Here is a 72,089-nt window from a genome sequence, read left to right as displayed (position 1 = left end):
AAGGACCTGTGGCCACAGGAAGCCATGCTGGAGCAATTTTGCTGTCAGGACTTGTGACCCCACAAAAGGGATCCATGCTGGGGAGGTTTAGGTTAGATATTATATTTCAGGGTGCTTTAGGTTTGATGTTAGAAAAAGAATCTTCACCCAGAGGGTGGTTGGATGCTGGAACAAGCTCCCCAGGGAAGTGGTCACAGCATCAGCCTGAAACAGTTCAAGAAGTGCTTGGACAACACTCTCAGGCACATGGTGTGACTCTTCAGGTGTTCTGTGCATAACCAGGAGCTGGATTCAATGATCCTGATGGGTTTCTTCTGACTCAGGATATCCTGTGATTCTATGTTCCTGTAGGACGTACCCTTGGCTGGGACACAAATGGGAGCAGTTTGTGAAGAACTGCAGCTCATGGGAGGGACTCTCATTGAAGGACTGTGGAACCCACACTGGAGCAGGGGAAGAGTATGAGGAGTCCTTCCCCAGGAGGGAGGAAGGGTCAGAGACACTATGTGATGAACAGTCTACAGACAACATACCCTGCTTCCCTTTGCTACTGCACAGCATGACATAGAGAAATATGAAGTTGAGCCCTGGAATATTGGAGGGGTGTTGGAAGCATGTTTTAAGAATATGTTTTAATTTCTCATTACACTAATCTGATTTGATTTGCAATAAATTAAGTTTATTTCCCAAACTTGAGACTGTTTGTTTTTGGTTTTTTTTTTGTCATTACAGTAATTTCTGTGTGATCTCTCTCTGTCCTTATCTGAACCCATGAGCCATTCATTTTGCCTTCCAAGCCCAGCTGAGGAAGGAAATGATAGAGCTGCTATGGCAGGCAGCTGTCAGGCCCCTGTTCCAGCCAGGAACAGCCCACCACACAGAGTACTATGCCTTACAACAGTTTATCACTGGCCCTGTCTGCATAAGAAATGGAAGTTATTTGTTCTGCAAAAAGTTCTGCAGTACATTATTTCTCCATCCATTCTTTGTGAAGTTTGGTCATTCCTCTTGTACATTCCCTTTAGCCACCTGTTAAATCTGGCCATCTATCAAGGAGTTATCCTTAATCTTTATCAGCTTCTTTTACTGTTGTCTGTCATATCCAGCATCTTCTTGTGTCATACACAGGAGTTCCTTACATCCTGTCCAGCTAAGTTAATATTGGTCCTAGTTAGCAATTTATTAATCTGTTTGTAGTCCTAAAACCTTGAAGAAAAATTAAAGGATTACAAAAATTGTGTTAGAAATCAAAATGTGCAAACTACATTTGCACGTTTTTATATACTATTATTATATATATGATTGGTTAGAGAGCAGTAATGAAAACTTATTGCATAGTGAAATGTTACCCTACTATGCCAGGAGTGCTTGAAAACATCACTGAAGCTGTGGAGTATGTACTCTATTTAGAAAAGAGAATATGTAATTAAGGGGCTTTGGGACTAGGTGGAAGAATGGAACTTGACATTTTTAAGACTAGTGAGGTACATGACCATAACACCTAGATCCCACAGATACTCTGGTGTCAGAAAATGAATTGTTAGAAGTGTTGACTGTCAGGAGACAGTGCTGCTCAATAGATTTGTGTGCCTAGGAGAAAGAAGTGACAGAAATGGCATATGGAGTAGGAACAGCAAGAAAATCCAAGACAACTAAATAAATGGTCATAGCATGAATCTGGGCTGAGGCAGAGAGAATGCTTTTGCAAGAAGCAGTGTTTAAGGAACTGCTTTGTACTGCTAGCAAGGCAAGATTATTTTATTTATTAAGTCCATCTGTATTCAAGGAAACAGGACCATTTATGTTTTCCCACACAGTTGAAAGCTTGCAATGAAGAGGTCCATCATCGCTGGGATTTTCTTTTTTTAAATTTTCATGATGGAAATCGTGCAAAGGATCCATGTTCCCCATGGCTGCTTCAGTGAAATTGATGCCCACTATTTCTTAGAGTGCTGAATTAAAATATTGGGTTCTATTAGATGAGCTAATTTACTGATCTGCACTATTGTTAGCTAAGTCTTGCCCTTGTTTTATAAGGATGATTATTGATTACTAAATGACTTTAATTTCAGTAAACAGCACAGAGAGTGAGTTAAATTGAATTATCAATAATTAATTGCTAAATGTTAGCATATGTTTTCATTGATCTTTAGCATGGATTTTAAACTAAGAAATTGGAAATGCTTCTGTAGTTTCTTCCAAGGTAGTAATTATTATTATATTGTTATTAGATTCCTTAGTAATTTCAAAGATAACAATTCATTTCATTATAACTGGCTTCATCTTTTCATCCTATTTCTATCTTGTGACAGTGTGTGATAGTCTTGTGACAACTTTAAGCATACTTTATAACCACCTGATTTCCTTGCCATTTCTAATCCAAAATGTTCATAAACATGGCAAGGTTACTAATAGGTGAGAATAATTTGTTCTTAAGTCATTGCAAGCTGGTACTGTTTATTAATTTGGATAGTTTACATGGATAAAGAAGGGAGGATTTGTCTTAAATATTTAAAGAGCTTTATTGGTTGTTTTTGTGATGAGTTCTCCTAAGGTCCTGTGTTTCTTCCAGGGGTCAGTGCTTCCTTGCAAGTAAGGAAGAATGGGAGAAATGTCTATGACTCCTCCCTTCTTCCTTGTGCAACCCTAAACCAAGTTAAATGACATTTTAAATGCAGCGGATTGAGCTTGGATGTGTAAGAAAAAGATTTGCATTCTGTTCTACCTCTGGAACTGCAAGGAGGATCTAACAGGAAAGGGGAACAGTAAAGGCAGCTCAGAGCTGTGAGAATGCTCAGACAGGAAAGACAAATAAGGTCATTGGTCAATGGCCAGCAGACACATGTGAAGATTTATCTTCTCTTAGGAGAATATATGACATAACAACAGGACTTTCTCTTCTGTTTGTTGTGTCCAACAGGTTGTAGAGTACCAGATATTTGTTTTAAGTAATAAAATCCCACTGATCTCTTGGCTCCTCTATAATTAAAAACATTCACAAAGTTAGAACTTCTGTCTAACTTCTGTCACCAAAGTTTTTCAGGAGATGAAAAGGTTAGATGAAGAGCAGGCAAGCCAAAAGCAGAATATTTTGTCTTGGAAATGCTGGAATATTTAATTTCTGAATTTATGAGATAAAATTCTCCAATTGTTTTTTTCAAATTGCACTCACCAGCAAAAATTGGGGGGAAGAAGGTGACGATGAAAATGAAGATACCTTACCTACTGCACTGAAGACTGTTGCTCCTATGGAAAAGATCTTTCAATGCCTCCTTTCTCTGGTGTTCAGCCCTCTTTGTTCAGTCCCTAAGGTAAGCAACTTGTGTGCCAAGGGAATCCCAGTAACCCCTGGAAGCAGGGGAAATTTCAAGTGTTTTGTCAGCAGAATGCTGAACAGTGGGATGCCAAAGAACTGTCTGTATAATCACAGATGCATTTAGATCAAGGACAGGCAGATTAGGACTTTCTGTACTGCTTTTAGTGGTACACAAAAGATATGACACTTCTCAGATCCTCCTAGTAGAATTTCTTTATACCACAGGAAGTAGGTAGTTGTAATGAATAATTTCCTTCTTCCAAATGTCCAGTGTAATTCTTTTGTGCTGTCTATTTATAATAGATAGCTAGTAAAAGAAACAGGAATAAAATATGATTGAGAGAGAAAACATAACTCCAATGAATTCAGCTCAGATATCATGAAGGTATCTGGCATTAAAGCTAAAAAAGAAAAAAAACACCAGAAAATCTGCGAAAAGAACAACTCAATGAAACAAAAACCCCAACCCAAACAAAAAAGAAAAACAAGAAAAAAGGGAAAAAAAGGCAAAAAGGCAAGAATCCTCTCGATGTGGAAGAACCATAGTGTTAGTCTAATGAAGAAAACAAGATGGAAGGACAAGATACCTGAATCTGTGCCTGGACTAGGTCCTAATTCTCACTTGTCTCAGAAAGTGATAATCATCCCAGATCTTTCTTTCTCTTTCTTTATTAGGTATGAATGTAAGAAGCAGCACACATTTTCTTCAAAGGACGTTATTATTATTCCTCACATTATAGTTTTATCTATCTATCCCATTCTAAAACTTATTGAAATAAAAGACTTTCCCATCTACTTCAATAGGTTTTAAGTCCATAAATATTAAAATTAATCTTCTTTTTTAGAAGTTATTTCAAGTTAAATGCTATAACATGAGTTAGGATAAGGCAAGCAGCAATCACACTTTATAACACTGTAACTCTTACTATTATGCAATTACACAGTTATTGTAGTTTGTGTAATTATTATGTATCTAAGTAATTAGTAGTAGTTCTTATAGCAGGGAGTTTAGTCCCATTTCTTATACTGCTTTTTAATACAATTATATTTCATAGTCCTACAAATCCATTTTACATGGATTATAGTTATATGACGCAGTTATTTATACTTCAATTGCAGTCATTTATGTACAGAACTTTGCAGTTAAGCTGATGCATTATTAATTACCTGGATGACAATACATAACTATCCCAATGTACACACTACACCAGACTTAAAAGCCAACTACCAACTCTAATGCTTTCTCTGAGTAATGCAATGCTTATTTACTACCTCAGAACTTCAATTCTAAATAAAGACAGTACATTTCATTGCAGAAAAGGGTTTTTTTTTTAGCAAAACAACGGGTGGCAGGCTTTTGCCCCGCACAGGTAGGAGCTGAATGCTTCCTGTGTAATACCAATACAAATTAAATAGCATAGGGGAATCAAAGAATTCAGTTTGATACCAGAGCTTGAAAACTCTCATAGTGAACTTATAAACAGACTGTAGACATGGAAAAATACTAACTGGCTTCTCTACATTTTTTGGTTACCAGTATATAGAGTTTGCGAAAGATTTATCCAATTTGTTTAGGATAATGCCAGGTGTAGACTGCTATAAACACTCCTGGTGTTTATACATCCAGACTGGTGAAGTCTGGAACATAGATTTCCTTCAAAGTGTTTCAAAGAGAGATGGCAGCTTACAGACAGGGTGTAATGCTTACGTGCCAACAACTTACTTAGGATGAAAAAATAATTTTCCCCCCCTTAAAACTTTAAAAGGATACTTTTATCAAGATCTTAAAAGTGCATGAGACTTGAGTCCCTTTGCTTTCTCATATACCAGATTGAATAGTGAGCACTATACTGATCCAGCAGTATATACCTGGATCAGCAATTCTGTATAGCTGATATCAATGTTACTAAGTGCTGGTGTTGTCTTTCACTGCCTATGTTATTTTCTGTACACTATCATATGCCTAAATCTTTATGCTAAGAAGCTACAGCTCTTACCACCCAGGCTCTGTTAATGTCCAAAAGCCAGCCACTCCTTGTCCAGAAATGGGGAAAAAAAACACTTGCAACACTGAAGAGGAGCAACTGAGGACAAGTCACATTCTCATCTCTCGGCTCCCAGAAAATTGTTGAAGAGAAGTGTTTCTTCATATGTACTGCTAGCAAGGATCTGAAAGCTTCAAGGATTCCTCTGGGAGTAGGTATCAGTCCCCAAGGAAAATCAGATCAACGCACTGCTCTTACGTCAAGTCACAAATGTAGTCACTTGTGCTCTGCTGCCATTTCAGTGATTCTTGTCCATAGCACTTAACAGTGGTGTGCCACCTGGGGCAGGATGGCACATTCTGGCACTGTGACCACAAAGGACTCCACCAAGCACACCCACTGCCATGCATGGTTGCACACACCATTAAACCTACAAATAGGTTCTGCAGCAGCAGGATCCAGAGGTCTGTGTAAGGTGTTCAGGGTACTGAGTGATGCATGGAAGCTTTTGAAGAGAACTAAAAAAAATATTTTATTATATAATAACCTGAAGGATTAAACTCTTATTTAGCCTATGGTTGAAGACTTGCATTTTTTACCTTCTTTCAGTGTATATGCAACAGACTCACCAGAATTATTTGGCAAAAGATGACAACCTCTGTAGCCATCCTAAAAGAAGGAGGATCCATGTCTTCAATTATTTGAAGAGAAAAAAGAAGCACAATTGGGTACCCCAAGTGAAAGATGTTTAGATCAAATTATAACAATTATATTGTAGATACCGACATATTACTTACCTACCTGACTGTTAATTAATTCAATTAAGTTCCCCAATTTGATGGTTGTTTTTTTTTACCCATGACACTAATTGGTGAAACATGTTTCCTTCCTAAGAAACATCTTAGCTCAACCCACAAGCCTGTTATATTTTCTCTCCCCTGTCCAGCTGAGGACAGTGACAGAGTGCCTTTGGTAGGCACCTGGTGTCCAGCTGAGAACAAACCAGTCACTCTCACACATTCTCACTCCTCTCTACAGATGCATTTGGTCTTCCAGTTTTTTTCCTCTGTTTCTTAAATATGTTTTTCCAGAGGCTTTAGCACTGTTCTTGATATGTTGAGCCTTGGACAGTGGCAGGACTATCCTGGAGCCAGCTGAAATTGATTTCACCAGACATGAGGAAAATTTCTGGCAGCTTCTCACAGAAACCATCCCTTTAACCTCCCCCACCACCAAAAAAAAAAAAAAAATCTATATATAAGCCATGAGTCAAATGAAAATATTAGATGGTATGATTGCAGCCTACAGTGCATTCTTTAACTATAGATTTTTTTCTCATTTAATTGACAGTGAAAATTATTGGTGAAGTATCATTTTAAAGAAAAACAACATAATGTCCTGTCAAATTAAACATGTTCACACAATGGATGCTTAATTTTGATTTGGCATGATAGCTCTGGTTGTCAGGAACTTGCCCTCTTGTTCAAGTTATGCCTTAACATTTTCTGAACCTCCTACTAGAGTCAAAGTTAAATTTGCAGTCTTGACATTTTCCACTGTCTTTAAATATCCCTGTGACTAGTTATTCAAACATTTTCATAGTAGCATTGTTCCCTTGTGTTTCTGAAGTTTTTAATGATCTTCAAGTTTGAAGTTCTGAAATAAAGCAAGGGATAATTTGAAGGGGGAAAAAATGTATGATTATGACATCAAAATAACTTCTCAACTTTAGTGGGCTGAAGTACTAAGTTAAAAATCAAAAATAGAGCATTATCATGTTCAGTCAGTGAGGAGAGGAAAGTTTGTGCATGTGTGAATGTGCATATCAAATTGTTAACCAGATCTTCTATTTTTTCAGGCAAAGCACAGGGAAAGTAAGAGACAGTCATTCCCCCTAATTTATAAGAAGCAGATCAGTTCCATTAGTATGAAAGCTCACAGAATTTGCCATATCTTGGTTGCTGGAGCCACACAGAAGAAAGCTGATGCATAAACTATTCACTCTTCTTTTTACTTTACCTTTCTGCTCTCATCAGTCTTTAAGGAAAAATTCCCTGGTTATGACTTTGAATCACCTTTTTGTGGTTGAGGTCCTTCCTCTCATTTACTACAGCTCAAACAGCATCTGTCTTTGCCTAATTTTCCTTGTGATAGAACTAGATAAAGTTACTATGATATGAATTATGTCACTGGAGAAATTTAATCTGGAAATTGAGCTTTCTGCAGAGGTTTAAAATATAGGGCAAGAACAAGTGACTCCATGTCCCTTGAAAGACCACATTATTGTCTACAACTTTCCCACATGTAGATTATTACTTAGTGTAAGTTGCATACAGTATTTCCTCCCCAAGATATTAATATTACAAATGATTTTTCAAAGAATAGCTAAGATAACAAGGTGAAGGAGAAATATAAAGGCGAGATGAAAAACATGAGAACAAGTTAATCTTTGGCACAATTTGACTCAAGATCATTAAGTCTACAAATTAGTAACACGATTTTTCTTTATGTCAGTTGGGTGTAAAAGACACATTTCTTCTCTCTAATACTTATAAGGTTCTTCGTAAACCTTATGCACAACTTTCAAGCACTACTAAATGGAGATGCTCCAGTATTATGTTCTTGTTGCTATGCGCTTGAAAATTTTAGAGATGGTGATAGTAACTTGTGATGTATATGTTACCATGGTGATGACTTTCTTAATGAACAGAGTATGAAATTGGCTCATAACACATACATACTTTTAGTCTGTAGATTGCAGGAGCTTTGTATGAAGCAGCATTCACACTTGCTAGAATGTATGATTAGTGTTTCACATGAGGCTGACAGTGTATGCTCAAAGTTCTTATTGTGGCAGCAGATGCTGATCTGCCAAGAATTAAATATCTTTTCCTGAACCAAAGCCTTCCACTTGCATATAAAAGATGTAGGAACAGTTGGGCACAGCCAACTCATGTTACATGCAGAGAGGCTACATGCAGACTCCTTGAGGCCTGAAAGCAATATTGCTTTGTTTGCATGGCACCACACTGAAGATGATAAATTCCCTCTCTCAGTAGTCACAGCTCAGCCACTCAGCATCTTATGTACTACAGAAAAGAATTGCCCAAGGCAGGTCAGTGTCTTTAGCCCATTCACTGAGAGGGAATAATACCTGCAGGAAAGCCAACTTGTCTAACAGCTTTCTAAAGGGCCTGAAGACCTCCACAGTCATCCTAGAACTTCAATAGAAATCAAAACTCTCCAGCTGAGCACCACTGTGTAGGCACAATGTACTGCCAATTCTCCCCTGTACTTCCTATTCAAGCACATTGTTGCTGCTCCTGCATGCTCTGAGGACAGGCTTAGAGCACTTGGTGCACAAGGAAAATATTATCAATGTGATGGTTTTGGCTGGGGTAAATTTTCTTCAGAAAAGATTTTAAGAAAGTTAACAAGTTCTGGTGCAGATGGATGATGTTATCCCCAAAGTAAGACTCTACCCTGCCCTGGCTTATTTTGGTCTAAAGAACTAAGATTATGATATTCTTATTACTGCAACTGAGTGTCTCCCACTCCACTTTTTGGTCCCTGGATTTCAATAAGGCAGTAGGCAATACGTCCCACATATGTAAAAGTGAAAATTATGGTGGAGAACTATTTTAAGTAATTTATCAAGCATCACAAAGGCAGGGTTTAAATAGAGATTATAAAACTACTCAATCCTCTGGACAATCACTAAGAGAGAGTGATAGAATTGCCTGTGTAAAGAGTGACAAAGAAGTAATAATTTTTCGTCTAACTGGAAAAAAAAAAGTGTGTTAAGTAATATTACATAAGGAAACTAGGCTTTTTTTAACAGACCAGATACAGAACACTTTATTAATTTTCACTACCGTTTGAAAAAACTGTTGGAAATGGAAAGGCAAATAAAAGATGACATATGAGGATTTAAGCACACCATTCTCACTTTACAATGACATCACTACTTACAATAACTAAAAGTAATTAGTATTTATCATTTGCAGACTTCAAAGTGCTTTTCAATACACGATTTGATAGGTTTCTTGAAGGTGTCAGAGATTGATTTTTTTCTGAATCCTCAAACACAGATTCACGCATTAGGCAATTGCAGAGTGGCAAAATGATCCTATGGACGGGCCTTGTACAAAACACAATGGAAAACATTTTCATGCTACATATCTTTTCTTCACTACACCACACAATACTTCTTCTCTCAGTTATTGCTTCTTTGCTCCAATTCCACCCATTTTGCCCAGAAATCTGTCTTCTTTGTTCTTTCTTTTATAAGACTAGCTTTGAAATGTTTTTTCTGCAAGTCATACATGACATGTTTATGCAGAACATTGTTACATTTTTTTGTAGTGTACATGAAGCTGCAGTCACAATATGCCTGTAAGGAAGCCCCCTCAAAATCCTTATTAATATCAGATAAAAGGATATTTTCTCAATTTTGAAAAGAGGCAGTAGAATTTTAAAATGCAATAAAATTTAAATAATATTCATCAAGATGAATGCATCAAGAATTTCTATCTTTTTTTAATACCAAAATACATGGCATCCTCAAGCTTTTAAATTACTTAGCACCTCTGAAAGTGGTAACTCTGTAATGAATATAAAGGGATTACCTAGTCCTGAACATATTAACATTATGATTTCTATCATTCAACACACACTTCCTCTCAGAATTGTTTCCTTTCCTTTGTAGTTCTGCTAAGATCTGATCTGGCCACCCTCTTTGGTGACACTGACAGTAGAACAACTCCTTTAGATGCTTATGGACTTTGCTGCTCTGGGCAGTAATAAAATCCCAAGCACCACCATTTGTAAAAGATGAAGATGAATAGCTAAATTTGCTCTAGTTAATCCACATGGCACCCCTGAAAACTTCCCCAGCAATATTCAGAGAAGGCATCTAAGTAGTTAGATTAATACTTTTTAATTGAATTAATTTGGCAGGGATGAGTAGCATTATTTTATTGTAATTTTGGCAGAAATTAGATTCTGTAGAAAGAAATTTTCATTCTAATATCTAATAATCCATATACTATAACTTTTGGTGATAGCATCTTTACCAGTGACGTAGCACTTTGCATTCCTTCTGCTTAAAGCCCATATTCTGTTCCTCATAATTTTACCAGACTTGGACAAAAAAGACTAAGGTTCTTGTTTAAATTTATATATATCTTGCACACAAATGCTGAGAAATCTGATGGATGTAGTTGTAAGGATACTGCCCATTATCTTTGGAAGGTCACAGAGATTTGGTGGACAAGGGTATTCCTGAGCAATGGCAGAAAGCAAATGTCATACCTATCTTTGAGGAGGGTAAAGAGAAATTAGGATCAAACAAAGTACAGACTGCTCAGCTTCATATTCATGTCTGGAAAGGTGATGGTGTAAATTCTCCTGAAAAGATTTTCTAAGCATATTAAGCAGAGCAAAAAGAATGAGAATAGTCAGGCTGGATTTTGAAAGCAAGGATTATGCCTGAGCAATCCAATAACCTTCTATGATGTGACTGGCAAGATGGATGGAAGAGTGGAAAGCTTTACTTAAACCAAGATAAACTCCTGTTTATCTTGGTTTAAGTAAAGCTTTCCACTCTTCCATCCATGACATTCTCCTAGACAATCTGATAAGTATGCAATCTATAAGGACGGTGAGATGGATTAGAAAAATGTCTGAACCACTGGGCTCGAGAGGTTGGGATCAGTGGCACATCTGGATGCAAGTCTTGTATATGGCAGGAGATGATAGTGGGAGAAATGCCCTTGAACACCTTCATGAACGATGGATGATGAGTCACAGCATACCCTCAAATAAGTTCACAGGCAACATAAAGCTGGGGAAAGTAGTTGCTGCATGAGATGGAAGAGCTGCCGTCCAGATCATCCTTGACACAGACTGGAGAAATGGAACAAATGAAACCCAATGAAGTTCAGTGTAGGGTAATCCCACCTCCTCCCCCTGTGGAGTCATAACACCAGGTTAAGTACAGGCTGGGGACTGACTGGAGGCAGCTTGGAGAAGAGGACCAGGAGGTCCTGTTTGCACCACAGTGGCCACAACATAGCATTGAGCCCTTGCAGCAAAGGTTGCCCTAGGTGACCCTTCTTTGAGCAGGGATGTGGAGTAAGTGACTTCATGACTGTGAGGATGGAAATGTTCTTTTGTCCAGGAGAGCAGAGGACTTCCCAATACGCAAAGGTGAAGATGAGTGTCCACAGGACAGTTGAAAATAGACAAAACCACTGAAACTTGAGACACTCTGTGTTCTTAGTGTAGTCTGAAATACTGCCTATTGACGTGAATGCAGAGTGCTTGTAGTCTGGATCTTGCTCTCTATCTTTCTCAGGGGAATATTTTCTTTCCATTCTGCTTTTCATTCCTGCAGTCACAGAGCAAAGTTGATGCACCTGATAAATTTACCATCTGTGCAGTGAAATCACTCAGATTTCTTTGATGGGAACTGTGTAGCCTTGTACACATTAGAGATGTCTCAGATTTCCAACTGTCCTTTCACTGTGATGGAGTTTAATAGAGCTTCCCAAAATAGCCTACTTACTAAATTTCTAACTTCCTGCAAATGTGGTTTCTTTAATTCTTATAACCTTGTCCTGCTGTACTGTGAAAAAACAAACACTTCTTGAATTCTTTTAAGCTGAAAATATATTGGTCTCTAATGCTCTAATCAAATTAAACAGAAGATCAAGTTAAGCAGTGATCAAATCAGCTGGTCCTGTTATTTGTGAAGCCAGATTAAATTCTGAATATCTACCCAGGCAGGTATCTTCCAGCCATACATGAGTACTTCTCTTAACAGATCTGAAAATTGCATTTACTGCTGCCTTTTTTCATTATTTTATTGTGAGGAGTCATTTAGGATATAAAATAATTATTATCTCTAAAACTGTCAGAATCAGGTGATTACTGGAAAATGTCATCTTTCGTAAAAAAAGGTGAACAAGTAATCTGCCAACCTTTTTGTTTCCAAAACCCCCCCAGACAGTGTGGATATCTGCAAAATATGGATCTGGTCAGTGAGAGGGAGAAAAACAAAAGAGGAAGAAAAGTCAAAATTTAATATTTGTGTTTTTAGAAAAATAACTTCATTATTTTGGAAACTTTATTTTCTTACAAAGCAAGCACTTGAGATTAACAAAGTTCAATTCAAGAAACCAGCAAAGGAAAAAAAAAGAAAAAAAGTTGAAATGAGATATTGAGAAACCAATTAGGTCAGTGCTCCATGGATCTTTTTTTTTACAGATCAAGATTGATTGCACTCAGATTGAATTTCAGGAGGCAAACTGAACAGTGCTGCAGATAGAGCACTGTGTGCCTTGTGCTTCCTGGCATTCTAACATTACCTGTATGGACAAGTAAATTAAGCAGTGATTTTTCTCTTCCACATATGATTTCTCATGCCTCTCTGGTCTTCTGTGTATGCCAGTACACATGCTCTTTATTAAAATTGTCCTTATGGTACAGACAAAATTAAAAAACCCAAAGGAATATATTTAATTTTTAGGAGATTTCAGGTATTTCAAATTTCTTAATTTCGTTGGCTTAAGAAATCTCCTTATTGTATGCAGATATTGCTGATTCTTTGTTCAATGAGGTCTATGCATCAATGCAAAACTATAAAAATACAAAATAGTGTAAAAATACTGTGATATTAGAACAATAGTAGAGTAATACATATTACTGAGATACTATAAATTATTTTAAATTAACTGTTTCCTAATTTTTTGGCAGAATATGTGTATTTTTCATGTTCAAAAAAAATCACATGGGTCACATGAGAATCTGTATGTGTCAAACTCAGGTAACTTCCCTTCCCACAGTTTTGCTCTTTCTTTTCAAATGTCCAATATCTCAGGGGCATTATTGTAGATTTTCTCATGCTGGTAAAACTAAACCTTTAGACATATACCTCTAGCTGTTTGGAAAGCTGCAGGAAATATCTGTCTCAAGAACTGAGAAAGTTATCCTTTAAAAAAGGGAAAAGAAATGGTCTTGTTTCTAGCTTTAGAGCCTTTAGGCATTCCCTGTGTGTAGTCACTCTTTGCTTTGAATTTGTTCCTGTATTAGCCTCTCATTCTCTTAACATCTCTTGTCTCAAAAGAGGAAAAGTAGATTTTTTTGTATAAATCCAGGAGCTCTGTTGTCAAAGGAGACTTATCCTTCACTTTGAAATTGGCCTATTGAAAAAAATCTATTCTACAAGCACCTAAAGCTAGGTGGCCTGAAGGAAACTTAATTTTTCAATAGTAGCAAAGTGGCAAGCTGGGAAGATCACTACAAATGCTCATCCTAATCTAGTTGCAAATGCTATGATCTTTCAAAATAAATAATCACAGTTTGGAAACAAAATCAAAAAAGTGTTATGGAAATGGACTCTAAGGGACTTAGGGAAATTTATTTTTATTTACAGTAAAGTAAATCGCATCTTGAGATCAAGAAATAAACATAATTACTGAAATGGGAGGCATACAGAATGGCTCATGTGAGAATACTCTTCTTTAATCACAGCTGCCTTGAATTGACACAAGGAAGCAGCATAGAGGTGGGATTAAACTCCTAATTGTAGTGAGTGCAGTAGTGCACTTTGCATTAGATGTGGGCAATCTATCCCTACCCCCCACAAGCATTTCCCTCACTCTAGGCATCTCTTTTCATCTGGAATACACCTAGGACATCTGCAAATGTGACTCAGGACCTAGAATAGCCTAGTGCCTTGATGGAATGGACTCTGAGGGTCAGGGAGATATTGGATAGCATTTCAAATAACGCCACCTGTATTTGGATAGGTAGCAGACAAAAAATCCTTCAAATAGTATCACTGTCTGAAGCCCATTGAACATTTTGAGCAGACCTCCTTTACTTACAACGAGAAAAAAAAGATGTCCAGACCACAAGCAGTCAACAGAACTCATAAGAGAAAAGTTTAACTTTATAAAAATTTAGAGCTGACTATTGTTTTTTGATAGATATGATATTGGTAGGATTGCTTATATTTGCCTACAATTTTAGTGTGATCAAGATAAAGACCAATTTCTAAGAGAATTTCCCAGATTGCAGAGGGGGTACTTGAAAAATTTCCAATGGGAAATTTAGGGGATGCCTTGAGTGAATCAGTAAGGACTTTTTGAACTTGATTATGAACAGGAATTTAATTGTATGTGTGCTTTTCTACAGTTATTTCATTCAAGAAACAAATAATGTTTTAACAATGAACTTAGTTTTTTATCACATTGTTTTCCCAAGCAAAAAAAGAAGACACTAATGAGAATACATGTTGTTTGTTTTGAAACAGTGGTGTTAGGATTTTCTTTTCATGGGCCCATATAAAGACACATACATGTTGGTCTATATATAGATCTATATACACATGATAGTTCTATGTGTACACATGGCAAAGAACTTGGATTTGGCCACAGTTTTACGTTTTATAGGTGTTTGGGGTTTTTTTGTTGCTGTGTATTGCCAGCAAAATATTTTTGTCCATTTCCTATTAAAACTTCTAATGTGTCACTGAGTAATCTTTTAACTGGTTTGGGTTTGGATAATACCTTCTGACACTGTGTTTGCTGATAGCAGTAGTGCGGTTGCACAAAAAAAAGTGGTTGGTCATCATTTATTTAAATTGACTACTCAGAAAGTTTGGGAATTATTTTGACTTTGGCCCTTTTTCCAAATCCAGGCATAGTAGTACCACTTAGATTTAGCTAATTAATCTTCATATCTTTCATTAGTCAAAGCTTATTTTGAATCTAAACAATCATCCAGTCTTTTCCTTACTTTACTGGAGCAGCCCACTCTCTTTAGATCTGAGGAGCCGATGCAGAGCTCAGCTCTGTAGTGTGTAGCAGTGAAACAAGCTCCAGGTTCTGATGCCAGTGACACTAAAGCTGTTCCTGAGGAACATCAGGTGAGGTGGCATAGCTTTGAAATGTACTTATTATGGGAAATCAGCAAAGGGGAGGGGACTAAGAAAAGGAGAGCCTTAATCCCATTGATAAAGTGTCATCAAATCCCATTATTTCAAGGATTTAAAGAGATAATCCCAGGCAGCCCTATTGAAGAGTTTTTCACCACCTAGTGATAACGTTACTAGAAACTCCTTCCAGTGCTGTGACATTGTAGTTGTGTGTCAGTTTAGCTCAAATTTATGGAAAGCTGTTTGTAAAAAGCACAACATTCCTTCGCCCACTGAATATATAACAGATGCAAAAATACACTTGAGGTTATATATACTAGAAGACTAAACTGTTCAATTTGACACATTTAGATTGTTGGCAATGTGCTTTGTTTAAATTAAAAAAATAACACTTTGCTAAAATTATGAAGTAGAATGCTGCATTGAAAGAAAGTATTAATCATAATTAGTGTAGTGATTTGCTCTTTATTAACACTGTTGCATCAGTAGCCTCAGGCCCAAATCCAGATTGCTGCCCCGTTAGTGTAGACCAATGCATATTAAATTACTAGTGAATTAAAATGCACAAAATTTGCTATACACCAACACCTAATAGAACTGTTCTCTTCTCCAGAGAAGCCGACTCTGCTTTTTTGTGTTCAGATGGTAAGGACCCTGGGGAATGACTGGGTTTTATTGTGTTGGTGAAGCAGAGGAAGCCCCACCATCCATTAAAAAGTCCGGAGAATTCTTTGAGCTGCCATTCTTGAGGTTTTGGTTTCAGTGGTGGGAGAGGTCTCTGCCTGTGCTTGGTAATTTGCAACACCACCAAAGCCACGTGTTTGTGTGTTTTCAAGGGGCCAGTGCCTCTGGGGATGGTAGGAACATGTTGTCAAGATGTGAAAGAAGAGCCAGTTTTGGCGTATTCACAAGGGCAAGCTGCAACAGAAAATGGTAAATAATATGTTTTGCTGTGTATCAGGTGTTCTTTCCCTCATTTCACATTAATTACTTTGAAACATTGGCTACTCCTGCTGCATATCGCAGGGAACCCACAACTAATTATCAGACCATTGTTTTCGTATGCCCTTTTGGTGGCTATAAATTAGTGCAAATCCTGCTGAGTCACTGATTTTGCTCCTCAGAGGTTCTCAGAGTCACACCTGAGGTTTATTAGCTAATGTCCCTTCACTTCATTTACTATATTTAAGTAGTTTTCAAAGGCTTTTGCAAAAGACTTAGCCTAACTCTGCTAATGCAGCAGAGTTAGGGTCACCTCCACAGCTGCAGTGGGAAGTTAGCACTGCTTGGGAGGAATGGATGGAAACACCTGGGAGGTGTTTCCTGAAAGTGCTGGTGGTTGTGGGAACAGCAGGAATCCTTATGGCTGCAAAATTGTAAAGGCTTACAATTAATAACAAACCAAACCAACCAACCAAACAAAAAAACAACAAAATCCCCCAACCTACCAAAAAAAAACCCAAACAACCAAACCAAAACCAGCCTCAGATCTATATTTGATAAACAGGATTAAAAAGAATTAAGAAAAAAAATATTCATGTGGATCTATATCCAAGGTCCTATATGAAGTTAGGTAGGAAATTCAAAGAGAGTATGCCTGTGAGATTTCTATGCTCTCATTCTGCTTGAGAGATAAATAATATCAGCAGATTTTTATTCTCTCACAGGAAAATGAGATGTTTCCATCTCAGTGTGAAACGAGAAACCTGCAGGTTAGACAAATACTGCAATTCTGAGAAAAAATAAAACTAAACTTTTATTACCCCAAAACCTCTGGGAAAAAAAACAAAAGCAATCCTTTTCTCTAAAATGTTGCTTAAGTGGGAAGCGTAGGAGAGTTTCTCTAATGTCTCAGAAAAGGCAGTATTTATCTCCTTTAAATGAAAACATGAATAGTATTCCTTGTTCTGTAGCTTAGCGATCAGAGTTCTACCCTGGGATTTTGCTCTTCTTCCTTGAAAAAGAAACAAAATGAAAATTCAAGGGAAAGATACTTAATGTCTGTCCCTTTTTTTCCTGGTTTCCATTAAGATTTTAACTTTTTCAGTGAAACTGTGTACATGGCTTCACTTTTCTTTTTCTTGGTTTTTGAAAACATCTGACAGGTGAAGTCTTCCATAAAAAAACATAATTCTGATTGAATGCAAAGGGCAAAATTGTAAGAGACCAAATACGTCACTGCTGCAGAGCCATCTTTCCCAGATGTGTTTGGAACACAGAGAGAGACAAGGTAAGGGATCTATAGGGCAATGTATCCACATGTCTGTGAAAGCCTTGTCCATATGACATCAATGTTTTAAGCTTGTTGAAGTTCAGAATTTCTTTTCCACAGTGGGTCTTCACGTATTTAGAAAAATATGTAACGACAAAGAACAAAACTCATCAAGTTATTTATTGGGAGGCAGAGAGTTAAGGAGATGGAGTTGAATTTCTGTCAGTGTCAAAATGTCATCTCATAAAGAAGTCTGTGCTAGTTTGGTTCATGTTATATAATGAAACGTGATTTCAAATAGAGAAGATTTCAAAATGATACCTAAAAAGATATAAACCTTGTGTTCCAAAATTGCTGAAATGTTCTATTGCCTCAGCTGTGTTTTCAGGCCTAATTTTTTCAAAGCTGACATTCCACTTTAGAAACATTGATGTTGATGAAATGGAATTTTTGAATGACAAATGCTCAGAAATCTTTAAATTGATTTAACTGGGACTGTATTTTACTTAACTACTGATATTTGATCCCCGAGGTCCCGAGGATAAAAAGAAATTAGAAGAGACCTTCCCAATAACTTGCATCAAGTACTTATGATCTTAAGGACTTTCTACTGCCCTCTTCATTTTCCATGTACAGTTGTCCTGGTGAAGCCTTCTTCACCCCTGTAACTCATATATCATTTGTAGAAAGGAGAATGGGATTTTGCATCAGAAGAGTGAATTTCTGGCATCCAGAGATGTGCATCAACTTTATATTTATAGAAATTCTTACAGCTAGTTGATACCTGATGAATCAAAACTTTCTGATGTTGAAAACAGCCTAGTATCACTCTTTGGCAACACTTTGGAAGGTTAATCCTTCAGAAATTTTATCATCTCAGTTTCTGATGATAATAAATGAATTTTTTAGGTGGTGTATTTTGATTAATTATATTATTTCAAGAAGTGGTGGAATTTGGTCTACAGTAGGGATATGAGACATTCAATTGAAAAAGTCACTGTGCCCTACACAGTGGCTGACTTGCATAATTTAGTGTACTGGGTCCATTGCTCCAGACTGCACAGGTTTCCGGGGGTTTTGATTTGCCTTTTTGTTGTTTATTGAGTTGTCTTTGTCTTGACTCAGGAGTTTGATCACTTCTGTTTTTCCTGTTCTCCTCCTCAGTACTGGTGCAGAGTGGAGTGAGCACAGGGAGGGCTGCGGGGTGTTGAGCTGCTAGCTGGGCTCAGTGCACAACAACTAAAGATTTCCTTTCATTTTTAAGTGCCAAAACTTTCTTTTATGCATATCAGTGCTGCAAATTTAGGAACAAATTAATAAAGTGTGGTTTAATTTCCTTTCCTATTAAAAAAAAAAAAAACAAACCAAAACCAATAAAGCAGTTAATCATCTCTGGGAGTTTTTTGAAGAGTAAGAAAATGTTTTGTTTCAGAGGCCAGCCTTTGCTGTCATTATGCTGCATGCCAATGAGGGACTGTGATGGTCTCTGTCGAGGCTGAGTTCTCATGGGTAAGCATCCCACAGGGGCAAAGGGAGGGGACTCCTGAGGGTGGTACAGCTTGTGCTGGTGTGGCTGAGTTGTGTCTGAGGTCCTGCAGGGTGATGCCAGCCCGGGGCTGGGGAGGGAGGCTGCCAGCTGCTAACTGCAGGGCATTCCAGCAGAGCTCAGTGGCATAGCTGCAACCTCACAAGTGCATGTCCTGTGGGAAAATCTGTTCACTGTTCACTGTTACGTGAAGTGAAAGCACTCAGAGCTCAATCATCTACTTCTTCTTCTTCAAAAAAAAAATTGCAATTGTTCTTAAGAGAAAATTGTATCTATCACAAAAATCTGTAACCACAGATCAGCATAATTCCGTGGAAAATTAGCCATGAAGTTAATTTAACAAAAGAGTGGTGCTAAATATCATACTGCATATTGTATCACATCCTATAACATGTATTTTTATTCTTTATATGAACAGACCTTGCTCATAAAACAAAAAATACCTTTATGAGTTTGAGTATTGTCAATAGAAAGGAATTTTCGTAATGAAACTGAATCAGAAAAAAGAATAAATCCTTCCTATTCTTTTATCTCTTGTTATTTAGGTTTTTCTTCTAAAATTCTAGAACAAAGTATTACTAAGAATGGGGCTCCTGTTCTCCTATTTCCTTACTTTTTACTCATTAAAAAAAAATTAAATCACATGAGAGAAAAAATCAATTTTGCTAAGCCAGCACACCCAAGTTTCAGTCAGTTCTATTGATATTGATTGAATACAAGAGGTGTAAACAGCCTTCATTTTATGTGTTTTAAACAGAACTCAGAAAAGTAAAATGGTAATGTCATGTTCAACATATAGAGAGGGAGTTGGGGCACGTAGATTCAAGGTCTCCAAAGGCATGTGTTGCAGTGTTTATTTATTTATTTATTTTCTTTTTACAGAACTTATTGTAAGGATATCAAAGCCCACAAACTTTCAAAAGGTTTTATGAAAATTCTTGCCCAGATAGAGAAGTAAAATCTTAAAGAATTCCAGCAGATTATGATTTTAAAAACATCCTTTTCCAGATGCAAGTTTATTTTCATTAGTTTGCAAATGCTTGTCTTTGAACCAAATGCTCCTTTCTGTTCTCCATCAGCATCCAGCTCTTCTCAGAAAACAGAAGCCAATGGGTGACAAGTTCCTGCCACAGATAACTGTACAAATTTTAGGGTTAACTATTTAGGATGTGTGTTATCAGTGGTGAAACTTTTGTCTCACTGAAGTTTTTACAGCCTGTCTTACCTCTCAGGATGCTGAAGTCTAAACCAAGCAATATTGGTAGGGATCTCAACTGATACAAATTCAGGTCTGATTTAGGGGCTATCTGCCTGAGAGGTTCCTTTGCTGGCTGTTGATCTGCACATAAACACCTGAGGGAGAGCTCACCTTTCCTGTGTCCCCAGAGGACAGGGGACCCTTCGTGACACCATGAGGAGCACAGAGGTGGGAGTTGGGCAGGCCCTGTGTTTCACAGGGAGAAACCACAGGGACAGCTGCAGAGTGTGACTGTGCTTAAGTTGTTCCCAAATTCTGCACTTAAACTCACAAGAAGTAAAATAGCTCCCTGCTCTTGGTAATAAATTATGTTTTTCTTTCTTTTCTTTTTGCTAAGCTACTGTGTAATTTAAATAATGAGTCTAGTTCAAAAAGGGCTTTCAATGCTTTCAATGCTTTATGAAGAGATGTATTTCCCTAATTACTGAAATAGACACTTAAGGAAAAAAGAGTAAGTGACCACATCTAGGTATTCTGTCCATGCTTTTCAGAAACACACAATATTGTATGGATTAGTGTTGCATTTCATATGCTGAGACATGTAATTGACAAATGAGCCTTAATCTGACATCCATGTAAAGGAACAGAATGATGCCTCTTGCTTATCTACAGAGAAAAGGATACAGGTAATAAAATTATTAAGGGTTTGTATATTTGCTATCTTACAAGCATTAGAATTTTACTTCAGTGGTGTAGGTAGCCTTTCAGATAGATAGACTTTATATTGTTTTCTAGAAAATATGTTGAATCCATCATATTATTTCATTTATTTCTTGATGAGTTTGGGGTTTTTTTATTATGTTAACAGAAATTTTGAGAATTGGTATTGGGATATTATGAATTGCATTGCATTGCATTATATAGTGAAAAATTGCACATCCTGAGGTACAATGGTAAATGAGGACTTTGGAAGACAAGCAGTCCTCCACTCAATTTTTGTCACTGAGTGTGATTTTATTAATCTGCTTGGTTGTTACTGTGGATGCTCAGCTCCTCTCTGGGAAGGTGAATGCAACACAAAATTACAAATTATAAAGACAATTTTACATACACAAGTATTTGTACTTTACTGAATACAGCAAGTATTTAAAATAATGTTTATTTTTATTTTAATATCTGTGTTAGGAAAACAAACTACCCAAAAAAATATCAAATTTTGCAAAACTGGCTTGATTTTATTATCATGCATCAAAACAGTAAACCATGTTTCCTATCATTTGTGGGGACTGAGTCCACTGTCATTGCCCCATATCCAAGGATAAGGCTCCCTGTGCACAGCACGAACCCGGTGCTTCCATATTGCAGTTGCTGTTGTTCCCCACTCCTATGTAGAAAAATACAGTTTTGTATTGAACAGGCTTGTGAAAAACAGCTGTACCCTTGTTAGGCACCTTTAGATCCATGTGGTGGGTGTGACTACAGTAAATGCTCCCTCTGGGTTTGTTTTATAGCCAAACACAGAGGGCTGGGTTGAGGGGAATAGGACAGTAACAAGAGCAATGAAAGCAACAAATTTTAGGCTCTCATTCTGGTGTAGATATTCAGAACTAACCAAAGAAACAGCTCCCTAGTATTGCTCAATTCTATCAGCTGCTGAAGGAACATAAAATGACTCAGATGAAGACTAAAATTAGGCTTAATGAATCCCATCCTAATTTTTACAGGGAATTGGCATTTGGGGAATGCACAGACTTTTTAATTTTAATTAAAATACCATAATTAGATTCTTGAAAATAATTTGCATCCTGCAAAATGTTTTTGAATTTGCCTCCTCCTTCCTATTTTGAGACTAAAGTCTTGAATTTTTTTGTCTTTCAAAAGTTGAATTTCACTTAGTACTGTTAATTATGGTTTCCTTCTTGTTCAACATCCTCCTATTGATAATTTTTTGAGTCTAGACTGTGGTGTTTCCTGAGATTGCTCAGACTGTGGTGGGGCTCCAGTGTAGCTGACTGGAGCAGAGAATACTAAAGCTCTGCCCTCTGTCAAGGGGCCTGTGAGGACTATTCACCATCCCAAAACAAAAGAGTAAAAATGAAGAATTAAAGTCTGTAATGCTTAGGTGAACTGAACTGTAACTTTAAGGGTGCACAGTAATATCTTATATTTCTCCTTACAAAAGAAATAAACAATCCTAAAAGTGTAGTAGTATGCAAAGTGAATGTCTCACTTATTTCTCATTTATTTGAGGAATATGAGTTCATAAGCTTCTGTTTTAATTAGAATGAGTCATAGGGTTTTCATTTTCTTCTGTGACAAAGAATTTTTCACTCTATTTATAGAATATATTCTTTTTTAATCCCAATTAGATCAGAAGCAGCATCTCAGCATGTCATGAGTGATCTAGGATTATATTTGACAATAAACTTTTAAAATTATAATTATGGTCTGAGAAATAATTTTAAACTATATTTTACAGGGCTTTTTTTAGTACAGAAAAAATATTACCTTTTTTCTGAACTTTTAGACTATTTGACTTTATCAGAGGAACACAGTTTACTCAATAGTTTCTCTGTATCATAGAGACAATAATGCTCTCATCTATTAATTTCCTGGGTATCACAAGGTTTGTGTGATTTTTTTTTTTCACAACAGTTTTTATAGTATTACATTTCAGCTCACTCTTCATGTTCAGATCCAGAACATCAGTGCTCACATAAATAGCAACATTTTCCTGTTTCCCATCCTAACTTGGCTTCTGGATCACTCAGTTTTTCTACCAACGAGGGATTCAGGGGTTTTACCCCTGGGTCTGCAAATCAATGTGTATCTGGGGACTACTCTGAAAGAGATTGGAAGAAGCATCAGAGAAAAGAGGAAGTCTGTTTACATTCCACGTACAGAATAGAACCTATGTGATTTTCCTCAGTATGTCAAGGACTCCTGAAGAAATGTTAGACCTCTACGAACTGGAAAAGTTTGGAAAATACTGAATCAATTAAAAAAATAATTCTGATTCTCTAGAACTTACTCCACAGCTATTTTATAGGCAATATTTGTGTGCTCTTTGGGAATTAATGTCTTTTAACACATTTTTTCTTGTCTCGTAAAGCAGTAAGTCAAATTCCCTCATCTCCTTATTTATGGGCTGTTGGTTTTTGCCTTTGGTTGGTTTGTTTAATCTATTTGGCTTTTTTTGGTTTTTTTTTAGTTTGTTTCGTTTGTTTTGGGGATTTTTTTGTTGTTTTGTTTGTGTTTTGGGGAGAGATTGTTTTTCATTTGTTGGTCTTGGTTTGGTGGAATTTTTTTAGAGTTTTTTGTGGGTTTTTTGTTTGTTTGTTTATTTGCTTTTTTGCTATTGATCTGATTTAATGTTCCTGGAGCCTAAGTGTGTCTATTCTGATGAATAAAAGAAAATTAAGGAACAGCCCCTAGAGCAGATGCCAGGCAGAATTCTTCGGTTCATGTGTATGTTATGCCAGGGACAGCTCCTCTCTGGCAGGCTGGCTGCCCCTACAGAAGTACAGTAGCCCTTGGCACCTTCAGACTCAGGCAGTGTCCCTAAAATATAAAATGCAAAATTACTGGCATGTGTTGCAGTAGTGCTAGTGAGAATCATTTCAAGGTGCCTGAAATAATGCAAGGATTATATTGCAGTTTGATAGGGAGAAGTTTTTATAGCATGAAAATGAGACTATGGCTTCTGTGCACTGGCATATGGCAAATATGAGTACTCAAAGGTATGGTACAAGTTTGGATAATATTTTAAAGACTAAAGAGGATTGTATCAGACAGACATTATGCAAATGTATACACATTGCCTTATGGAGAGAGAATCTGTGTGGCATCATTCCCTGAACTGGAATGGAGATAACTTGTGGAAAACTTGTTGAAGCGGTTCAGGAAAAATATGGAGAGTCAGCTGACAGTTAAGCAGTGTGGAAACTAAGTCTGACTTGTTTATAACAAGTTTTCCAAACTTTTTCCTGATTCTCTTATAGCAGGCAATGTAGATGTATATTGAATATTCCAGATAAAATATTGACTGTGATTGGTGGTTCATTTCTAGTATAGTTTGAAAAAGAAATGACATTACTGGTATAGTCAGGAATCTATATTGACTTTGTCACAATGGTGGTTCTCCATTATTCTCCAATTAAGTAAAAAATTTAGCATTCCTTTCTATATCTGTCTCTCTCAAATTCCAGAAAAGTTAGAATTATCCTTATGTATCAAAGCATCTTAATCACAGTGACATTCTAAAATTACTGACACTCACAGTTATTTCTAGGGCAAATATTGTTTTCTGGTCCTTCAATGGACGTGGGATATGGGGAGTTACAAAGATTGTCTGGACCTTTCCTTGCTTCACTAAATCTGTGGATTTTTGTTGAGATAAAAATAATGCTGGAAGACTTCCCATTATGGTCAGATTTGCAAAGAACTCATTAAAGCTTACCAAGCAAATGTGATCAGCTTTTCACTGGGAAAAAACCCCAAAGTATTGTGTATTCACATCACTGAGTAGGGCATGTTTAATATGAATATTGGGATGCCAAGCAAAAAAAAAAAAAAAAACAAAACAAAACAAAAAAAAAACAAACAAAAGAAAGAATTCACAATTCCAGCATACATCAGGGCTGCTGCAGCTGTTTAGGGGTGATACACAGGGCTAACTGCATTTAATTACTGAAATAGATGAAACATAACTGTACCAGTAAATTTTGCAAAGTTCAGCTGATGAGCTTCCACTTTGTAGCCAAAATGTATTTTATTCATCTTGTAAAACAGGCCTAGTTTTAAGTAGGCACACTCTTTGAATGGTATTTATAGTCACTGGAATGTTCCCCTAGCAAATTATTCATTCCCTTGGGATTCTGTATCTCAGTCTAGAGGTGCCTGTCCCTTTAAACTAATTGTAGAATTAACTAACAATAGCTAGCCTTCTGACCTGTCTAAATCAAGATAATTCAAGACATATGTGCATGAAAAAATGTCTTAAATGATCATATTTCACTATTTCACTGTTTTTCTGTATCAAGTTTTCCTCTGTAAAATATATTTTGATCTTTTGGTGTGTTAACAATGCTTCCAAATTTATAATCATCAAGAGTCATCATTAAAATGCCAACTTGTTTTTTTCTGCCAAAAAAAAACTCCACCATAAAAAACCCCACCAAACTCCCAACTATCTGTAGGTGTTTTTTTTGTAACATCTGCAAGCCTGTTGGAGTTGAACAGAATTGGCCCTGATTTGAAACTCTGGCACACACCACTAGTGATTGGCCTCCAGCTGGAGTGGATGCAACTGATCACCACTCTTTGATCCTGGAAGCTGACCTACGTTTTTTGGGGTTTTTTTGTCTCACTACCCACTTATCTAGACTAGACTTCATCCATTTGTTCATGAGGATTTGATGGGAGACAAAATGGGAGTCACAATCTGAAGCGAACATGAACAACAGAAATCTGCTGAGCCAATGATTTCTTTGCAGAAGTTTACCTGGCTATGCAGGCATTCAATATGATATATATGATTTATATAACATGAAAGCCCAATATATACAATTGGTTTTCCTTTTGTACCAGATGTACCAGATTTGTTCCCTGCACTCTTCAGCATCAGCTCAATAGCTCTGGTCTTCCTTTTGCTGCTGATATTCTTGTTGAAACCTTGACAGATATAACCCCAAATGAGTTTTGGATTTTTTAATCACAAACTTGTCCTTGGAGAGGGCAAGTTATTTTGCTTCCACTTCTCATATTCTCATTTTTTTATTCTTTTTTTTTCATATTTGACTGTAGTTAATAAATGCGAGACTCAATCCATGTTCACACAGGCAGACTTTTTGTCACCTTTACTTGATTGTCCACACATTGGGATGGGCCGTACACAAGCTTGGATAAAATGACCCTTGGAAATCAATCAGCTCTCCCAGACCCCTATACCTTGTTTCCTCTTTTCAGGATCACAAATGACACCATCTCTCTGGAGTCAAGAATTCCCCAGCCTTCGCATTCCTGACCAGTTCATCATTTGCTGTAATTGTGAGATCCAGGAAAGCAGCTCCCTTCATCTACTTCTCAACCACCTGCACCAGGAACAATGCAGCCCAGAATGCTTCCATATTGCTTGAGCTCTTCTGTGTTTTCCCTCTGTAGATATCAGGCTGGTTTCAGTTACCCATGAGGGCCATGAATTCCACCTGTCTGAAAAAAGCCAGACACTGTTAGGCCCCTTTTTACTTATCAAGTCTTTCTCCAAAGTGCTACTGAATATAGTTACATTCTTTTTTTAATACCAGAAACAAAAATGAACTGTTATTAAGGAATTAACTAGGACAGCTGTCACTCTAAAATTATTCTTTCAAAATTGGGGAGAGATCCTATGCATTCCGTTAGGGAATTATTTACCACAGTTTCATATTAACATATAATGGCAGCTCTTTTGCAGGGACTTTTTAAAAGCAGTAATAGCCATATGTGCTTACAAAACAAAAACAATCAAAAACCAAAACCAAACAACAATGCTGTGCTTCTTTTGTTTTTGAATTCATTCCTAAGTGCATCAGTGACATTCAGAAAGAATTATAACAAGATAATGACTGGAAAATAACTTTTCTAATGATTGCTGTTAAATTTTAAAAATGATACATAGGCAATAAAGACTTTAAAAAGCCCCTTCATTGTATAACTTCGTGAATGTGAATGAACATATAGGCCTCTTTAGGAAAGATCTTCTGAATGTGTGCTTTACCTGACAAGGAACAGAGCTAATTACTGCTAGAGTAATCAATAACCCCTGCTAATGTGTTCAGTTGGCGACACAGACCAGATCAATAAAACCTGCCACATGCTTTTGTTTTAGGAAATGAAACCTTTTAGTTCTTAATTAAGGGAGAGACCTCACATCCTTAATGATGTTTGCAATGACTGTTGCCACAGAGGACAATAACAACTGTATCTGAGGTTTGCTCTAAAAGACTTTGACAGAGTAGTTAGAGAGTTGAGCCAAAACTGATCTAAATTTATTTAATTTATTTTAATGCAGCAAAACCGGGGGAAAATAATATTCAAGAAGAAGAAGTATTCTGATAAATTTCTGTGGTTATCAGAGGAAATAACGCTTCCATTACTGTAAAGTGTGTCTGGAATCTGGCAACAAAAGACACAGAATAAACCATGCCAAAGTGCTTTGTGTGCTACTGATTGTGGATCTTTAAATGGCCTCAGTAAAATGGAAGGGTGTTTTTATTTTGTTTCGTGTCTGTTGTTATTATTCTGATTTCTGTATGCTGGTGCATTTTCTACAAGGGAGTTATGCTAAGGGAAAGCTCATGTGGAGTGGACAGCAGGAGCAGACTAACAATAATGATGGAAAGGAAAATGGCTCAGCTATTTACAGTTAATAAAAGGATAAACATATGGGAGGGAATGGATTACTTTAAATGTTTAATCAAAAAACCCTATTTGCATAATACATGAAAGATGTGAATGGGCTCATACACATGCATCTTAGTGATGGTGCTGTTGTCTTTTCCAATGCGAGTGTGTTGGAAAACAACTCCCATCAAAGGTTTGTATAACTGGGGCTAACACTTTTATTTCCAGCATGGTTTCTGTGATAAGATTAGCTGCAATGAAGACTTAAAGATTCAAAGAGGGTTTGACACAAACATATCTAAGCATATCTAACCCTACCTCAGGGTTTAGATTTGCAAAGTGCTAAACCTTCACAGAAATTGACTATAAGTTCACCTGTCTAAGAAGGTGTGGGGATATGGAAGGGGATCAAAATGGAAGAAATCAAAGAGAGAATTGTTAAGAATTTGCATAGCAACCTAACAATGCCATAGCTTACATCGCCAGTAATCCTGCAAATGCAAATCTATATACCTAATTTTATTCACACAAATGATTACTTGCAGGACCAAGCTCAAAGATAATCATTATTAACTGAGAAATACAAGAATCTAAAAGCATGATGTTTGACACCCCTTTCATTTAAGCAGTATTAAGACACACACTAAATGTGCAGAAAGCACTACTATTGCAGCAGTTTAAAATCAAGAATTTAAATTTAGGTTAAGTGTACCTACAGGAACCTTGTGATGTGCAGGAGATCAAAGCAGGTAAAGAAGTAAAGATATTACATTTCATGTACTTCCTCAAAGTAACTTTTTTGTAAGACATACTTGGCAGATGCTGGGGAACAACCCTTGCATCATGAATGCAAAATCCAGCCTGCATAAGTCTTAAATTTTCTACAGAAAATGTTTGGGGGTTATTTTGGTTTTATTTTTGATGGGTTTTGGTGTATGGGTTTTTCGGGTTAATTGTGGGGGTTTTTTGGGAGCTTTAGGTATTGGATTTTGTTTCTTTTGCATTTTCTTGTGTTGTTTTGGTTTTTTTTAATTCCTGTTTAAAGCCAGGACAGTGGCTTTGGTGGGTTTTTTTGTTTGTTTGCTTGGTTTTTTTTTAATCTTTCACTTGTTTTAAGCTTAAACAAAGTTTAAAACAAAGAACTGCAAGTAAAATTTCAATTTTCTGATGCCATATGTTGCAAGTTCTTGTTCAGGAGATTAAGTTATCATTTTGGGGAAAGACCCACCTGTACTTATTACTAAAAGAAGCACAGTGGACCATTTAATAGCATTTCTTACCCATCTCTAGCCAGCTACAAATTCAAACATCTAAAGTTGATTCAATAGCTTAAATGCAAGTATTGGCTACTCTTAGTTTTCCCTACCATATCTGGGACATCAGAATACTGCTTTTATCTGACAGAAGACCCAAGCTAAACCTCTTGCCTTTCTGGCTGAATACCACATGGGATGTCTACACTAGATGTTTATAGGCAAATGAGCTTCCTCCTGTCCCATAGTGACTTTTTTTATCAGCAGCAGAGCAAGGGAGGTGAAATGAGCTGACTTAGAAGATTAAACTGTATAAAATACAAGGTAACTTTCTGAGAAAATAAAGAGGGGGAAATAGCTCTAAGAGGCTCTATTTCAAGCAGATGAGGAAGCTTAGTAAAGGAATATGATCAAAGCAGTGTACTATATGCCTGCCAGAAATAATAGGTACATATTGAAATTTCCACTTTTAACTTTGAGTATGGTTGTTTGAAGATTTGCATATATCCGTAGTTGTTGAACATTTTTTTTCTACATATTCCATGAAACAAGTGGAATATGTAGAAAACTCAATAGAATACGCTAAAAAATTCAAGAAAAGGGAAGAGAGAATGCCAGGGAGACTTTTAGGATTAGCATGCAGTGCTGAATATTTAATTAGCCCAGGATAACAACAGGTAATTATGAAATCAAGCAAAGTTCTATTATGCATCATTTTATAATTCATGCGGGTGTGTCATAAAATTACAAGCATTTGTACTTTTAAAAAACTAACCATGTGTTTAATGCAAATGCAATCACGCTAATGTGATTCACATTCACAAGTGCACATTGAGAGAGTGGGTAATAATGAGAGGCATTGTAAACAAAATCATTGGGATATAGTAATAATGTAACACTACTAAGGAGTGTTATTTATTGCGAAATTTGGAGGACAGAAAAAATGACCCATAATCAGCTCTTCATTTCCTGGTTTTAATTTTTAGGTATTTTAGGATTGCACCTTACTTTTGTTGTTCCTCTATTTGTTTGTGGTTCTCAACTTGACTGTCTAAGTCTGTGAGAAGGAGTAAGTGATCAGAGGGGGTTAGGATGTATTCATACCATTTCACTTTAATTCAGCTGGTTAAATGGAGGGAGATAATCTCTTCCTTTAACTGCCTGTGGCCAAAACTCTGACGACTCCAAGGGGAACCTTAGCTTTTTTGGATAACATTATATAACAGAGTTATATATGAAGTTATAATATATAGAAAATGAAAGGTGTTTTTCTGTCCAAGGTTTATTATAACATCAATGTCTAAACCTAGATTATCCACGGCTTCTAGTAGAACAGAAAATTTCCAAGATATTCACACAAAATGGGAAATATGATCTGGTGCTTGGCAGCTGGAGGGCATGGGGAATACTCCAGACCTTTTTGAAATAGTATAAATCTGTGTTTAGACAACTGAATCCTGCTGTGGGTATCTCTGTTTGGGTAAATTGAATAGCTTTCAGTTCCTCACTAGTGATATTGAATAGAACTAGATGAATTTGATGTCTGGTGCACTCATAGACCTAAATGCCTACTACAAGAGAGACATGAACTTGCTGGAGCAAGTTCAAGGAAGGGTCAAAAGCTGATGAAGGCCTTGGAGCATCGCTTTTATAAGAAGAGGCTGACAGAGCTCAGACTGTTCAAACTGCAGAAGTGAAGGCTGAGAAGGATTGAGTCAATGTGTATAAATTGATGATGAGGTAATACAGAAGTGAAGCCAGAGTTCTCAGTAGTGCCCAATGAACTGTTTGCCCAGAGGGGCTGAGGAATCTCCTTTCTAGGAGATGTGTAAAACCCAACTGACCTGGCCCTGGGCAGCCAGCTCTAGGTGATCCTGCTCTGAGTGAGGCATAGGAGCTCTGATTCTGGAGCTGCCTTTTCACATCAACTGTTCTGTGGTTCTCTTTTGGTGATATGTACAAGAAAGGAAGAGCTTTTGAAGGAAAAGATACTTAGAAATGCCTCAGCTAGGGAAGTAGGGTTTCTAGTATCTGAATTTGTATCTGTATATATAAATACAACCATGCAGACAACTAAACTGAAGTTGCTTGATTTGTATTCACATGCATCCAATATCCAGAAATACCTAGAGAATGGGTACAGAAGTGTCTGATAGCCCATAAAACAACCTTAAAAGCATAATAAAGTGTCACTGCAAACCCTCTCTTCTCTCCAAAGAAGTACCATTTTGTTAAAAATGTGCCTTTGATGCCTTATAAGTGTCCATTGAGGAGAATATGGTATTTCAATGAAGATTTTATACAGATTCCTAGGCCTCTACTCATAAGCAAAATATGTCTGGAATAATTTTTTTAGTAATTTCAACTATTTGCCCTCAAAATGGTATTAAGCTATTGTTCATGTCAGGGTTCTGCACAGAAGTAACAGAATTACAGAATGGGTAAGGTTGGAAGGGACCACAGTGGGTTCATCTGGTCCAACCTTCCTGCCCAAGCAGGGCCATGCTAGAACCCATGGCACAGGCTGTATTGAGATGGTTCTTGAGGATCTCCAGAGAGGGACACTCCACAACCTCTCTGGGCTATCTGCATGGTCACCCACACTGTAAAAAAGCTCTTCTTCATGTTCAGGTGGAACTTCCTGTGCATCAGCTTCTGTTCATTGCCTCTTGTCCTATTGCTTGGCACCACTGAAAAGAGCCTGGCTCCATCCTGTAGGCACCCTCCCTTCAGATACTTGAAGGCATTCCTGAGGTCTCCTCTCAGTCTTCTCTTCTTAAGGCTGAACCATAGAAGTGTGACTCTGCTGGATTTGCCTTTTTGTACTGTCCAGAGTCCTTCAACTTTATCTCAGTGCTAATGCTCTCAAACACTACCCCAAGTCCTCAAAAAACCCATAAGAATGCTATATTTAGTCAGATTAGATCAAGGATGCTTTCAATTCAGCAGTCTGGGCTCAACAGCAATAGAAAACTGCTGAGAAACTACAGATAAAGTGTATAAGGTACATTCTTTTAATGGTATGTCATCATATAATTCATAGCCCATATTATTACTCATTACTCCCTTATTTAGAGAAAACATGTTCTAAATAAGTTGTTAGAAATCTTTTTATTAACAAAGCATATTTTCTCTTAATATCTGCAAGGGAAAGATTTTGCTAAACTTTGGCTTAAAAGATTTCAGTGTGTGATTCTTGCAGCAATATAGACTTGCATCAATGACTCAGCTACAGATATATTGTCACTTCTTCCTAATGAGTTTAGGTTCAAAATATTTTTCTTTAGAGTGGAATATGTGGAGCAGGTAGTAAAATTTAAAATGACAACGTGGTTTCTCTCATTTGAAGACACTCTACAGACACTCCACTTAAACACTTTGGCTTCAGTCCCATTTTCTTTAAGATGTTGTAAATAACTGAATGACAGGGAATGAAAGCTAATTTTATAGCTGCATCTCCCACTAAAATTTCAGGCCAAAATTTTTAAATTATATTTTTAAACTGATACCTTGTTTTTCAACTCAAGACATTTTATGAAGAGTAATTGGTGTTTTTCCTCTACACTATTGTAATCAAAACTCCTTCTAGAGCATGATCTTCCAGCTTTAGTCTTAGAAAGATTTTTTTTAATTTTATAGATGACTCATAAACTTTGAAAAATGGATCTTATAATGAAAATGCTGACATAACATTAACTATAGTAGCAAGAACAGTGCCACAGTAATTTATTTACATGTTGCTTTTCAATTTCTTTGCATGGTATTGTTATCATTTTTATGGCAAGTGTTATTTTTCCACAAGTTTCTGATTTGCTATTTTCTTCTGCAATCTTTACTGCTGGCTGGGGTTTTCTTACAAATTAATTATACTCTTCAAGGAAATTGCTTAGACCAAGAAAACTGACACAATTTGTTATTGTTTCCAAAGGGAAACCTTAATGTCTTCACTACAGTATGGGCTCAGACCTACTGTGGTTTTCTCTGTAGTGATATGTATAATAACATAAATAATAATGTAATAATAATTCTTAAAAATCATCAGAAGACATCTTTTCAAATCAGGAAGGATTGCTGGTATAATTTTTTTTCTCAATTCCAAAGATTTAATGCTGGTACAACTCCAGTTTCTGTGAATTTATTACATATTGTCCCACTTATAAGAGCTAAACTTATCTCTTTTATAATGGAATGAACTAAAATCTGAAGGAATGAATATAATTCGCTGAATTTAAGCTGAATATTTATGGGGAAGGAGAGGACAAAGATTTAATTCAAAAGAGAATTATAGGAAGAATAATGACACTCTCTTAGTTGTCGGTAAACTATCAAAGCACAGGTACAAGGAGATACTTCAAGACTTAATTCATGATCAAAATGATGACTTAGCTGTCATCACAGAGACTGTGGGATATGCTACACATCTGACACAGACACAGAAGAATACAGTTTGTTCAGGGAGACAAGCAAGGGGAAAATGCAGGAAATGTGTTTTATATCAAAGGTGTAAATATTGGTTTAGATGCTACATGAGAATAGATTGATTGAAAATCTGTGCCTAATGTTAAAACGAAAGAAGAAAAGGAAACTACTGTGACTGGGGATTACTCTAAGCCACCAAATGCATACAATGAGTAAAACTCCAGAGAGAAATCTTTTTGTAACTAATAGAAGAATAAGTGAAGTATCTTAATTAGTAATAAGGGGAATATTTAGCTATCAAGGGGCCTGTTGAGAGCAGGGAAAAGGAAAATGGATGGCTCAGGAAGATATTTGAATTAGTTTAGAAGTTATTTAAACAGAAGATAGAGACATAAATTAGACAGGCAAGCTCTTCTGTACCAAGTATATTAAAATGGGAAGAAGTGACTCAAATGAAGGTGTGAGTGATAATACTATGATATTATTCTTAACAAAACATCAGATAGAGAACAGCAAAGTAAGAGCAAGGGATTCTAAGGAAAATAACTCAGAGATGGTAAGGAAGAAAAGTATTTATAAGTATGTGTGTGTGCGTGTATGTAAAGATGGAGGGAAAAATCATTTCAAAAGAGCTGATAGATTTTAAAAGAAAACTTCAAATTATTTCATTCAAATTATTCATTTCAGATTCTGGCCTAGGGGAAGCATCAGTAGATTATCTCAGCTAAATCAAGGTATCTTTGCTGTCCTTTGCTGTCCCAACAGGAAAGTTCATAAAATGCTAACATAAAAAAATACTAAGAAGTATTAAGGGAAGCATTCATGTGGGACTACAGGCCTTGATGAGAAAAGAGATGTAACTATAAAGGGATTTCTAAGAAAACTCTATCAGTACATTAACAGTACCAGGAAAGAGAGTGTTATTTTTTTAGATAGTGGAGACAAATTTGATGTGCTAACAAATAAATCTGTTTGCAACCTTGTTTGTAACACTCCTAGTGGGAAGATTCAACCCACATCCCAAATCCCATTGTGTACTCGGAGAAGCTTACATTTCACATGATCCTTTGCATTCCATTTTACTTCAGTCTTGAGATGAAATCACAGATGGACTTCTCCAATGACATGCATGAAGTTCAAACTGTGAAGTCTATTTATTACATAGAGTGCTACCTCAAAATTTAAGGTGCCAGTGCCACTGCTCATTATGTTAATTGTTACAGCTTTTATCCACTAAAAATTAATACAGAAATTGAGAGGAAAAAGAAATAGTTGCCTACTTTCTACTCATGTGTCAGCTATATCAAGGTAAAAATATTCTGATTTATAACTCTGAAGGAGTATGAGGGTGGATTTGATTTTTTGTGGGTTAGTCAGTTCCTTTCCCCCAATTCATCTCACCTCATGCTTCAGGATTTACCAGAAAATGTCAAAATATCCATCTTCACTTTTGAGATCTTCTTACTTTATCTGTCCTATGGTAACATTCAGAAGTTGAAGAAATTACAGTAAAAGTTTGTAAGGCAGGAAAGATTGCAAGAAAGCCTCGCAGCATTCCTCTGAAGTACACATTTTTTACTCATATTGCCTGCCCACACTCTCTACTGCAACTGTGCCAGGGGATGAATAAAGAAACACAGAAAAAATAGTCATCTTGACATGCAGGGGAGGATTTCAGAGACTCAGCAGCACCAATTCATAATTATCTATGAGAGGGGAGATAGTATATATTACATGCATAAACTTGTAATTGTATTTCATCAGGCACTCCCAGGCCCTGCAAGGTGAGGGGTGTATCTGGGTACATCAATCTAGTGAGGCTGGAAGAAGACAATCTTTCTACTATGTCCATATTATCTTAAAAGAGCAGTGACTGCTTCTCCTCTTCGCTCCCCTCATTGACATGTAGTTTTGCACACAGTGTGCTGTTGCTGACTCCATGATGTACACTGGCCCCTGCCTCTTTATTTATTTATTTTATTACTCACCTTCTGCAGCAAGATCAAGGGAATGGAGCTAGGTACAGAGTGCAGGGGAAGGGCACTTGGATTGCATAGGGTTGACCATGGGATGTTTTAGGGATGAACCAAGGGTGGGGAAAAGGAGGAATCAAGGTATCTTGGGGAAGAAGTGGGAAAATAGAGGTAAAAGTAGATAGATGAGCCAGTTAAGTGCAAACAGGCACTGGTTAGTGCATCTGCTCGGCTATGCCCTGTTCCTGATCATTACTGTGTGTCTTAGCTTCTCACTAAACCCCACTTCCTAAGCCATTTTCCTGAATGGGGGTCTCCATCCTGCAAAAGTGCGTGTGGGGCTCAGAGGTAGCCCTGGGGCTGGGACCAGGAGTCAGAGCAGTCCCTGTGTCCACGGTGCCAGTGACAGGAATGAGCATGGCAATGGCAGTTAGTGAGGGTTCTTCCAGGGAATACAGAGAGTAGGTGATGTGGGCTGAGACAGGGGCAGGACGTGTGCCTCTGAGGCTGTGACCATAGCAGGAGCTGGCAAATGAAGGTGCCAGCCTAGGGGATCTGGAGTCCAGGCCATCTGCTGGAGAGACAGTAGGATCTGGGGATGTGCTGAGCGATCCTTTTGTGTGTGTGTGTGCATGCAAGGGTGTCTGTACTGGCAGCTAAGGTGGGACTGTGGCCTTGAGGGGTTTGTACGTCCATTTGCCAGCAACTGGAGGGACTGGGGGACAGCTCTTGGTGTGGCTGACGGTCAGCATGGAGCTGCTGCAGCCTCCTCCCAGCAGGCTTTTGCATTTGGCACCTCTGTAGCATCTATATACCACAGAATTAATTATTTTACCCAAACCAAGTGCTACATGTCAAACTAACTAAGGAGACTTGGTTCTGTATTCCCTGAAATGATTTTAGAGCATACAAGCATTTATTGACATATATAAAATATAGCCTTATTAAAATTAAGACTAGGTTTATGTGCCTCTTCTCTATCTCTTTGCATATATTTGCACAGACTGTAAACTTAAACTACAACCTACATTATTTAAAGAAAGGAATAATGTATAACAAGATTCTTCAGGGCATGGAAGCTAAGAAGTTTTAGCAGTTTAGCTTGTAAATCTATTATAATATACAGATAAAATCCCAGAGTCATAATCCTTATTTTTCTTGGTCAATGGCCATTTTGCCAGCATCAGACCTTCTGTTCTTTCTCTTCTCTCTTTTTTTATTACTTTCTTAGGGATGTTAAGCAAAAATAAGTGGTAAGGTAAAGAAAAAAAAAAAAAACATTTCCCCTCCCCTCTTCCCCAAATCCTTCCTCAGTGTTTAAATAACCTTTCAAATGTTGCTATAGAAATTACTTTCCTGTTGATAATAAGAAAATCATTGAATTCAGATGACTTCTAATTTACTTTGTGAAGTCAAATTCCATGCAAATATTCATATTGTATGAAGATAAAATGTAGACTAAAATTACATTTTTCACAGTTCAAGAAAACTTTCACTCAAAACACCCAAAAATCTAATGTTGTCACCTGAGTGCCATGTCTTAGAGATAAGCTATGTTTATTGCATGCTAGCACTCTCCTGTCCTTCAAAAGCTCTGTAGGAAGAGAAGAAAAAGGAAGCATAAGTTTTAAGCATTTTGATGACATTTGGCATTCAATCCCTCAGCTAAGTAAGAGTTTCATTACTTTCACAGGCTTTCAGAAAAATAGGATCCTGCCTTTGTTCCATGGGAGTCCACTGAAAAAGGTCTTACTGATAAAAAAGAATTTTTTCATGACTTATGATGGTGGTATGCATTTAGGGACAAATATTTATGCATAGAAGACCAACATAAACTTTAGGGAAAATAATATTCTTTCTAGCATAAAGCAAAAAAGAGCAAGAAAAATTCACCAGATGATTAAGCTGAGGAGGAACCAAAGCAACAGAAACCAGATGACAATCCTGGTCCTTCAGTCTGCTGCATAGCATACATGGTACTGGGTCCTTTTTCTTGATTCACAGTTGGAAAAGCAGCCAGTATGGAGCATTTAGGTTAGACAGATCAACAATTCCACTACTTTAATGTTATCCGTTATTTATTGAGGTCTGCTTTTCATGTTTCTGTGTAGTTCATCACAAAGAATAATTTCAAATAGGCATTCATAATTTGTTTGCAGAATCTCATTTTTCAGCTGTGAATATATTACTCTAGTGATTTTTTGCCAAGCAGGCAATTAAGTACAAAGCAGCTGTTTTCTCGCTGCACCTCCTCCACAGCAGAATGGGGAGGAGAATCAGAAGAGTAAAACTCATGGGTTGAGATAAGGACAGTTTAATGATTGACACAAAGCAAAAAAAAACCACACATGATGATGTTGATGACAACAAGGATGATGATGAGGATGATAATAATAATAATTACTTGTAAATGTAATAAAAAGGAGGGAGAGAAAGAGAGCTGAGAGAAACAAGTGATCACAATACAATTCTTACCACCAGTTCAGCCTGTCTCCATGTCACAAGTGACTCCTGCAAGGTAACTCCCCCCAGTTTATATACATATATATATATATATATATATATATATATATATATAGGATGTTCTGCAGTGTGGGATACAACTTGGCTACTTTGGGTCCCCTGTCTCAGCCATGCTTTCAGAGCTTCTTATGCAGTTCCTTACTGGCAGACCACAAGACACTGAAAAGTCCTTGACAGGACAAGCATGACTAAGCAACCACCAAAACATCACTCAGTTATCAACATTATTCTCCTACTGAATCTAAAACACAGAAATGTGCAGCTACTAAGAAGAAAATTAATTCTATCCCAGTTAAAACCTGTAGAGGGACTTACAGAACTCTACTTTTTTTTCTTCTATGATTACTTTCATAACTTATCAACACCTTCACAGCATGCAGGCCATTTTTATAATTGGGAGCTATACTTTCCAAATAAGTCAGCTTCTGTCTGTCATGTAATATCTAAAACATGCTGTTAAGCAATACAATGTACACAGTGGCCAGCTTTACTGGTCATATACTGCACTGTGATAAGTGAATGCTCTTAGCAACAGAGATCTGAAAACCAAAACGGCATCTAAAAAACCATGGAAACATCTGTAAGAGTTCTTGTCTGGACTTTTCCTGTTATTTTCAGCATTTTAGTGAGAAGAAAAGAAACCATGAAGAAGAAGAAATGAAATAATAAGTTCATTTAGGGATATTTTCTTCCCATTTTTAGAGATAATTTGCTTATTGCTTACTTAAAATTTAAGGCTAGATTCTGAAAATATCTCATTCTTTACTCTATTTTACAGAAATCAAGGCATTGTTCAATAAAAATGAATTTATCACAACCTAGCCATGCTGGAGAAACCAAACCTTAGGCAAAATATGTTTTCATACAAACCATTCATTAAATGACTGTGAATAATGAAGAAACTAATAAAAATTGCTTTCTATTCACAGACAATTCAGTAACAGGCTGGATTTGACAAACTGCTTGTTACAAATAATTCACACCAGCAATGAATATGATCTCTCCAGCTGTATGTCTGTTTGGGATTAATAGAGGTTCTTTCAGACCCATTTTTCTCCCTACATCATGTGTTTGTTTTGTTCTGTTTGTACAGTTTGCACAAAATTGCTCAGCTTGTGGTATATAGCCAGCAATTAACACCACTTAGCAGCTGTTAAAAAGGGTAATCGCCTGTTGTTATCCTCATTCAGGAACTAATTGCTCTCAGTGCACCACTCATAAACCCACCAGAGCACCAGGTATGATCTGCTGAAGATGATCTGATGTGAAGGGGGCTTTATTTCCCTCCTCAAGGATCAGTTCCTCTGGCTACTTGCACCTGCCGAGTGGAAGGACATAGAAGCATGAGTAAGAAGTTCTTTTCATAGAAACTGGGCGGCTGGTGGGCCCACAGGTGTCTAGGTTTGGTGGACAAGAGGAACTGCAGGTAAAATCACACACAGCTCTGAGTGCCAGTGGGAATAGCAGTGGTTCTATTGCTGTCCTGGTTTGAACAGAGCAAACACCAAAGCATAGTATCTTCTGTGATAGCACAGTTTCTGAATGGATGGTTAAAGTTTTGTTCTTTCTTCTGACTACTATCCTGAAGACATTTTTAAGGCAGATGAAACGGGTTTTCTTTTTTTCCCATTAAAACTGACTGCTCGAAACCACAACAATGCTAATGGCAGAAAGAAATGGAATGGAATGAATTAATTATTAAATTATCAGAATTAAGTAATGTGATTTTGTTACAATATTTACATATGGAATACATTTAATATACTCTTTTTGATGAAGTAATCTGGAAACACCAGAAATCAATAATGTGAACATATTTCAAATATATGCACATCTTCTCTTGGTCTGCAGCTATATATAGAAAAGAAATATGTCTCCTAATACAAATGAAATATGCTCTGTAATTAATGGGGAATGTGAAAGGGCAGCAGTCGGAAACAGAAAATTTGGGTTTTATTGCCTGCACATATCTCTTTGCAGCATATTGAATGCGGTTCTAGAATAAGTAATGTGAAGTGAATCATGGTGTCTTGAGTGTACCTCAAATATCTTTCATGGCCCTTGTGCTGGTCACTTATGCTGAGTACTTTAGAAACACATATTGATTTCATGTTTCCTCGATTTTAAAAAGCTTCTAGTTTTCTAATTAGAAAATGTAACAGTAACTTGTACCTCCTTAAGAGCCGGATAAGGACTCTAGGCCTCCCATATATGGGAGTATACTCCCATACTCCCGTTTTTCCATGCTCTTCAAGGGAACGTGCTAGTAGAAATAAAAAAAAAAAGATTACCCCAGTAAAAATTTCTTAGTACTTCTGTAAAAAATCATGCACTTGTCAGATAATAGGTGCATTGGAAGGAAACAATTTTTGATAGCCTGCAAAGGGCTAAAGTACGACGTTGCTCCACTTTCCCTTCAAGATAATTTAAATTACTTACTTAAAGGTGCAGGTAAATATCTGGTCCAGAGGGCTGAAGTTTATTGACTCTGGCATGAGCTAACATCAAAAGCAAGGCAGAAGGTTTTTGTTTACACTGATATTTGCTTTTCTTTATTGCCTTTCTGTTAATCTGACACAGTTTATGAATGCTGTTTGTGTGTACATGTAGTAAGGTCAAGCAATAATTCCAGGAGCTATAACCTTTGCATATAATTCATATTACCAAAGAAACATACAAAAACAAAAAGCCAAAACCCAACAAGTCCCGAACAAGAGTAAAGAATGGGAAGCAACACAAGTGGCTTGCAAGCTGAAATTCACAAATGGCTTGCAAGCTGAAATTCACAAATACTGAATGAAATTTAAATGCATCTGTTACAAGTCAATCTCTTTCACTGTATGAATTTATACTATGACTATAGGTTTGCTTCTGTTAAAATGTTCTGCATCAGTAGGAGAGAAATACAGAAGTTTAGCATGAATTCACTGTTTTGACTGTGAAAACGATGTGTCCAAGCATAACGCTTCTTTCTGCAATTCTAGTTCCCAGATATTACAAATCCATGCTGGGTCCTTTTGACTTCATACAACAAAGAGAAAGAATTACAGCTTTAATAATAACCAGCCTGCTGATCAAGAGACCTATACTGCTTTCAACAGCTCATACTCAAAAAGAAGTCTGAAACCTTGGGTTTGTCCCATAATATGTGTGCATATATCAGAATTAGGTACGCATCTAAACACATGAGATGGTGACTTCCAGAAGGAAACAACTTGATGAATCTGCCTTGATCATTTGTTTATAGATGACTCACGCCCACTCTTACTGTTGCCTAATGCTACCTATTAGTTTGATTTGTAGAATAATCATCCAGAATGGAGAGTGGGATTTGAAAGTTTTTCCCTGTAGAAGAAGGCTCAGATTTACAACTTTATCCAGCAAAGGCTGGGGCCAGGTGAGTAGTTTGATGAGAGTTCTTCAGAGTTCACTGAACACCTGAAGAACTCCCTTGGTGTAGAAATTTCACACAACGCATTCACATGCTCATCATTCTTCCCTGGCTCCTTCCAGTGAGGTTCAATACTTTCAGCCTGCTCTCTCTCCACGTTTCTCTCACTTCTTCAGGAGCATAGTCCAGCAGATACACTCTCTGAGATATCAACGTAATATTATCTAGTAGGATGAAAACAACAACATTCCAACTTTTCCAGGATTTGTTACAACCAAAATATAAAGAACAGCTTTTCTGAAGCTGCTATTCATCACACAAGAATCTATTGCTCTAGTCAAATGCCTGATATTCTTATAGCTGTGGGTATTATAAATAATCTCAAAGGGAAACATGCCAAAGATTTTCCACTAAATAGACTGCCTGAAACCCCATGATCTTTCAAAGAGAAAAAATCCAGTAATCAGCTGAGTTTTGGATAGAATACAGAATTGAGAAAAAGAAAACACAACTATTGTAGATCAATTTTCTCATCTGATTTTGGTTTTTTAAAGTGACCTCCTTTTTTTTAGGATCATTTAATGAAACTTTCAGATGTTTTACAGCACTGTTTGTGATATATAAAGGCAAGAGACAACTTTCCAAAACTCTATCTATGTTTCACTCAACATAGTAAATCTATTTCATTAAGAGCATTGAAATTCAAGCAGTTACCAGCAATTTGCATCCAAATGTTAGTTTTATTTTTTTAATTGTCATTATTGGTCCTTCTCCCAAAGCACACCAAAGTTCAGCCTACTAGAGCAGGATCAGTATCCAGTAGACTAGCAGTAATGTGGACTTTCAACTTCTCTTAATGGCAAGGTAAAAATAAAACAAGATACTGTCTAAATAATGTGTCTGGCAACCACAAATATAACAAAAGGGGCCAAAGACAAAGTACAAATAACTTTACTGAAATGCCCATGTTTGTCTATGGGGGATGACTACTGGAGAGAAATAAATGACTAGCTGAGAAATTAACTTTTCTAAAAGAAACTTTAAGGTTTGGAAAATTTATCTTTTTTTGGCTTATTGCTAAATCAAGAATTTGTTAGAGACATAATTGAATTTTTCTCTAGGCTAGTCGTTAAATCGGAAATATTTCAATATACCTTTATTTTCTTTTCCAAAATTTCATAGGCAAAACATATATAGAAAAAATGATGTTTCAGTTCAAATAATAAAAAGGTCATTAAATCCATGCTACCTGCTAGTGTAGTACATTAAGCTTTGATTGGTGTTCTTAATCATGCCCTGTAGAAAAATAGAAATATATAAATCTAATTATCAACAATTGAAATATCTCCTGTAGAGATATATCTGCCTTGCATTACAAAAGCTTCTTTTGGCATACCATGTGTAATGGAGACAATTATTCTGTGGTAAATATTGGCATTTCAGCTGATCACTATACCCACCATGTTAATAAAGTTTAAATCCTCCACCTCTTTTATATCATGAAACAAAACTGAAGGGAGTTTCCATATGGAGGGTGCCTGTGAGACATGAGACATGGATTTTTCTCTGTAACACCTTGTAGGAAGCAGTCCTGGACCAGATTGTGGTTGAGGCTCATTAATATTCTCTGCTGCTGAAGAGCAAGGGCTGCTGGCATTTTAGCAGAAATCATGTCAACCACCTGACACTGTTCTGGCCTTGAGATGCATAAATCGGTTACTGCTGTCTTATTTCCATAGCAAGTGAGCAGATGTAGGATGGGATGGTTGGGGTATGCTTTCACTTGCTTTCAGCTGCCAGGCCTGATAGCTCCAGGAATTTCTGTTGTCTAGCTACCTTTTCTTATTCTGGCACTTCCCTTGCAGTTATGTCGGTAATTGTGTAAACAGATTGGAAAAAGCAAGTTGTTACCCTGCATCTGTTTACTGATCTCCTTAATTCCCCAGTTCTTAGAATATCTGTAAGATGTGAATGCAATACACTGGAGAAGTTCTTGTCATCGTGAAATGTGTCTGGAACCATGATACCAAGCTGCAGTTTTAAAACATCTGTTTGAAGTTCCAAAATGTGCTTTGGACAATGGAGAGAGAGCTGTTTTTCTGAAAAAGATGAGATCTTTGCTTTAATGAAGAAAGATTTTCAGGTTACCTCCAAATCCTAAAGCGCTTCTTTCTTGTTCAATAAAAACAAATCTGGCCCAAGAAATTTGTAATAGCTCTGCACAAGTCTCTGAAGCAAGGTCTGTAGAAAGCCATTGAAAGTATTTTTGTTGCTCAGCTATAGAAATATATGCAGTGCCTCTTACTTCTCTCATTGCACTAAAAACATCATAGAATTACTAGTTTTTATTATTTTCCCATGAAGGATTTCTTCCTTTATTCTCCTGGCTTGTCTTGCATCCAGTCCATGCCTTACACTCCCCAAATCTAGGAGATGTTGGAAAGGTGCAGAGAAGGAATTTAATTATTTTCTGCATAGAGCACAATTAGAGCATGTAATTTATTGCCACAAGATGTTATGAAGGCTGAAATACAACTGAATTAAAAAAAGGACTGGACCTGTGCACAAAGAATAGGTCTTTAGTGGCTGCTAAACATGATGCTAAGGATGTAACCTCTGGCTTGGAAAAGTCACTGAACAGTAATTATGCAAATTTGGGAGCTCTATGAGGAACAGAACTGCTTCATGTAAGCCTTTTTCTATTCAGGGCTTTTTATTGGTTTGGTTTGGTTTTTTTTTTTTCCTCTTGGACTCTTTAGTAGGAATAAACATTATTTCTTTATGACTTTATATAGCAGCTCTCATTCTGCTTCAGGTATTTTCTGTGCTAGATACAACCTAGTTAATTTATAGCTGCAAGATCAAACTCTGAGTTAAAGAATGGAAAAAATAAAAGAATGAAATGGTATCAGTATACTCTTTGCAGTAAATTTTTGTTAAGCATGTTAGTAATTTTTTCAGTACATTCTTTTTGAAGTCCTTTGTGCATTAATCGAGTTGTTAAGCTAATACAGAAAGAAATAAATTTTGATTCTCTAATTATTTTTTTCTGGTCAAAAACCTTCTATCTGCTGATACTTGGTTTTATGGTACTAAAATGAAATGCAATAGGAATCTAGCAGAAAACTCAGGAACAGACAAATTTGTTTGATTTGGGTTTTATTACTCCAATAGGATTGGGTATTTTCCTAACTAATTTTCTTTAAGAGGTAGGAAAGAAAGCTCCTATTTTGAGATATTTTGTGCTGGCATTTACTTTAAATTATTTTTCATTTAGGGTCTGAATAAGCTTTAACTAATATTAATGTTGCTATTGCAAATATAAAAATATTAATAAAACAACTGTTTGGTGGTGACTTACACACAAGATAACTTTGTAACTAATTGCAAGCAAGAGAACATGATATTAAATCACATCCTTATCACAGCATCCTCTTTGAAATCCAGTGCTGTGCATTAGTAACTGTTAAATTTAAATGCTTAATATGTTCAGATATATTTTAAGGATTAAGTGGCAGCTTTTTATTATTTCCCCTGATTTTAGCCCAGTAGAATGAGATTCCTCCCACACACATGTGCTTGTAGTGGTGTATGCATATGCACCTTATCAAAAATACTTCTGTAGACTCTGAAATGAGACAGAAGGTCCACTAAACACTTACACAGAGGTAGCCTAAAGAGTCTGATGTTTTAACCATTGACTACTCTGAGTGGTGAGATATCTGTATTTTTCAAAAAAGTACTAAGTAGCCATCAGCTTTTCTCTTCATCTCTATTAGTCAGGTCACCCTCTTCATAAAGGACCATCTCAATGCTTCCTTTAGATCTCATTTGCTATTCATGCACTTTGAAAACTCTTTTTGTATGACACAACAATGGCCAATTTCACTCTAATTGAGCTTTGATCTTTTGCATCTTCTTCCTGCATCTAAAAAACAGAGCTCTTCTTTTTGGAAAGCTTGACCTTGCTTCCAGAGTTGATGCATTTTTTTTCCTCTTGGACTCAACAGGGAATTTCATATTCAGTTAAGATGGTCTTCTACCCTGCTTGCTTGACTTATGACACAGTGGAATTGTTGCTCCTGTTGGTCTATAACGTGGTTCTCAAATACTTACCAGCACTCTTGAAATCTTAAGCCTTCAAAAGCAGATTCCTGGGGTACTCTGCTAAATAGCTTCTTGAACAGCTTAAGGTTTGCTCTTCTGAAGTCTAGGCTAACAACTCTGCTGTCCTTTTTTCCTTATTAGCAGCAGCAAACTGCAACAGATTGCCAATAGACATCAGGAGTCTCTCTCACTGGAGATTTTCTGCATAGTCTAGACACATTCTCTGCCTTATGCTTTAGGACGACCCTGCTTGAGCAGGGAGGTTGGACTGTGATCCCTTCCCACCTCACCGATTCTGTGATTTCACTGAAAACTTTAAATTTTACCATTTCATGATCACCGTGGCCAAGGCAGTCACCTACAATCACACCTCTCATGACTGGGTTACAGATTCACTACAACTAGTACAATATAAGTTTAGATGGAATATCCTTTGGGGGAAAAGTCTCTGAAACACTAATCATCAAGGTCCATCATAAATCAATGTTCTTAGCATGCCTATTTCTCACACAGGGCCAGTTCCTTTTTTTCCTACCAGGATCCCATGCTGTATCAGCATCCATATCTGTGTCTATAGCACTAGAAGGTTCTCTATGATGGATTCTTGTTTAAAAAACAGTGCTCTGTTTATACCACAAATGATCAGTGTAAATAGATTTATTATATTATTTCTTGCAAAGTTACATAACCTAAAATTATGGTTATTCCAAGTTAGAAATGTAGTTCTGGGTGTAAATCAACCTTGCAATTTGACACAGAGATACCAAACTAGCCTGAAGAGTGCAAGTGTTCTACTGTGGTAGGTGAGAGCTCACTAAAGGTTAGTATACCCTGTTGAGAGAAGATGTTTCAAGTGTTGACTAACTTTCTAGGCTTGCTTTGGTCTTTGTATAACCTCCAGGTGCATTTTTCTTTACTCAGTATGCGTAGAGGTTTGCAGGAAAAAAAAGAAATAAATATGTCTTCTGTCCTATTATTCAGCATTAACACTTTCTATCTCATACTACCTATATTCATAGATAAAAATCCTTTAAATGCTGCCCATTCTCAAACACAGTGGAAACAGACAGACATGGAAATTCAGCATCAGTAAATGGCTTGCCTGTTCAGGGTCAGAACACTTTTTTATTGTGTTGTTTCTGAATGACCTGAGTGGAGTATAGAGCTCAAAAGACCACTATATACTGCCAATATAGAAGAGAACTAGAAAATAAATATTTTCCAGCATTGTCAGTCAGTGTTTTGCCTGGTTCTTCCTAGGCTATGAAGTGGAAAAGAAGTAAGGTGAAATCACCTGCCTCTGCATCTTCTGTTCATTACTCTTTGATGTTTGTCAGGAAAAAACTGAGGTCTGTAGTCACTGCAATGCATTGTTCACTGTATTTGTAGAATGGATTCAGGGTGTAGCCACTTTTAACTAATTTGTGAAAATGTTTTCCCTTAAATGTATATTTTCTGAGATTTCAAAGGACAATTTATTTTTTCTGAAGGAGTACTCACAAGGTCTAACTTGAGTGTTTAAGTACAGTAACTTCTGAGTCCTGCTGTGAAAGGAAATAAACGAGTTCCACTTGCATGCAGCTGAGTTTCTAGCTTTAGCTCACCCTAGGAGAAGCCTTTTTCTCCACTGACTGAAGAGGAAACTGAAGCGACTCATCTGTTAACACAGGGCTCTGATGGATGAGTGGTGAAAGCCTGCCTTAGAATGGTACACCCACCTCTCTATCTTGCTCTCACTTGATGGACTCTGGACCTGCTCATTAATCAATTTCTGAACCTCTCAGCTTCTTACAGTAAGATATCACTGATACCACCTTTCCTCAGACATCCTGCTATAAACTACAGCAGCTGATTGACGGCTTAACTCAGATCAGTGGCCAGCCTCCATCTGTGTTCTGCCCTTGCTGCAGGGACATCTGAAATGGACATTAACCAAATCCTGTCTAACAAGAGTTTATGGTGCAATTTTCGGAGGGAACAAACCTAACTGAATTTAGCCTGCAATCAGGAGCTGGTTGACAAAGAACTCAGAAATCTTGGCAGTAATTAGTTAGAGTGGGCAGGGCAGGGTAGCGGCTTCATTGGTTTTCTCAAGAAACAACATTCTTGGTTGCCAAAAAACCTTTTAGCTACCTAAGACAGACGTCTAACATCAGAGAGTGCAAATAGCTTCTTTAACATCTCTCTAATAACTTTCTTTCCAAGATTGCATGCACATGTACTATCAGTTCCTGTCATGATGTACACTTGTTCTACAGGAGCAACACTGAGCTCTTTGATTACTTATGCAGAGGTTATGAAAGAGATATGAGACAACCATGACAAGTCACAGCATGGCTAAAGGACTACCAATTTTTAAAACCTTGTGCTTTATATGCTTTCATTTGGTACTTTTAAACCAAGCATTCAATGTCACAAACATATATTTGCATACCTGATAAATAATTTGCAAATTTCCAATTTTAAATTAAATTAAGTCATGAAATGTGGTGAATTCCAGTAAATAACATTTTAATTTCAGTGGGTTGTTTTAAATATCACCCAAAAACTCACAATGGGGAAAATCAAAGTTTTGCATCTGATGACCTGGCCTCAGAATCAAACTTCAAAACTTCATTATCTTTTCCTGAGGCTAAAATTATTTTTTCTGGGTAGTGTTTTACTCAGGCAATGACTAATGAAAGAATATATTAAAATTATTTTAAAACTAAAATACAAATAGACAAAAATCTCATAAACATTATTTTGACCTTAGATAATTTTATAATATCTATACATGAAGAGGATTAAAATGGAGTTGCTTATGAACAAATTATTATGAGCTGTTAATTTAAAGGCAAGAATGTGAAATTGCCATTTTGATTTAATATTTTAAGAATGTGTTTTAAATGGATTCCATTAAGCCTTGTGCTCAGTCATCACTGAGCTGTACCACTTGTGCAGCTTATTCTGTTTCTGTGAAATATTAAAGCAATTTGAAGACCCATTGTGCTGTGATTGATACTGATGTACATACATATGCTCATCTGTAATGGTGGAATCACAGACTGGACTATATTGAATAGAGAATTTAGAGGTAACAGCTTGCTTATTGGTCTGATATCAGGAATCGGTACTGCGATGAAGAGTCTATCAAAATATATGCCAGCTTTAAAAAAGGCAAAAAGAAAACCAATGTTTCAGAGAAGTGATGAGATTCATCTCACTTATTCACTTCTCTCAAGAGCTAGGTTAGTCATTGATCCATCTTTTCTATGCCCTAGCCATCCAACATAATTTGTGTAAACTGCTCATAGATGATGCCTGTTTCTTTTTTTTTTTACTGTGGAAATAATGTAGATAACTAGATAAATTCGAAGATTAATCTTTTTCCCTTTTTTAATGGTTAAGCTAGATGATCTAAATCCCACATTTCATGTTACATTAGATCTGAGAAATATTTGCTCTATTTAACTGTACCTCAGTCATTTACAAGTCATTTTTGACACAATAAAAGCTACTTGAAAAAAAAAAGAGAAAGAAAAGTAGAACAAAGCTATTATCTATCTGTCTTTCTTCAGTATGATGGGGTAAGTTTGAGTTTTTGCATTTTTTTATTTGGTCTTTCAGCTTCCTGAATTTCTGAATTATTTAATTTAGTGTTGCTTACTTTGCAGTATTTCGCTATTTAGCTATATGTCAATTCTTTGGAAAAAATCATATTGAAAGTATTGCGTACCTGAAGAAAGAATACAAAGAAATACAAGAAAACCAAATACTTTAATTCTATTGTTTTAATTTTAACTAGACCAAAGTGTGAAATGACAAAACTAACCGCTCTTTCTGAAATGACATATTCAAGCTGTCATTTCTTTATCACAGCAGAAGGTGCTATGGCCTCATTTTGGCTCCCACTGCTGGATCCAGGCTCACTCAAAAATGCCGAACTTTCTTAGTGAGCTGTCAACAGTTTGCCCTAACATCTGGGCAGTATTCAGGAAACCATATTGGCTGTCTTTAAAACCTCTAGAAAATCAAGGAAAAAAAAGGAAGAAAATGTTGAATGCTCCTAAAAATATTTTGTTTCAGGCATTGAGGGAGTCCTATGATGAAAATAGTCAGTTTTATGTTCATCTTAATGTCAGGAGACATAACAAGATATAGTATCTACCATGGGTCAGTAGCAAGGTGGGACTAAAATTCCTGAAACACCTTTAACACCTTTTCTCTCAAGTTTTCCAGAAGATTTGTGCCTCTATAAGTAAAATAAATATATAATTGCCTAAAGGAGAGTTAAGGCACTCAAGTCCACATGTAAGGAAACTGGTAATGAAATGGCCAGAAAAAGATTCATGTAGAAATTGCATGTAAATTGCTTATCACTGGTGAAGAACAGCCTACTGTTATGTTCTTAACAGCTTTATAGTGGAGCTTCATAAATGCATATAGAGAATTATGTAATGTAACTCTGTCACTATCCTAGATGTGGTGTTTGCCTCAATTCTTGTGTCCTAAACATTTGAAGGTGTAGATTTCAGTCCAGTTCTAGAAGGAATGTGGTAACATGTGGGTTTGGATTTCTGCTGGTTTGTTTGTGGTTTTTTTCCATGTGAGTGTGTTTTTCTTTTTTTGTTTTTGTTTTGGTTTTTACAATTGGACTTAATGATTTTAAAAGTCTTTTCCAAACTCAGTGATTCTTTGACTGTTTACCACTTCAGGAAAGGAGGTAGTGGCAGCTGCCTACTCTGCCTGACCAGCTCTGTACCATCCATCAAAAACAGCCATAGGACAGTCTGCCTCTCCAGGGTTTATTGATCTGGTCTTCATCCTTGCAGTGATCTTCATCCTGCCTACACTACTAAGAAATCCTGAACCAGCTCTTCTTATATTAGCATTGAAAATGTTCTTTAAAAATTCTTTGTGAATCATTCATTATACTAGGCTAAAATAAATTATTGCCTTCCTTATTCTGTTTTTGGAGTGAATTATATAATGTAATCGATTACTTAATATGTATTTATATACTGGTTCTGGACGTGGTGGAGTTAACTTGCCTCATATCAGCACATAATAAGAAACAAAAAATTACAAATGAACTGTTTTTATCTCAGCTCCTGAGCTTTTCCGTCATAGTTTCTTCCCGTGTCCCGCTGAGAAGGGGCAGTGAGAAAGTCACTGGGTGGGGGTCTGACAACCAGCCTAGGTCAGCCTCCCTGGCTCTAGAGTTTAACAACTTCAGAAAACTTTCAAGTGACTTACAGCTGCTCCATGTGCCGTGTACATTAAAATCTTGATGCACCTCTCTCTTTCCTGCCTGCTCTTATTTTAAATCTGTGTGGAAATTATATAATTTACTTTTCTGGATCATGCCCACAAAAAAACTTACAGGTCATTAAGAAAATTTTGTAATTACAGAATACCTGTTCTCCATGATCGCTGGTAAAAGCACTGTTGAATGTCCATTCAGTAATTTAGAAACCATCGATAAAAATAGACATTTACAACACAAAGAAGATAGATAAGCAGAGGTAACATTTAGCTAATAAATTTCAGAAGATCAAGAGACTCTACCATCTATGTCTTTATGAGATTTCCTTGAATAGTTTATAGTAGAAATGAAGATTGATTTTCCTTAGATTCTTTACTCCCATTTTATCATTATTTTTATCCAATTTATGATTATATATCTGATGACTTGTTTTATTTATATTGCAAAAGATAATCATTATTCTGTGTTTTAAGACTTATAAATCAATTTTAAATTAATCAAATGAAATTTTAAAGATGCATGTATACTTAAATGTTTTCCAGTATTAAAAATCTTGCTTAAAATCCACAGAATCTCATACTTACATCTAAAAAGGAATTGGGAGCCTGAGGCAAAAACTGGGAGACTGAAAACTTCTCTTTATCTGGAGGCATTCAAAATACTAAGAGATTCTGATTGACCCCTGGTCTCCAATTAAGAAGTGATTCAGTTTGCAAATTAGTCTTTAGGCACTCAGGTAACTCAGAAAGACAGAAAATTTCACTTTTACACATAGTACAGTAGGTTAAGAGTAGCTCCTTACAGGTCACAATCAACTCTAGCAGAGCTATTGTGTATGTTGGGCAGTTCATAATTATGCTTTAGCTAAAACTCTGTTATTTTCTTTCTTTGAATAGGTAGCAGTAACATTTGTATGGTCTTTATGGTAGTTGCAAAGCAGATAAGAGCAATAATTTCCCATTACAGAGAAATGCTGCTAGAGTGGAGGAAACATTTCCTTTAATTCATCTCTGGACTTCCACCACAGGCTTCAACTGCAGTTGTCTTTGGAGGGCAAGCAGTGAAAGTCTGACCTTCACTCACACTGACAAAATTTACCCTTTCAGTTTCAGTCTGCTGATGGCAAGCGTTAAGAAAAAAACATTTACATTGCAAGTATGAGTCCCCTTGTATTTTCCAGTGTGTTTCATGTGAAAGGCTTTCACCCTTTCCTGTGCCATTGCTGCAACAAGTAAGCAACTTGTCAAGCTTCAAAGAACCTTGTGAAACTTCTCTTTTCTTTTCTTCCTCTAGCTCCTGACTAAGAGATGGACCTCAGCCACTGCGCTGCACCACAGGCTGCTGAGAGCCTTAGATGCAAATTTATCTTCATAGAGACTTTAAGGTGGGCACTACACTGGCCACTGGCAGCTGGAAAAGAGGCCTTCAGGAGCAGGTCACACCTCAACATCTCATTCCAGCTTCCTGTTTCCAGCAGGAGAGTGGGTCTTTTTAAAGTATTTATTCCCCTACCTATTTTCAATTGAACTGCAATCAGAAATGCAGGCACATTCTATTGTCTTTCTGACAGACTGAGCACCTCTTAATTTTCCAACTCTTCAGTTTGTCAGAGAAGACTACCATGAGGAATGAGGGGAAATGGCCAGCTAGGACCTTGCTGCGATTTGTGTTAACAGGTCAAAATTTTGGAACAGGTTCTCTTACAATGTCAGGCTGGAAAATTAGATGGGAGGTAAACCCAAAGATTTTAATATTGCTTTTCATAGTAAACCACATGTGCCATCTGTTAACACACATTTTCAGTTGTTGCAATTCATGTAATTATGGTTAATTTGTTGTATAAATTATTAATGCAGTAATCAGTGCACAATACTAAAAAAAAACTATTAACTCCTGTTTTTTATATTAAATCATCTACACAATTATCAGTGTTTTCTAGGATTTACAATAACATGAAAATTTAATAATTTTTAATTCTTTTCTATTTAATAATTACTGTATTGTTATTTGGGAGGAATTTGAGATTTTACAGGCCATGTCTTAATTCATACTTTCATGTTATTTGCTTTATTTTATTACTAGGGAATAAGATATCTGGTGATCTGAACTGGTTTCATACTGGATCAAAAAATGTTTTAACAGCTGAAACAAAAAGTCTTCAGAAAAAAAACCCAAAACAGATAATTGATTTTTTTAAATGCATATGTGTTACAAAATTCAATTGAAATCAGATGACAAATTGTGGTTTTCTTCTACAAATAGATGACCAGACTTGGAGCTGCTTTGAAAATATGTGCATATATGTAAGCCAAATGTGATCCAATTTCAGCAATAAAATGTATTTTTCATCTGAGACTGTTGTGGAGTCCAGTATGAAGCACTAGCATAATCTGGACTCCCAAAAATAACCAATATCATCCTTTAGTCATAGCTTGGAGCAAAAGGATCAACAAGTGCTTCAGAGCACTGTGCTATGGTTCTGTTGGATTTTGTCACTTGACTCCTACTGATACCAGTGGGATTTGCAAACATGGGATTTGGAAAGTAAGGATGCCTGACAATACTTTTTCTTTATCTCAAAATGAAAACAGGTCTTCCTGGCACTCTTTACAGCGTTGTAGAACATTACCTAAAGGATGCACATGGCAATTACGCTAATCCCCTTCTTCCTTCAAACAACTTTTTGAATCACTTCTTAGACAATGTGATCTTGCAGCAAAGTGACATTGCTTTTCTTATTTTCAGAATCATCCAAATGTCCTTTGAGAAAAATTAGAAACCACAACAAAATAAAATTACAACCATGTTTTGTTGTATCTACACGGTAAATATGAAGACCTTTTCATCTAAATGTCATGACTCACCTTCACTACCAAAATGTTGTGCTTAACATGGCAACAATTTATTTTATTCTAGTGTCTGAAAACAGAAAATGTATAGAAGAACACAATTTCAAGCTTTCAGTTTAATAAAGAGAAAAAAAGTTTTTACTCAGTAGCAATTTAAAGTATAAGAAAAATAGAGCTATGCATTTGCAGAGAGGATACTTCCTGGGTCTGGCACCAGCAATTTCAAGGACAGATTTGAGTTGAATATCAAAATTGTATATACTAGCATGGATTCAGACTGTTAAAAAATGAATATTGAGTTTTTAGTAAGTTTTTATGAATTTATTAGATTGTGCAGCTTGATACTATTTCCTCACATGCTCATAGAAAAAGGTGTGAATAGAAGTTTTATTACAGTGCTGACAATTTGTAGCAGATTTTATGATAAAAATATCATCTCATTTACCAAGTACAAGAAGAATCTCAGAGATTATATTCATTAGCTCCTCTGCAATATTCAGGCCAGCCTGCTTATTTTCCAATATATGCACATATCTTGCTGGCATTCAACAAAGACAGAAACTGCAATAGCAAGTTATGTCAGCAATTACACATGCAGAATAAATCAAGAAGTTTATTATAATTGTTTTCCAATTCCAACATTCAACTCTAAACCTAAGGGACTAAAATTACCTTTTCATGCTGTATGCCTGTTTCTACCTTTCAGCCTAGTATCTCTGATTCACAACACTATAGATTTAAATGGGGGTCTCCATCCAAAAGAAAGAATCTTTATTTATTCCACCAGATGTAGGCAATAAAGTGTGCATCAAACTAATGTAAACACAGAGGTTACTTCCTTAGAATTTCTTTCATTTAATGCATTGTGTGGGAAGTTTTGTATTTCTACAATCCGCGATCTGTGGTATTTCATAACCAATTTCACTCAAATTTGATACAGTTTGCACCACAAGGGAACATGACAATATTTGAAAAGGACCATTTTACAAAGCACTTGTTTCCACAAGAATTCCTGCAATGGGGCTTTCATTCTTCCATGGCTGTCATCTCTAATGATTTTATTAGAGCGTCTGTGGATATTTGGTGCTATTCCTTGAAAGTTTTAGATCTTGAAATATATCCTTATATATGACTTTTTACTTTCTTTTTAAAAGTTGAGCCTTATTCCTAAGTATTCCCTAAGTATTCCAAATTTACAAGAGCAGTGAAGTGCATGGTGGGTGGATGATCAGATCCTTGATACTTCCCTGGGACAGTGAGTTCCCAAGTGCCACTCTACATTCTTGTCTTCCTTCTCCTTGTTTTTTATATACCACTCTTAATACCCCTTTCTAAAGCCATTGAGAACAAGGCAAAATCTCACGGAAGTAGTGGAGATGGATAAAGCTGATGATATGTCAGATTCAAGCGATACCTCAGAAGGAAGAGCAATGAGAAACTATACAATGATCATTGCAAAATAAGTTGGAATGTGTGCTGATACTAGGAGTCTGACAGATCTAAGTCTGAACAACAGGACAGCTTTAGCCAACAGAGGATTTTGATAGGCTTTTAATGAAAATAATTTTGATAACTTTGTATCGTTAAGTCAATCATGATAGAATTGATAGAGACAAAACACTATTTTTTAAAAGTATTTTTCTGTAAAAGAACCCTTTATGAAGTTGGAGCATCTGTCAGTAGATGCTGGCAATTAATTTACCACCCCTTTCCTGTCTTTCATCTTTGAAACTTAACATCTGGAACTTTTATATTATGCAGCCATTCAATGTATTTATACATAATGTGAAACCTAGTGGTTGTTTAGTGGCAGAAGACAGAGAAGTGAGGAGAGATGAAAAAGTGGCCCTTTGCCCTAAAATGGAGATACATTGAGGAAATCTAGACATTTCCTAGGCTTCTGGATTTGTCTTATAATCTGACTAGAAATACAGAAAACAATTTTGTGCTTAACTGCAAATGACTAGAATAGTAAGAATTTGTGGACAAGCCAGAGTTAAGCAGAGAATCTAAAAGGAATATTAAGCAAAATTACTTAATGTCATAATCATTTCAACTTCCCTGGTCATGCTGAATACCATCAGACAGCTCTGTCTGTTCTCTACAATTTTCAAAGGGTTATGTATAAAATTTCTTGGGATAGCTTGCCATAGCACAAGTACTTATTTATAGGAAAAAAAGCAATACATTTTTATCTGAAACTGGAATTTGCAATGCCTTACATCACACTTATGAAACATTGCACTCAGTGCTTGTGAATGGTGCTATTATTTCTTGCAAATGCATGAAATATTTTTTTGAAGGCTAATATTGGAAAGTTTTATTATTATTTATGATTAGTTAAAGAATGAATATCCTTAAACTGATTCTGTCTAAGTATCTGACAGGTAATAACAAAAAAATTTGAAACTGTCAGTATAAAAATCATTGTATAAATTTCTTTCTTTTGAGAGTAGCTTGGACAAACAGTAAACATAATTTTCCTGAAATTGAGCCTGGTCTTTTGTGAAATAAATAGATTCATTGTAACAGAATGATATAGCAACTTAAATTTTGCTTCGGAGATATATGAATCCTGTAAGTCTGAACTTAGCTGGGTCTTCAAGTCCCAGGGGATATGAGGGTAGAAAACACTCCTTATTTCTAACAGTATAAAAACTAGGGATCATGAAAAGACATCCTCACTGAGCAGGTTGAAACAAGCGAACAAGAAATATATTTTTACCTGAACACATACTCTGTGGAAACTCTGCCAAGGAGTATTCCAGGTGTCAAAAGTGCAAATCAGCTCAAAAAGCAATTTGACAAAGTTGTGGAAGAGATACACATTGAGACTTTAGCAAACAAAAATATCTCTGGCTCTAGAAATCCCTAGGCAGTCTGCTGAAAGCTGGGAGGACAGAGTGGAAGAAACACAGGATAAGCCTGTGTCTTAAAGGCTTGCCTGGTTGTCACAGGCTCTGTCCTTTCAGCTGTCACTTCCTATGGTCAAAGACCATCCAGCCAACAGACCCTTGGTCTGGCTCAGTGTGCTCTTCCTATTGTTTTGTATATTATGCAGCCCCCAGAGCCAAGTGAGTCTCCTATTCACTCATTTGATCTAGACATGCAGATTTGTTGACACAGATGTGTTTCATTCCCACCGTGGAGCTGATGAGCGGATTCTTGACTCATACAGGTAGATCTGGGGGCTCTAAATTATTACCAAGTTGGTGAACCATTTGTTATCATTTGCTTATAAGTACAACAAAGAAACTGCCTAGCTAAGAGGGAAGCTGTACTTAAAACTTGACTTTTCTTTTGTCATCTCACATACTGAGGATCTTAAGGCTTCTGTCATTACTGTCAGCAGAGAAATAATTTATAAATTACCATTAAATGACTGGTAGGCTAAGACTTGAGAGTGTACTAAAAAGACAGAAGATTTAAAGAAGGTATGTACACTGAATGAAAGCTCTATTTACAGCTTCTCCTTTCGATGGGGGCATACCTTCTGACATGTCCTCTAGCTATTGAGACCTTTTTTCATAAATAAGACAGCCTGCCAGGGTATTCCAATGCTCTACACTGCAGCAAGTTATTTGTGTCTTTCTGAATCTACGTGCTCCATTACTTCTTGTACATGTACTTAAACTTGCTCCAAGGAAAATTTCATCTCCAGTTTGTCTTGCAGTACTGCAATGAATTTAGGGAGCAGGAATTGATATTTAATAAGTAAATTTGTAAAATTAACTAAATTAGTCTATTTCTTGTAAGAATTATTTTTATTTTTCCTTACAGAAGCTGCATCTTAAATGTTGCTTTATTATCTGCTTAAATCCACCACTGAAAATTCTATATGTTAAGAAACAGTTTATACTTATCATTAGTTAATATGGTATGTGGGCCTTAATTTTTATGTAGTTGAATATAATTCTTGTTTTTATGTAAATGGTCATTTGCAAAATCAAAGGTTGTAATTAATTAATTGATGTGGAGATACCTAGTATTCTTGACGACTTAAAGCAAGAATCAGAAAACACAAGAGTCCAATGGAAGTAGAATTTCCCATTTTTTCTGGGAAATCTTTCAATTAAAAATACTATTTTGTCAAACATGAGTTTAAGATATTTTCTGTGGAGATTTTTGCTGGGTCTGGCTGGGATGGAATTAACTTCCCTCATAGCAGCCCACCATGAGGGAAAGGGGACTGAATAGAGCTGCTGAATGAAAGTTCAGCTTTTGGCAAAGTCAATCCAATGCAATGTGACTCAGTTCTATTTCCATCAGTTAACTGATAGCTGCTCTCCTTTTTGGCTAATTCACCAATAGTGATCAGCTGGAAATAAACTGATTTCTTTTTCTCACTCTCATCAATGTTCTTTTTATCTACTACTTCATAGCTCTATTTAAATCCTATTAATTCTGTAGATCTTTGCCTTCTGATACTACTTTAGCTGCTGCTCTATACAGTATGAACTAAAGAAGCAAACATGATACACACCTTTCAATGTCATACATAAATGAGATTTATGTTGGGAAAACAAATAGAAAACCCTAGAATAGCTATAACATATTGAAAAATATAATGAGAACAGTATGCCATGGCAAATTTTCCATACTTTAAATAATGTTTTTTAAAGTCCATGCTTTTTGCCTAGTCACTTCCTTCTGCTTTCCTCTCTTTTGAACAGTAAATACAATAGATTGAAGAATATCCACATTTCAGTTTTTTACTTAATTTTTTAAGCTTGTTCAGATTTGAAATGAGTTGTAGTCTTTACTTTCCATTGCTTTAAGCTAGCTCTTCAAACTATAAATAAACATGTTCTAAAAAGAATAACTGAGTTTCAAGTTTATCAGATGATTTTTCTTATTTCCCATGAATAAACAGAATTTGATATGAAGGAGTATTCCAGTCCCTTTCCCTGATAAATGTAAAACACCCCTCAAAATCAAAAGCAAAACAAAAAACAACAAACAAAAAAACCCCAAAAAACAAACAAACAAACAAAAATACAAACAACCCCCCTTCCCCACCAAACCCCAAACTGTTATAAAAAGACTCAGTGAAAACATGAACAGTCTCTTGGGAAATAAAAAGACATCTGGAAAAATCCCTTTATGATATTAAAGCTCAGTGAAAATTACCGCATAGACGACACACTTGGTCCTGTTAATTAGATATGGCTCATTTTTGGAGGTTTGGTTCTGTGCCCTAAAGTAGTTTCTTCCTCACTGCTAAGGGGAGCCCAGGACACAGAGCTCAGATATAAATACATGCCCTGGGGAGAGGGAGCCTGCTGCACACCCTGTATAAATACATTACCTTTGCAAATGAACCATCATCTCATTGTTTTAATGGTGAGAAAATGCTTACTCTAAATTCATTTATTGCTTGTTTATATTCATTATTTCTAAGATGGTGTTCTCCCCGGGCTCGATCTGGTGAAGAACTCTGATACTGTATAATAAGGAAGTCTTGGCTGTATCATTTGAGAAAGTCATAGTTCCTTGTGGAGTTTTTTTTTCCCTCTAACATTATAACATCAAAATACACCTATGCCAGGGCTCCAGAATGGTGACTTTGTTTCATTTTTTACTTCCAAACTAAGTTTGGACAAAGTAGATTATGTTTTATTGCTGTAATTGCTTAGGATTGGACTTGTTTTAATTATTTGAAAAAACTATGTAAGTTTGGTTTCTGACAACAGGTTAAGCAGAGATTGACCTAAAACAATATTTGCAACTGTCAGTAAGAACCCATCTACTCAATATGACATTTTATTTATTTAAAAATATTGCAAAGGAAATATTTCTACTTCTCAACCTTTCAAACTAGGTGAGTTAAATTTTTGACTACTAATCACAAGTCAGTTATCATTATTATTCTAATAACATTCTGCTTATTGCTGCCTGTGGAAGAGGGGTAGAGATAGTGTGAGATGCAAAGCTGTGTTTCGTGTCAGGTACAAACAGGCGAGGTGTGTACTTGTGAATGCGAAATGTGTGGATACCGACAATGGGATAGTTGCGAATTCTAATAAAAACTGAGGAAAATAAAGCATGGAAAAAGGCCTTTGAACCTATCTTTTGTTTGCAATTAACCCTGGTTGATTTAGGAGCATTGGAATTAAGGTGTTAAAGATGTTACTTATTGCTTGCATTTAATCCATAAAAAAGCTCTGCAATAATAACCTTTTGAAGTATAATTTTAGAATATTACTTGTATCCTTGAAACTATAGCTTTGGAATATATGTAAAGGAAATATGCTTATCTCACGCCTTGTTGAAGCAGAGAAAAACAGCTTGAGAAAGGAAGATGAACATCACCTCGAGGATTTATGGTTTCGACCAAAGGGAAGCTGGACATCACTGCTATGAGATTTATAGTCTTTGCAATTAAAAGGTGGACACGCATCTGGGGAGCTGGATCCCACCAGATGGGATTCGTCTTTCTTCTTTCAGAAACTGGACCATCACCATCTGGGGATACTCCTTTGAGATACATCCTGAGAAATTAAAATCACAGTAGTGTATAGAACTGTGATGTAATAATTTGGAATAAAAATTGCTGATGAGTAAAATATTGGAAATAGAAACTGCTGAAAAAAACTGATGGGTACCCCTATAAATACCTGTAACCATCAATTATTGGTGTGCAGTTGGAGGGAAAACTTCCCCCACTGTACCCAGTGCTGTATTTGTCATACTTCACCATATTACATAATAAATGGATTGCTGCTTGAATATTGGCCTAGTCAAGCTTCTTATTCATAAAAATAGTGATTCCAAAGCATTGCTCAGTTAACATTTTTCCTACATAATTCTACATTATGAGAATTACATTGTAGGTTTTCCATGCTCCAAAATAAAGACTGAAGTTTTATATCTTGAGTTTCTGAATTATTTAAAAATAAATAAAACATGAGTTAAAAGGTTGTCACAATGAGACTGGAGAGATAATGTTGCAGAGTCATATTAAAAACACTATAATAAAAGATATATTGTGACTACTTGACAGACAAGCAAGATTCTCATGTTTTAACAGGGGACATTGTGGTTCTGTATTCCAGGCTCTGTATGAAAGTAGACCAGTGCCAAAATACACACAAAGCTTACCCCAAGATAGCACTTTAGTGGAATCCTCAGGGAGTTTCATGGTTCATTTTTCAATTGAGATGAGGTCTGAGAGAAGGCAGGCTGAGTACAGCCAGCTGGAGGAGAAAGAAACAGCTAATCTACAGCTCAGAAGAGGAGGTGCAAGGACCAAGGCCCTGAACAAGCAAACAAAATAAGGCAATAGCAGAGGAAGGAGCTTGGATAAGAAAGGCAGAAACAGAGGACTACAGAGACAAAGCAAGGGCAAGAGAGCCTGGTGGCAGCAGTGATAGCACCAAGCCTGAATTGCTGCCAGGCATCCTTAACCACCACCCTTCAACAACAAATACGCTGTTGAAAACTCTCAGTGCTCATGTGTATTCCAGTTTCTAGTAACTGCCCCGTGTAGGGGTTACTAATGGTGCCAGGCCTGCCTGGAGTACGTAGGTCATCTTGCAGCCTTCTGAATTGTTGTTCTGAAAGATTTGACTCTCAAAAAAATCACAGCTCGGCTCCAGAGGGGAAAATTTCTTCTCCTTTTTTCTCTTTTTTTCTGCCTCAGCAACAGTGCCTGTTTTTCATGTTTTTAAAAGCTAATCATAATTGATACATGTGGAGGGCTGCGATTGCAAGGTCAATTACTCAGAAGTTAAAAAAATGTCAGAATTAAGGTTGCCTATACAGCCTTAATTAGTCTGTCTTAGATGTAAGAATTACCATCTATAATTACATTAGCACATGCAATTTTTTTCTTAGCATTCTCTTCTCATTCAGTTCACAGACTGCCAATCAAGTTTTATAATGAAAGAGACTGTCAACTGTAGGATACTCATGCATTTTTTCCAGTAAATGAGGATAAACAGCTAATAAAGTAGGAGCTATATGTAAGAAGATTTAATATTTGTGACTGCTGGATTCTCCTCAAAGAAACTCGACTTCGTCACAGTGTTCCAGTGTGATTCTGAGCAAGTCATGCAGTGTGGGCTTTTCATCTCTTCTGCGTCTGGTTGCTCTAATCTGGAGCTGGAGAATAGCAAAATACAATGTGATCATGCAGAGGCTGTTCTCATAATGCATAAATATAGAGTGTCAAATCAGGGTTACATTTGAAACCTTAATTCTGGTATTTATTAGTTTTGGAATACTCATCTGAAGATATTTTCATTAAGTGCTTCTTCAGTGCTTTGCTTGTGTGTTTCTTAAAAGTTTATTGTGACTGGGCTATTCAGACCATGGTGCTGTAGTATATGGTAGTGATAATTCATGCTACTAATGCATAAAATATTGTAAAATCCAAACCATGTCTTTTGACTATCCTCGCCGGAAGCAGCTGTCTTATTCAGATACAACTAGTTTCCGGATGTGCGTTAAGATGAACATTGATGCTTTAACGTAAGAATCGAGGCTTCCAGGACGATAATCGATAATCGCTGGCTTCCTCGAGTTGTCGGGACCACCTGAAAGTGATTATCGACCTGCCGATTGCATCTGTTGAGATAACCAACGGCGCCACCCTGATACATGTGAATACGTGGCTTCTCCGGGGTCGATTGACAACATCGAGACACCTGGGCAGGGCCTTTGTCCACCTCTGCACATGGAAGGCAACAGCGATGCACGTGAAAAGACACAAAGAGAATTCGGTCATCTTTGCCTCAGGCAGAATAAACTGTATAAAACTCTCTGCACAAAGCCTCGAGCGTGAACGGGGAGACTCTGACACTCAGAGGTCAGATCCGTGTCCACCCAGCGCCGATCCCGGGTTCGACATTGACTCTTCGGCTGTGGTGGTTTCAAAGACTGAACTTCAGTCTCGCAGACAAATTAATAAATCTTCGCTAAATTTTCTTATAAGTTTGGCTCACAATTCAATCATTTATAACAGTGCCAATCTTGATTTTTGTCATCCTGACAAAAGAGCCTAGACTTGAAACATTTTGAAGCATTACTATGCCTTTAACATTCTGACTGGGTTTAAGTCAGAGTTGTGAGCAGAGGTGATTAATTCTTACATTTCTTTACCCTTCTTTCTTTTCTTTGGCTAATTCCTGTGCTTCCTTATCTTTCTTCCTCTTTATAAAATTGCAAATTTATTGCCATAATAACAATAAAGTTAATGTAAATTGTCTAAATTATCTCAGTTAGTTTTAACTATGTAGCCATGAAAGTCACAAACTTTTAGAGAGCGCAGACATGATAAATCAAACCTGACATGATTTATGTACAGTTGCTTTTGCTGTGTGATGAAGAACCTTGGCTAATATATTCCAGACTCATTTCTCTTCATAATCAAATACCAGTGCTTTTGTCTCACCAAAGTAAATAGCTTGAGGGGAGGGGCAGGGTGTGTCCTGCATTGTGTCCCTCACCACCGGGGCATTCCTATGGAAAAGTATTGCTGAAGATGTGTTGAGATGCTTCAGGTAGTATCAATTCCTAAGGTTCTCTCTCGATCTGTCTTCTGGTTCCCTAATGTGCTACTCTAACAAGGCGTGAAACTTGTGATAGTTGCATGACAAAGACGTTGTTTTCATGGGTTTCTGTAACACCAATGGCTGGTGAATGCTCACCTTGGGTGGCCAGAACCGTCAGGAGAAAATCTGTGTGAATATCACCAGGCAGGGCGATTCTCGTACAGCTCTGGGTGCCTGAACAAGGGAGCACACAGCACCCATCTACTTTGTCTTTCAGCTCAGCTCTCTTTTGGTAAGAATTGCAGTGAATTTCTGGCAACAGAGACAGGAACAGTACCTATAAAAGATTCAGAATCTGGGGTTAGAATAAAAAGATATTAGTAGTCATATCAAAATCCTCCGTCATTACAAAAATAGGGGAGATTTAACATTGTTTTTATCAACTGATCTCAAAATACTTTACAAAAAAATTTTAACCATATTTTCTTTAGTGTTTTGTCCAGTTTAGATTTAATGTTAGTGCTCAAAAATATGCTACAATTACAGTATGCTTGGAAAGGTTCAACAGAGAGAAAATCAAGGAGTATCTGCTTGTCAGATAAAACTTAATGATGAAACCATCAGAGGATAAGGATCAAGGCACACTGCATGTAGTTTCTCTTTGATAATCTCTCTTGCCATGTTAGTATCACTGGAAAGCTAGCTTAAACAAAAAGAAAAAAAGGAATGAAAATAAAAATCTTTGCAAAACTTTTTCAAAATTAAACATCCTTTCTGTGAATGAAACCAGCACTTCATTTCTGAAATTAATTTTAAAAAATGAACTGATAATTTTTTAAATTACAAAATGGTAACCATTAATATTATTAGTATATAGTCTGTGTCAAACAAAGTAATGCAGTTAAAATCATCTGGCACCATTTCAGAAAAGTTTAATTATCAACATATCCCATTCTCTTTCCATTATGATGCACAGTGGTATTTTGACTGGAGTTCCATTCAGCAGCCAGGTTGGCTTTTACAGCTCTGCATATGGGAGTAAATTTTGTGTACAAGGATTTTGCTCATAGCGTGATACACTTGCAACCACAAACCTTTTTCTGATTCCTCTGATTTATTTTTTTCATATTAACCAGAAGTGTAAAATGTTGACTGACTGCTTGGGTCAAAGATGAAAAGCAAGAGTAGATTAGGAATTTTCCAATTGATTATTTTTAAACAAGGGTAAATTGGAAGAAAGAATCAGTTTTGAAAGAATTTGAACTGTTTTTTTCACATATTAAAAATGTTGATAAGTTCTTTGCAACATTTTTGAAGTGTCATTAAGTTCAATTTCACCGTTAAAAGCTATTTTTGCATAATTTATACATAAACTTACTAAATCATTAAAAAGGAAATTAAAGGTATTTTCAAGATAAAATGTTTCTGCTTTTCTCATACTTTACCATTATCATTATATTATTATAAATAAAATTTAGATAAAATTTTCATTTTTGTCTAAAAAAAAAGCAGGCTGCTAATGAGACAAAACAAGATTTTACACACAGGTTTATTAGCATGAATTTTGCCCTAGGCAAAATTCAGATGTGATATATTTGATTGGCAAAATTAAATTAGATTTAGAACCCATGATTTATGCCTTCCAAATCTATTATTTTTTTTTTTATGCCATGCCACAACAGAGCCACAGCAAGCAGCCTTGGTCTCTAGAGATGGGCTGTATCAGTCATCTTCCATATTTCAGCTTAAACCATCTTAAAGTATCAGAATTCAGGAAGTATAAAACTTATGAAAATATTAAAGCATGTCATGATCAATATAGCACAGTCAATTAAAATAACTACATTATCAGATCAAATGTAAATGTTTATGCTTGCATCAGAGTTCCTAGCTAAAATTTTGTGTTAATGCTGACAGATGTCTTTTCCTTTTAAGAGACATTCCAACCCTTCTGTTTCTTGAAAAGACATCAAACCAAGGCAGGAGAAGCAAAAGTGCAGAAAAGAATTTGTACCTACCTTGTTTCTGCTCAGTTTATCCTGTATAGAAGGTTCTTCCTGTTTCTTGATTGGAAACAGGGGTTTGAAACTTACATCTCTGTGCAGTTGTTTTGCTCATTATTCTTAAAATCTCCTTCTCTCCTTTCTTTTATTGCCTTCTGTTTTCATATACATCCATATGCTTTAAAAGACAAAAGAGAACCCTTATATCTTGGTGGATATTGCACCAGTTGAGAGGATTATTTCCAGTCCATGTTTCAATTGGTGTGAAGGCAATTACATAGTTATGTACAGACTAATAAAGATGGTAAGTTTGTTATGTACCTGAACCAACTCCTCAGTGTCTATGCTGATTGCTTAGAAGCTTTTAGAAACCTAAATGTGCGTTTTCTGATATAAAGGTAGATATACTGATTTATCTATCATCTGTCATGGAAGAAGTGGTGCTAAAAAAAATAAATATCTATGTCAATTTCAGTGTTATGTGAGTAGATTTTTCATAAATGCTGCTAGTAAAGAAAGAATTTTAATTGTCCTTTAAAATTAGTTTGATGAGGACCAAATAATCTCATTAGGCTTCTGTCTTAACAGTCAGTCTAAGATTATTGAAGGCAATCAGAGATTTAATTCATCAGAGGTAGGGATCTGAATGAACATTCTTTTATCACTAAAATTAAAGTGTCTGTTTTCCAGTAGGGTTTCAGCTTGTTATCTTCTTTCCTTTTCACATGGCCTAGTAGAAGCAGGTGGTCTGGCATTAATAAAACCGCCCTGGGGAAAATTCTGAAGAATCACTCCTTTAAATATGCCTCATTTTGTCTGCTTTACATACTCATTCTCAAAGATATCCTTTTACACATTGAGATCAATACATTAGAGTGTCTAATTCTTATTACCTACACAAATCACTCTTTTCATTAACATCACGCTTACATTAGCAATTATTACCATATTACCATAATTACATCATTATTATAATTTAAACATGCAGATAATTTATTGCCCAAAACCAATTCTATTAAGCAACTCAGATGTTGAAACTTGTTATAAATAGCATGCCTCTGTTCTCCTTTCTAGCCAACGAAGTTACTTTCCATCACAACCTACATGCTGAGCATCAGGACAACTTCCTCTGGTGCCATACCCCTTATTCAGTTTTCTCATATCAAACAGGGTGAAATTTTGTTCTACTAGGCAAACTTGTATTGTGTTAGAAGACTTCTGACCTGTTTCCTTCTGGAGCAGATGCATTCATCATACTAAAACCTTATGAGGAAGATGGTGTTGCCACCTCAGCTATGGTGGCTCACTCGAAGAAGAAAAGGTCATATTAGGAAGAGCTATAATCAACCTGAACAAAAGAGAGAAAAAATTCTGACTAGCAGATGAGACTGCCACTCTGTAGGAAAACTAGAAATGAGATCTTCAAATTCAGGATTATCATAGTCCCTGGAAAGAATATTAAGACAATTTCTCTTTGAGTTCAGTTACAAAAGCATGAAGGAGAAAGCATCCATCAGGAATAATCAAAATGGATTCATAATGGATTCAAAAATGGATTCATGCTTGTCCAATGTGAATGGCTAAAATGAAATTACTAGCTACATGTCCAGGTAAAAGTGGTGCAAAATACATTTACTGAGGGATGTGTATATAATTGAATATACTAAAGCTTTGAACATCTCCTCCATCCCCTCATTTGGAAGTTATGGAAGTGGTAAGTAGATGGAAGATTTTCTGGTCAGCTGTATTCAAAGGGGAAATCACATACATTTCTAATCTGGCTTTCACCCTCTGATGAAAGTTTCAATTAACAACTCCAGGGACAGAAACTTGACAGAAACCTTAAGAAGTTCATCAAGCAGCAGTGCCAAGTTCTGCACCTGGAGTGTAATAATTCTGAGGTATGGGATAGACTACTGGCAGGGAACAGCCATCATTAAAGGCTTCTGGGGATCATATAGATTTGTGACAGTTTGGGCCAGGATAGGGTCAATTTTCCTCACAGTAACAAGTATGGGGTTATATTTTGGAATTGTGCTGGAAACGGACTTGATAACACAGGGATGATTTAGCCACTGCTGAGCAGAGCTTACACAGAGCCAAGGCCTCTTCTGCTCCTAATCCCATCTCACCAGAGAGGAGAGTGGGGATGCACAAGGATCTGGGACAAATGACAAATGACAATATTCCTGATCACAGGAATATTCTGTACCATACAGCATCATTATCAGAATATAAAGCTGGTGGAAGAAGAAAAAAAGCACAGGACGTCTCAAATGATCACGTCTCTCATCCCAAGTCACTGTCACATGAGATGCAACTGTCCTGGATATGGCTGTACACCTGCCTGCTGATAGCAACTGGTGTATTAACTGCTTGTTTTGATTTGTTTGTGTGCACAGCTTTTGCTTAACCTGTTAAACTGTCTTTATCTCAGCCCATGAGCTTTCTCACTTTTACCTTGCTAATTGTGTTTCCTGTCCCAGTGGTGGAGGAGAGTGAGTGAGTGAGTGAGTGAGTGAGTGAGTGAGTGAGTGAGTGAGTGAGTGGCGCTTAGCTGGGGTTTAACCACAACAAAATCCAGCTCTGCAGTGAAATTCCATTGGAATATCAATATAGTTCTAATATATTTGGCTACATTAGATGAAATATGCTACTATATGGAGAGAATTTATGATTTACCAGTTGCTGACACTGCTCAGGTCAAAACTGATCTACTGCAGCCAGTATTAGACCTCTTTTTCAACACAAATGTGTAAAACTTGTTAGTGCACAAACAGAGAGTAGAAATGACAGAAACTTTGCACAAGGGAGAAATAAAAAGAGGCTCAAGAAACTGAGCTTCATTAATCTGGTATAGAGGTGATGAAGAGGTGACCTAAGAGATGTCTGAAATAAATCTTTTTAACTGACACTTGAATGACAGTTATAAAAAAGATAAAATCAAATGATTTTTCTTAGTAGCAAACAATGGAAAAATGGACAGAGGTCACAAAATCTGACTTGGTGATTTATGTTGGGCATTCTGAAAAGCAAAATCAGTACAGGAGCAGGGCAACACTGAGCCAGATTATTCAGAGAACTGATAGTATACTAAATGTTGACAATCCCTATTACAGAAATTTTTACAAGACAGAGATAAAATTATTGTTTTACTGATCATCACACTGTCACATATGTGTTTTTCTCCTACTAATAAAGAGATTGATGACCATTTGATAGTGAGATGACATTCTAAACTCCTAGGTAAATTTCTACCAATTAAACTTTGCTGTGGAGAATTGAAAAGAACATTTTTACTTTCAACAGGGAAATACAAAATTCTATCAAAAAATTACTGGTTTAGAAAGCAAATATTCCTTCAGTGCAAGATACTTAACTATATATAATTTGGTTTGGTGCACTCAACTTTGTTTTTTGGTAAAATGCCAGATTATTGAAATGAGAAAGGAAAAATGTTCACAGCTTAAAGTCAAACAAAGAAAATAAAATTTGAAAACCCCAAACATTTAGACATGGAATTTTTTTCCTGCATTTTTGATTTGCATTCAGTTGTTTGATTGTCTGTTTTCAGCAATAAGTGTAGAATTTTTTGTCACTGACAATTGGAATGTAAACATAGGCTAGTCCCTTCATTTGTCAATTATGCTTTCAATTAGTTGTATAGGAAGTCTTATTTTGTATTAAAAAAGTCACAGAAAAATGAGAAACACATACTCTGAATTAATGACAGTCCAGTCCTCATATGTTTCCAATTCAAATGTTTGTCAAGGTCATAAATCAGGTACATAAGATTGTGGCCTAATGAAGGAGATTGCCACTGTCTTTTATTTTTTACCTCATCTGTGCAAATCAAATACTGCCCACTACATCTGTACTAGATTGGAAATATTAGCTGCACACTCTAAGGTATCTGAGAAATGTTCTCTTATGTCTTTTAGGCTCCATTTAATTGTTCACCTATAATGGAAAAGATCATTTGCATCACAGTCTCTAGGATACATGCTTCCAACTAGAATATCTCAGTGGGATTAAGAAATAAAAAAGCAGCTTTTAATTAGGATATTTTGCATGAAATGTTTTGCATAGTTAACTGATAAATATGCCTTTATTGCATAAAGTATGGAAATCAGAGTATTAATTCAACAAATGCATTAAAAATAGTATTTTGAAGGACATATTAGGAAAAGCCAAATAAGCATATAAAAACCTCAAAAGAAATATGTCTTCCTTTTTCTTCCTTCAAAAAAAAAAAAAGAAAAAACATGAAATTGTTCTATTTTCCATCTCCAGTATAGCCTGTAGCTGGATATCCCAAATCCACCTCGTTAAAGCAATTGATTTAATGAAACTGTGATGGTGTTCTCTGTCACAGACATCTTTTCATACAAATACTTTAGGATTTTCCCTTCTGGGAAGCTGAGGCCCCAGAAAAAGAATGTAAACAATGGTTATCTACTGCTGTGGAATGCAACAGGTGCACCTGTGATTGGCCCATGTTGGATGTGTATAATTAATGGCCAATCAAGGACCGAGCTCTCTCTGGGACAGAGTCGGAGAGAGCTCCTTTGTTATTCATTCTTTTCTATTCTTAGCTTAGCTAGCCTTCTGAGAATTCTTCCTTCTATTTCTTTTTAGTATAATTATAATGTAGTATATATATCATAAAATAATAAATCAAGCCTTCTGAACATGAGGTCGACATTCTCATCTCCTCTCTTCACCTGCAACCCTTGTGACCACCATCACAGTCCTCTATATCAAAGATTAAACCATAGGACAGAATAATTTAAAATAGATACTACAGCAATGGTATTTCTGAAGTTGAGGTGATGAGAAGACAATAAAAAAGAAAAATAAACCCCAAGAAAGACAAGTGATGCAAATTTCTCCCCACTGACTAATGCCCAACCAGTCTCCAAGCCGTGTCTCCCTGCCACCTCCCACGTCATTTTATTGCTGACCATGTTGACCTGTAGTATGCAATAACCCTTGAGCCCCTGCAGCTGTCCTGGCTGTATCTCATCCCCACTCCCTGTGCTCCCCCAGCCTTCTCAATGGTGGCGTGGGGTGAGGAGCAGAAAAGACCTTGATTAATGTCAGGATCCGTCCTAGTGAACGGATGACTTGATGGTTTGTAGGAGTGATCTCAGAGTGCAAAAACCAACATGGTTCAAGGGGGTTTGCAGTGATAATCAAAACAAATGCAGTTTTATTGAAATAACCACAGCAAAAATGTGATAGAGGGATTAAGGGAGAGAAAAAGATAGAGAAAGAGAGAGAAAGAGAGGGAGGGGATATAGCTACCAACACAGAGATGAAGTCCTTTGGTCCAGTCCAGTCGAGGGTCTGCCTGTTACGCTGGGGAGAACTCAAAGGCATGGCTGAATTGCACCCCAATTATACTCTTTTTGTTGGGGGAAAGGAGAATACATTTCGCAACTGAAACAAAGGTCTTCAGGGGGGAAGAATAGAAAGAGGGGTACACAGAGTCCAAGCTAGGCAGCAGGCAAGAATCATTGTTTTCTTGGTCCAGTGGTCACAACCTGCAAGCAAACATCTCACTTTGCCAGCCTGCCTCCCCCACACACCTCCCCCAGGCTGGGGGTTTCAGTCCCAGTCCTTGGAAGGAGCAGAGGGGCCTTTTAGGAGTTTCATGTCTCAGTCCTTGATGGAGAAGCTTCTTACATCTCAGTCTGTCTGTCACGGTGGTTGTAAAACAGGTGAGGATCTTCTGTGGGAGACCACCTGAAACACAGGAGAAGTCCAGCTAGGCCGAGAGGTGGGACAGCTTCCAGAGCTGCTATTGTTGCAAACGGGGCACGGTGCCCCCTTCTTAGCATACAGCAAACACACCTGTGAAAACAATAGCTTAACCCTGAGCTTTCAGGTCTCAGGGCCTTTGGCGTGTGACTTTTCTCCTTCAGAGCCAGAGATTCTAGACAGGGGGGTCTTCTCTTCAGTGGTCTCCCAGTGATGATCATGAGGCAGATGGGGGAAAATTTGGACAGACTCTCACAATGCTGTGCAAGCCCTGCTCAGCAGCCACTAAAACATCCTTGAATTAGCAACACTGCCTCAAGCAGAGATCCAAAATTTAGCCCCACATTAGTTACTGTGAAGAAAATGAACTCTGTCCCAGACAGAACCAGCATGTGGATATTGTCATGTTCATATTCTGCATCCATTATTTCTTTTCCAGTAAAAGGAACCCTGGGTAATAGCAGTATGCAGGAAACAATATTCCACAATGGGCTCGAGTTTGGATATCTAGGGACCAGGAACTGCAGGTATTGTTCATCATATACTTGCAGAGCAAGTAGTAAGTTACTGAAAATCTCTTTTTCAACGGTCAAGAACTCTCTTTTATTATCTTCAAACTGTCTCTATATGTGTAAATTGTCTATTCATAGTCACATTTCCATTTGTATTTGAGATTACTTGCTGTCTTTTCATGAGATAAGTACATGCATTCAATAAAAACTCCCTTTCATATACAGCATGACCAGTAAAAGAAATTTGCTTTGTTGTACAAATTCCATTCTCACTTTCACATTTACATTGATGTGGAAACATCTCAGCTAAATCAGTGTTTCAACTTCCACATTATAACACTGTGACATATTGTTATTTAGTTTTTTATATCCTTGCAAATCAAATCTTCAGAATATCCTAAAGGCATAAGAAAGGGCACTTCAGACTGGGCCTGTGTCTCAGTGTTTTTGTCTCCAAGGTTTGTGCGTGTAACAGCAGATGCAGAAAATATGTATACCCACACATACGTATATATATGCACATAAATACACATATACTTCCAGAATATTTTTATTCTGTTGTTTCTGTTCCCTCAAAACTTTCATTGGGAATGGTTTGCATACATATATCGAATGACAGAGCCATCAAGATTGGAAAAGACCTTTAAGGTCATGGAGTTCAGCACTGCTAAATCCACTACTAAGCCATATTCTGTAGACCCTGTCTTTTAATACCTCCCAGGATGGCCACTCCACATCTTCACTTTTGGGCTATTTGCTATAAAAGCATCGAAGCTGGTGAAGGGTCTGGAGCACAAGTCTTAAGAGGAACAGCTGAGGGAGCTGGGGTGTTTAGTCTGGAGAAAAGGAGGGTCTGGCCACACTTCCTCTCTCTCTTGTCAGCCAACTCCAGTCATAAAACTATATTTACTATGCCATATTTTAGTTCCATGTTTAACTGTATTCCAGCAGATGATATGTACACACCTAGA

Source organism: Melospiza georgiana, chromosome 2 (genome assembly GCF_028018845.1).
Source record: "Melospiza georgiana isolate bMelGeo1 chromosome 2, bMelGeo1.pri, whole genome shotgun sequence".
In the NCBI taxonomy this organism is placed as follows: Eukaryota; Metazoa; Chordata; class Aves; order Passeriformes; family Passerellidae; genus Melospiza; species Melospiza georgiana.
Note: the sequence above shows the minus strand (reverse complement) of the source record.